Source organism: Pan troglodytes, chromosome 19 (assembly GCF_028858775.2).
Source record: "Pan troglodytes isolate AG18354 chromosome 19, NHGRI_mPanTro3-v2.0_pri, whole genome shotgun sequence".
NCBI classification, from domain to species: domain Eukaryota; kingdom Metazoa; phylum Chordata; class Mammalia; order Primates; family Hominidae; genus Pan; species Pan troglodytes.
This window is the reverse complement of record NC_072417.2, coordinates 50,814,242-50,878,991: the sequence shown is the minus strand read 5'-3', so window position 1 is coordinate 50,878,991 and position 64,750 is coordinate 50,814,242. Positions and strand designations below refer to the sequence as shown.

The 64,750-nt window shown below is 48.3% G+C and overlaps 1 protein-coding gene and 1 long non-coding RNA gene across 3 annotated transcripts; one reads left to right on the top strand and one right to left on the bottom strand.

Moving 5' to 3' along the window:
• Window positions 1–9,021: 9,021 nt before the first annotated feature.
• On the bottom strand, window positions 9,022–44,321 carry TNFRSF13B (TNF receptor superfamily member 13B). 2 transcript variants are annotated; one of them, XM_001161361.7, is made up of 5 exons: window positions 42,110–44,321; window positions 22,445–22,582; window positions 18,711–18,956; window positions 10,284–10,469; window positions 9,022–9,755 (listed from the first exon to the last, which is right to left on the bottom strand). In XM_001161361.7, the coding sequence occupies exons 1-5, from the start codon at window positions 42,168–42,170 to the stop codon at window positions 9,505–9,507; spliced, it is 882 nt and encodes a 293-aa protein (XP_001161361.3). In that variant the 5' UTR covers window positions 42,171–44,321; the 3' UTR covers window positions 9,022–9,504. The 2 variants fall into 2 exon arrangements, with proteins under 2 accessions (XP_001161361.3, XP_016787841.1); XM_016932352.4 differs by lacking the exon at window positions 22,445–22,582 and having other exon boundaries at window positions 42,110–42,945.
• Window positions 44,322–58,465: 14,144 nt separating this feature from the next.
• On the top strand, window positions 58,466–60,328 carry LOC112206022 (uncharacterized). The gene is made up of 3 exons (XR_002940144.2): window positions 58,466–58,660; window positions 59,052–59,187; window positions 60,242–60,328. It is a non-coding gene; the product is annotated as an uncharacterized LOC112206022 (long non-coding RNA).
• Window positions 60,329–64,750: the final 4,422 nt, after the last annotated feature.

Sequence of the window (64,750 nt, the reverse complement as noted above, 5' to 3'; positions counted from 1 at the left end):
GGACACACCATCCTCAGGCCACAGACACCCCGAGTTTTGGTCAGGCCCTGGCCTTTAGCTGGGGACTTGGTACAAACAGGCAGTGACCTCTGAGCCAAGACTGTGGTTCTTGATTTGGGTTTTGGTCAAATGCTCATGGGAACAGAGTCCGTCAGGAAAGGCCGCCCCTCCCAGGGACAGCCCTGGCCCACTTACCACCACCCGGGCCCGCAGGCCACCCCCTCTGTCTCACCAACCACTCCTGATTCCCTGTCCCTGGACCAGTCTCCCATGCAGCAGGCACAGGTTCTTCCCTTCACCTCCAGGGCACTGACACGGGCAGCTCTGTCTCACTGTAAGGCAACCCAGACAGAGCTGAGGACCTGCCTGGGCCAGGAGCCATCCTCATCCATGAGAGGGCCCCAGCCCTCCCCATCCACCCTAAGTCTCAGCCCAGGAGAAGGCACAGGGAAGGAGGCAAGGGCCTCCCTGTGGAGCTGATGCCCACGAGGCACCAGGACCCTGGAGAAGAGGGAGCTCGAGGCTGGCCTGGAGGGGGCCACTCGGGGCCTGTGGGGTGCCTTGGGCTGCACAATGGGGCTGCTCCTCCTGGGCTGGAGGCGACACCCTCTGTGGAGCTGAGAAAGTCCAGTCCTGAGACGAGATGGGTGCCACCCAGGGTGGGTGGCTGAGCCCTGACTGACAGCAGTGCCTCGTGAGTGACCACATCACCCACCAGAGTCCAGGGAGCCTGGCCTGAGGGCTGCCTAGTGCCCTGAGTACGCACCTGGGACCTGTCCCACCTGACACTCCCCATAGGCCTTGCAGGGTGTGACCTCCCAGCGTTCACCTGCCTCTCCCTGCATCCCGGCTGCAGACCCTGCCTATTCCTCATCTTCCCCCATCCTGCCCACCACAGAGACTGTGACCCTCTCTCCGGCCACCCTGGCCCTTCCAGGACCCTCTTCCTGTCAGAGCCTAGGTATGAGACCCCCCAGGTCTCTTACTAGGCTGCTCAGCGCTGCTGGGGAGAAGCCTGGGGTGACAAGGGTGACCAAGGGCCCTGCAGGCAGTGGGGCTGGCCCCAGCACCCTGCCTACAGCCTCAGCTGGCTCTCAGGGCAGTCAGCCTTCAACCCTCAGCCTCCTCCCAGCCACTGCAAAAACCAGGACATGGGATGCCTGGCTGTCCTGCCCCTACTCTCCTGCCTGCCCCGACTCAGCCTCCCGTCCACCTTCTGCGGTGCTGACTGAGCCAGCAGGAAGCAGAGTCTCTGGAGGGCCACGTAGAGCTTGGGGACTGAGTCACCCCCACTGAGGGGTCCCAGGTGAGCCGCTGTTCCCTGACCACCCCATCTGTTTTCCTCCCCAGACTGTCAGCTCTACCCTGGGCCAGCTTGGTTCAGGTGCGTCCCAGAAGTGGCAGGTCTCACAGGCTCACCGCCCCCCAATCCCAGGCTCCTCCCTCTCTCCATCCTGTGAGTCCTGAGGGGCCGGCTCCAGGCTGGGCTCCCCTTACCAGGCCCAGGTCCCTTCCCAGCACCACTCCTGGGGCCTTCAGCTTCAGGCTCTGTTGCCCCCCAGGCCTCACTGTGGGATGCCCAGGACAGGCCCTACACTTCTTCTCCCCCAGCCTCCCAGGGTCACAGCCCTTGCTGTCCCCATGCACCTCCCTATAGGATGCCCCAGTGGGCCCCCTGAGCCCTTGGAGACCTGCTACACAACAGCCCACAGGCCTGGCCAGGTGTCCCCTTGCCCTGTGGCCACCACCCTCAGATCTCACCAGGGCAGGCCCCAAGGGGACAGGGCCAGACCCTTAGGCTGCCCCCTCCTCTCCTGCTGATGTGGAGAGCTCAGTGCTGAAAGCCCTGGGCCTGACCCAGCCCCCTCTCTGTCCCACCCGCTCTCTCGAGCTCCCTAGATGGGCCTTGAGGCTCTGCCCTAACCCTGACCACAGGCTGGACTTGCAGGAGAGGCAGAGAGGAGTTCTGACCCTGGAGAGGAGATTGTCCTGAGCCAGGGAAGCCTGCCCTACCTCAGAGAGGCCTTTCTAAAAACAAAACCCGTCCCTGAGGTGAGACTGGTGGGTGGGGGGACAGAGGACTCACCACACAACCCAGAGACGACTGGTGAATTTCCAGATGTCAACACGCTCATGCTCTGTGTCCACTGCTGCCCCAGCTCAGCGTCCCTGTGACCCAGTGAGGGCCAGGGAGACAGGGGCAAGGTGAAGGGCTTGGGGTCCTGACGGCATGGAGAGCCTGTCTTCACCCTGTGGTCCTGGGGAGCCCAGGACCCTCTGACAAGGCTCTGACCAGTGGGGGAGGTGAGGCCCCACCTTCCTGAAGGGAGTGGCCCGACCTGTACCTGCTCATACTTAGTAATGATGATGTTGCCTTGCCCCTGGGTGGGCAGGATATCCGGGTGCTCATCCATCTCCATCCTGCAAGACAAAGTCATCCAAAGGCTCTGCAGCACCCGAGAGCTCCAGAGAACACCCGAACGGCTCCCACCAGACCCCCAAATGCTGGCCAGACATGTGAGCCCCATTCCACCATTGCTCCCCAAGACAAAGGGTTAAACCCAGTATTCCCACCCATGCCCTAGTCTCTAGAGTCCCTGCCCTGGACCAGGAGTAGGCTCCTTCCTGAGGACTTGAACACAGGGGGACCTGGACAGAGAGGCCCATTGTTCCCAAATGCCCTAAGACAGACACACACTTGCCCTGGCAGGACCAACGGTGTCCACCTGCTGAGGGTAAAGGGCCCACGATGGGCTGTTCCAGGCACCTGGAGGCAGTTGGGGTCAGGAACCAGACGTCTCTATAGGATCAGCCTCCTGGGATCCTTCTAGGACCATGAAGATGCCCAGTTTTCTGTAGGAAGCAAGACATCTGGTGACTGCTCCGTTCTGCTCCAATTCTCACTCACTCTGGCTGGTGAAGCCGCTTCAGGAACAACACCAGCTAAGCAGGAGGGCATTTGGTTTGGGGGAAAAATGACCTATTGAGTCCAAAGCAGCCTCTGTCCTCGTGGAGACCCTGTGCTCGTCTCAGGTGGAGGACGGTGGACTCCACAATTCCCAGCTGTCAATACAGGAGGGGGCTTCGTTTTCCTGGATCACCAAGGAAAAAACAAGAGAATTCTGGGGACTTGGTCCTGGAGAACACCCGGGGGACCATCTTCCTTGGGAATACTTGGGACAAAGGGAAGACAAGACCTCTAGAGGATCAGACAGAGAAGGTTCCAGTCCCCAAGCCCCTATGACCAAGAGGGACGATCATCACCCTCCAGGCAGCCCTCTAGAGCTCCTTCATTTTCCACAACTGCCCGAGGGCAGAGGCCTCCCCACCCTACTCCCAGACGAAGGACTCCATGTGTCCAGTGGGTCCCACAGCAACCATCAGTGACCGCACCTGAAGTCTGAGTTGATGAGACCTCCTCCTGTGGGGACCAAGCTTTGGGCACAGACTTGGACTGAGAATCACCCCCTCCACCCCATCAGGGTCCAGAACCCCAGGGAAATGTGGGATCTAAGGCAGGGAGGCTGCAAAGGTCAGGGCTTGAGTCTAGTACTGCACAGGGCAGGGCTGAGTGCACGGCCCAGGCCACATCTGGGTCTCTGGGCCAGTCATCACCTCTCTGACTCTAGACATCTCACCTGTGGAATGGCTACATTCGGGGACAGGATCTGCCCCATGGAGTTGCTGTGGGGATGAAGGAAAAGGCCATCTACAAGGTCAGCACAAAACCTGCACCTGGTGAGTGCTCAGGGATGCTATGACTCATCCCCACTATGAATAGAGGCAAAGAGGCTCCAAGGACAAACCCCCTGTCAGGTCATCCAGTGGCCAGCTGGCCAGGCCTCTGCTAGCCAGGCCCTACTGAGCAGGCCCCGTGACTATTTCCCCACTGATCATATTTTCACTAAGCCCCAGTGTCCAAGTCTCTGCTGACCAGGCCCCCCTGACCCAACCCATGATGACCAAATCTCTCACTGACCATGTTCTCAATGACGAGGACCCCGCTGCCCAGGTCCCCACTGCCCAGGTCCCAAAGCAGCAGTGCTCAAAGTCCCCTACCTAACTGCCCAAGGGCAGAAGGCTCTTCACCCCACTCCCAGACAAGGGACCCCCTGTGTCCAGTGGGTCCCACAATGACCCTCAGTGACCACATGTGAAGTCTGAGTTGGTGAGACCTCCCGCGGGGTCCCAGCTTAGGGCACAGACTTGGACTGAGGACCACCCCCTCCACCTCACCCATAGGAGCTCTGTCCCAGTGGCTCTTCCAGGGCCAGACTCTGCCCCATCAGGGGCTGGAACCCCGGATGGATTTGGAATCCAGGGCAGGGAGGCCACAGAGGTCAGGGCTTGAGTCCAGCATAGCACAGGGCAGGGCTAAGAGCATGGCCCAGGGTCACATCTGGGTCTCTGGACCAGTCGCTGCCTCTCTGACCCTAGACATCTCACCTGTGGAATGGGTACATTAGGGGACAGCACCCACCCCCACCAGCGTCACTGTGACGACCAACAAGACGAACATCTATACCGTCAGTGCAGAACAGGCACCTACCTGGTGAGTGCTCAGGGATGACCCTCCTCGGCACCCACCCAGAGGCCAGCACTGCCGGTAGCGACTGTCCCAGGTCAGCAGGGAGGGAACAGAGCAGGTCACACTCACCTGAGTCTGCTGATCCAACTGTGCCTCTCACTTAAGAAAGCCTCCTCTGAGCAGAACCAGACATCGCTGTTTATCTTGTCTCCAAGAGCTCCAGACACAGAGAAGGCAGCCAGGTAGGCGGGTGGGTACTCAGCACCAGTGACATTACGGGGTCACGGCACCCATCACAATGGGCCCCCGCCTGGGTCAGCAGGGCCCACAGTCACCGTCCTCCACCCCCGAAGCATCAACATGTGTGCATGCAGTGTGTTTGTAAATGTGAGCGTGCACATATATGTGGGTGAACACGTGCATATGGTGTGTTGCTTCTGTGGCTGGGCCAGGTGGCTCCATTCATGTACGCACTCAGGTCCTTGTCACTGTCACGCCCGGCCCTGGGCCTGTGGCCAGCATCAGAGTGTCCACAGGTGTTCCCCAACCTCCGCCCTCCCTAGGTGGGGCAGTCCTGTGGACGGGGAGCAGAGAATTGAGGGTGGAGGGCAGAGAGCAGGCCCCCTCTTTAGCAGGGGACTCAGCTAGGGTGTAAAGTGCTAGGTCTGTTGGGCAGGGCCGGATTCCACACACCTGCTCATCTCCTCCTCCCAGTAGCCCTCTGGGGTGACGTGACTCATCCCCACTACAGATGGCGGCAAGCAAGCTCCAAGGACAAACCCCTGCATGAGGTCACCCAGCGGCCGGCTGGCCAGGACCCCGCTAACTAGGCCCCCACTGACCAAGCCTCCCCCGACAAGGCCGCTGCTGACCAATGCCCCCCCACAAGTCCTTCACTGACCAGGTCCTGACTGACCAGGCTCTTGATGACCAAGCCCCCAGTAATCAGATCTCCACTTACCAGGTCCCCACTGACCAAGACCCATTGACCAAGCACCCAGTGACCAGGTCCTCACTGACAGTCCCTCAATGACCAGGCCGCCTGACCAACTCTCTGATGGCCATGCCCTTTCTGATCATATTTTTTGTGACCAAGTCCCAGTGTCCTAGTCTGTGCTTACCAGGCCTCTACTGCCAAGGTCCCTGAGCCATGGAGCTCAATGTCTTCTTTCAGTGACCCCCTTCAGTCCTCAGAGCCACCCCTCCCCACATTGGCACCCATAAGCCAGGCACTGGGGATCTTCTCAGGTCAGGGCCCCTCCTCTGGGACACAGGGAGGGGCACTCGGCCCCAGGCTTTGGGTGCCCAGCTTCATGCTCACCCCACAAAACCCTCTGGGCCCATCTCAAAGGGGGCAGTGAGGTGACCTGGCACCACCTGGACACACTGTCTGGGCCTATTCCTGAGCCACACAGCCAGAGGAACGGGGGGATGTTAGACAAGGCACCCCGCTCTGTTGGGCCTCCCAGGGCCCTTCCCTCAGAGCCTGGATCTGGAGACACAGCACAGAGGCTGCAGGGTGACCGGCCCAGAACCCTTGAGACTAGGCTGGGGACCACACAAGAACTGTCCACAGACAGCCAGAAGATGCTTTGCTAGTTTCTTGATACCTCATTTCTCACCAGCTACCCTTCCCCCACCAGGAATCCCCTTCATGCAGAGTCAGTGAGGAGAGGAAGATGTCACAGAATCCGTGGAAGGAAAGAAAACAAAACATGGGTGGGGAGAAGAGTTGGGAGTGTAGCATTGTAAGGGTCCTATACTATGTGTATTATTTGAGGGTTGGCTGTGATTAATTAAAGGTGTTTTTTGCAGACAACCATTACACACACTCTCTCTCTCTCTCACACACACACACATATATATATACAGATATATATATGTGTGTATGTATATATATATAATAGAGAGAGAGAGGAGGTCTCACTCTGTCGCCCAGGCTGAAGTGCAGTGGCCCAAACACAGCTCACTATACAGCCTTGACTTCCCAGGCTCAAGCAATCCTCCCACCTCAGCCTCCTGAGTAGCTGGGACTACATGTGTGGGCCCCCATGCCTGGCTGCTTTTGAAATGGTTTGTTGTAGAAATGGGATCCTGCTGTGTTACCCAGGCTGATCTGGACCTCCTGCCCCCAAGCAATCCTCCAGGCTCAGCTGGAAGTGTTGGGATTACAGGGATGAGCCACTGCACTTGGCTTAGACATATTTTTAAGAAGCATAAATACAAATTTCAGTGTTGCCATGAAGTCAGGCAGGGGTTGGCAAACTATGGCCCACAATCCAGATGCAGTCCCCTCCTGTCATGGTGAATAAAGGTTTATTGGAGCCACAGTTCCTCCCCTGTGTTCACTTCTTGTCTGTGGCTACTTAGGGCTGCAGTGGCGAAGCTGAGTAATTGTTGAGTAGGTGCAACAAAGACCACAGGGTCCACGAAGCCCAAGATGCTTACTACCAGGTCCTTTGCAGAAAAATCTTGCTGAGCCCTGGGGAGGGGCCAGGTGGCAGTGGGGAGGCCAGTGGGGAGACTGGTACAGTTATCCAGGTGAAAAATGATGGGAGCTCAGATTAAAACTATCATGACAAGTGGCTGGAATCAGGATATATTTTGGGGAAAGGACCAACAATACAGAGATAAAATGGACACTATTTAGAGTTTCAGATTTTCTTTCTACCAAAGGATCCCTTTCTAAAAAAAAAAAGAGTACAAAAGATCAATTTAAAAAACTGACCAAAGAAACACCACCACAAGATTATTTGTGTGATTGAAGCTGGGGTTGAGCCTGGGTACCTTGTGTTTTCAACACCCCTAAAACCCCGGCTGTTCCAGAGGCACCTACAGAGCCCCTTGGGTTCAGACGAGCAGAACTTGAAACCACGGATCGGAAGGAATAGAAATCTGCGTATCTTTCACACAAGCCGTAACATTCTAAGCCGCATATTTGCAGCACGCTGACGTGGGGCTACTTCACCCACAGCCAGCAAGCGTCTGCGCCAGTTCTGGGATTTGCGTCCACCTTGTTGTAAGAAGGCAGCTGCTTGCATGAGGCATGGCGGTGAGGAAACAATGCCACCCGGATCTCACCATTGGCCATGTGGACTGGCTGTACCATGGGCCAGACGCATGTCTTGGGCAGACACTTTTTAGATGCCAACTTGCCTGTAGACAAAGATGACGCAGAGGTGGCCTCGAGGACGGCCTGTGTGATGGGTTGAATTTGTCCCCCGAAATTCCTGTGTTGATGTTCTAAGCCCCAGTGCTTGAGAATGTGATCTTATTTACAGATATCATCTTATAGAAATAAGTTAAAATGAAAAATGAGGTCAGTAGGGGGGCCCCCAATCTAACTACTGGTGTCGTTATTATAAGAAAAGGAAATGTGGACAGAGACACACAGAGGGAAGACGAGGTGAAGAGACACCGGGAAGGCCACCTACCTGCCAGGAGAGAGGCCTGGAACAGAGCCTTCCCGCACCGCCCTGAAAAGGGACCTTCCCTGCCGACACCTTGATCTTGGGCCTACAGCCTCCAGGACTGTGAGACAGTGAGATTCTGTTGCTGAAGCTGCCCAGTCTGTGGTACTTTAAGGAAGCCCAAGCAAACCAATGCAGCGTGGTAGCCCACAGCTGGTGAAAAGATGGAATGAGCGACGGAGCCCCAGGCTTCCTGTCTACACCTCCCAAAGTGCGCTACGGGATCCTTTGGTGGGTGCAGGTTTGCAAGATAATTTTAGGAGGTGCAGGGTGCATAATTTCAATGTACATTATTATGGATTTATCTTACTGTGAAAATGCTTCTAAGAATAGTTTACTTAAGGTTTACATGCTACTCAAGATATAGCTTTAAATGCTAACAAAAAGTGGACTCAAATGAAAACATTCTCTTGCTGTGGTCCAGGGAATCTCGATGTTTTTTCCAGAGAGACTCGTAGCTTTCAGCTACAGCTGCCCTCCCCTTCCTGTCCACTGCACACCCCCACAACACCACACATATACATACATACATGCACAGACATACACATGCACACACATATACGTACATGCACACACATACATGCACACATATATGCATGCATACACATATACATACATGCACACACATACATGCACACACATATGCATGCACACACCTGCGCGCGCACACACACACACACACACTGTGCGTCATGCCCTTACTAAGGAGGCATGGAAGGGAATGTGTGTCTGTAAGGAAATGAAGATGGCTCAAGCCCCTGGTTCCCTGGGTGTTTGCCCAGGCACCCTCCCTGCAGACCTTTCTTTGGTCTCTTTCTCTCTCTTAGTGAAAGAGAGAAGCAGAGCCCCAGTGGGTACCCGGCTGCTTAGGGCTCAACCCAAGGTCACAAGCTTCCTCGAGAGCCTGGTGAGATGGGGGCACCACAGGGCCTCCCAAACCAAGGGGGCAGCGTTCAGTGGAGCCTGATGCCCAGGAAAGTGATAGACAAGATGTCTCAGTTCATCAAAGACCCAACCACAATGCAGTGAGGAAGGGCAGCTGCCAAAGGTTTTATTCTCCAGGAAGAGGGGCTCTCGGGGGCTGTGAGCAGCAGGCACGAGGACTTTTATTGCACGTGTGGTTAGGTGATGACGACCTACAGCTGCACTGGGAACTGGGACTCAGAGTGCCCCGACCTCCTGCTCTATCTCTCTCTGTCCCTCTCTCCCTCTCTGTCTCTCTGCCGCTCTCCCTCTCTGCCTCTCTCCCTCTCTGCCTCTCTCCTTCTCTGCCTCTCTGTCTCTTTCCTTCTCTGCCTCTTTCCCTCTCTGCCTCTCTTCCTCTCTGTCTCTCTCTCCCTCTGTCTCTCTCTCCCTCTCTGTCTCCTCTGTTTCTCTCCCTCTCTGCCTCCTCTGTCTCTCTCTCCTCATATCTCTCTCCCCATCTCTCTCCCCTCTCCCCACCTCTCTTTCTCTCTCCCCTCCTCTCCATCTCTCTCCCTCCTCCTTTCCCTCCCTGACCCCCATTTATGCACCTGGGCCCCCCTCCTGGGCAGGCACACACACAATGCCAAGGCCACTGTCTGGGATGTGTGGGCAAGGCTGCAGGACTGTGGTCCTGGTGTGGCACCCCCACCTTCCAGCACAAGTGGGGTCGGGGGTCCCAGGCGTGACTGCGCTCTCCTGCGTGGGCGCCCTGCACTCAGGGAAGCAGAAGCTGCAGGTCTCCACTGGCTCGGGGGATGTGCTCACAGGGCTGCCGGCTTCCATCGCGTGATCTGCAGAGGCGAGAGTGGAGGGCGTGGGCCAGGCCTGGCCCTGCACTAGGGTAGGGGTGACGGTGTGGGCAGCCGCACTCTCCCCCGACCCAGGAGCTAAGGGCAATCACCAGCGTAGAACGCCCCCAGACAGGTGTCAGTGTCCGCCAGTTGCTGATCAGAACCTGTGCCGGGGCAGGGGTGGGCAGGCAATTCTTGGCTCTCACTTCTGTCCAGCACCGAGCCTGCCACGCCCCCCAAGGGGACACCTCCTCCTGGGCTTAGCCCTGAAGGCTCTGCATCTGGAGAATCCTGGGCCCAGGCAAACCTGAAGACCGGCACCCCACACCCACCCTTCCCGGGTGCCACTCTCCCAGGTATCTGTCTGCCAGGATGTCTTAACCTGATTTTATCAAGGTATAGCAAGTAACAGGGATGAGCCCTGGGCCTCTCCACCTAGAAGTAGGGGCAGTGACAGGACCGAGGGATGGCCCGAGGCTTGTCACCCAAGCAGCGAGAAGGGCGAGGACCCCAGTTTCATGCACTCACCCTGGGAAGACTTGGCCGGACTTTGACGGGGCCTTGAGCGGGGCTGGCAGGAGCAGGGATCCCCCCTCTTCTTGAGGAAGCAGGCCACCGCCACCAGGAAGCAGCAGAGGACGGCACACAGGCAGAGCCCCAGCGTGCTGTAGACCAGGGCCACCTGATCTGCACTCAGCTTCAGCCCCGGGAGAGCTGCAAGACAGCGTGAGACCCCTCTCTGCAGTGCCTTCTCCTCTTCCCGTCATTAGGCTCAAGCAATCCACATCCCCCCATCCCCCTGCTGTGAGCCTGTCTGGCTCCTGGAGAGGCTGGGCTCTTTTTCTGACCCTGAGGCTGCTGGGATGCTCTCTGGATCCTGGAGGAAGTTGATCCACTCCCCCATCCTGGCAGCAACTTTCTAAGGCCTCAAAGCTGGAAACGTGAGCTAGGCCTTCTTGTTGTCTCCACTTGCTAGGGCTGTAATTGGGACAGCGCTGGAGATGGGCTGATGGGTGAATCGACAGACGAACAGACGATGCTCCAGGGAGCATGTCTCTGTGCATCCTGAACTGGGCCCTTCCTCCAAGGAGAAAGCTTCCTGAGTGAGCGTTTACAGTCGTCCCTTGGTATCCATGGGGGACTGGTTCCAGGATCCCCTACAGATACCAAAATCCGCAGATGTCCAAGTGCCTGATACAAGACGGCCTCACATTTGCATATAACCTATGCACATCCTCCTATACGATTAGAGTCATCTCTAGATTACTTATAATAACAAATACAATATAGATGCCATGTAGAAGGGTGTTATACTGTATTGTTTAGGGAATAACAATGAGAAAAAATGGCTGCAGAGGTTCAGTACAGATGCAACTATCCCCTATCTTTTCTGAGTGTTTTCCAGCTGCTGTTGGTTGAATCCACAGACATGGGTCGCACGACACAGAGGGCCCACTGTGTTTGAGAGTAGGACAGGCGACGTTACACTGAGACCAGGACAGCAGGTGCCAACCAGGAGGGCTTTGGGCATCAGGGCACCTGGCCACCCTATGACTCAGGACTTGTGCCTCCAGGTTTGGATGCCAGAGACAGACTCAGCCCAGGTGAAAGCCCTCCCCTTGGAAGTTCTCCTTATCCCAAAAGCTCTTCCTTGTCCCTGGAGCTGGGCATCCTCTAGGCGCTGGGTGGAAAGACAGATGAGCCAGATTTAAGATGACATGTCAAGAAGAGCGAGTCCCACTTTGTGCCGGGCACTTCCCCTACAGCACCCCCTTCATCTTCCCGCTCTGATGGCAGACAACTACCCCCATTAAAAATACTGAGATAGAATTTGTATACCATCAAATTGCCGTATTAAAGTGTACAACCAGTGGCTTTTAGCACATCACAAGGTTGTGCAGCAATGGCAACTGTCTAATTGGAGACAATTTTTATCACCAAACAGAAACCCTGTCTCATCAGCAGTCACTCCCCATTCCCTCTTCCCAGCCCCTGGCAACTGTTCATCTCTTTTCTGTCTCTGTGGATTTGCCTATTCCGGACATTTCATATTAATGAAATCATACAACACGTGGTCTTTTATGCCTGGCTCCTTGCACTTGGCTTTGAGTTTTCAAGGTCCACCATGTCCTGCCGTGCTGTGTATTAGACCTTCGTTTCTCTTTAGGCGGAATGGACAGACCACATCTGTTTACGCATTCAACAGGGAATGGGCATTTGGGTTGCTTCCACTTTCTGGCTATTGTGAATGACGCTGCTGTGAACATTCACATCCACATGTTTGTGTGGATGGATGTTTTCCATTTTCTTGGGTGTATACCTAGGAGAAGAATGGCTGGGTCACATAATAACTCTGTTTCGTTTTTTGAGGACCTGCTGGACTGTGTTGCATAGCATCTGCCGTTCACACTCCATTTTACAGATGACAAAACTGAGTGTCTAAGATATTGTTCTCGGTCTTAGACCTGCACCCGGGAGCCGGTCTCACCAATTCCCAGGCCGGTGCTCCAAGCCCGTGGGCCACACAGCGGCCCCAGGGCTGGCACTGCCCGTCTTCCTCACACACGCTTTTAGATTCAGGAATCTCATAAAGTGACAGAGCTGCCAGGACTCTTAGGGGTCATCAGTGTCACTCTGACATTTACAGGGGGGAGATGGGAACTTGGGGTGAGTTCGTGTCACTCCGCCAGTCAGTGGCTGTCCTTCTGTCCAGTGCCCAGAGCTCAGAGAGGCCTAACGGAGGAAAGCAAAGACCCCAGGACCTGCAAACTTGGTGCCACATATCCAAGGCTTACCTGCTCCTATTCACCTCTCAAATCAAATGCAAACACTGCCCTGGAGGCATGAGCAGGGGAGACGCTACCAGCCCTCAGAGCACAGACAGAATGCCAGGCTACAAGTTGTTACTAAGCGGAAATGAACGGCGTTGATTCAAGGAGGAAAACTAAACATTCGTGCATATTTCAAACATTTCATCATAAGATTCTGAAACCCAACTGTTCAGAGACCATGCAAGTGTTCAGAGACCACACCCAGAGCACAGTCACCCGACATCATGCCCTGTGGACCATCTGGGCTGGGCTGGGCCTCATCCTATCCAGGAGAGTGCCATGGGGGCGAGGTTGTGCCACTCCGGGCCTCTGCCTCAAGAAGGCCTGACAGCCTCGGTGTTTGCTCCCTTGGGCCTGAGCCACCACTCGAGAAGTCCAACTGGAGAGTCCCAGTGGAGAGGGGCAGGCCCTGAGATCAGCTGAAGGAGAAGCAAGGCCTGAATATCCCAGCATCAGAGTCGAGCCTCCAATGGCTCTATCCCCAGCACCATCTGCATGACAGACCCCAAGCAAGAGCAGCAGAAGACCCGCCTAGCTGAACCCCGCCTCCCCACAGAGCCACGCAAGGTCACAACATGAAGATAAGGATCTGGTGCCAAGTGTCCGGATCTGGTGCCAAGTGTCCCGATCCAGTGACAAGTGTCCTTATACAAGAAGAGAAGGGAAGAGACACAGGCACGAGAGAGAAGCCATGTGAAGACAGAGGCAGAGATGGGAGTGATGCAGCCACAAGCCCAGGAGGCCTAGTTCTGACCTTATTCCCAGAAGGGGTCACGGGCACCCCCAATGTCTGCAGGACACAGAGGCTGAGCAGTTCCATGGCTGATCACATGCCAGCACCTCTCCCTCCAGTTCTAATCTCATGCCAATGCACTGTCCCTCTGTCCCCCTCCCAGGTCTCTGGTTCCTATTATTGCCAGAAGTAGCCTCTCACAGGGCCCCTGCTGCCATCGCCACCATCCAGGGGCAACAGAGAGCTCTCCCCACAGCCCTGCTCTGACCCCTTCTCCCATGGCTGCCCCTGCCCCCAGCAGGACATCAGCCTCCCAGCCTGGCACATAGGGCCCTCTGTCATCTGGCATCTGGTCCCTCCTAGTGCCATCTCCAGCTGCCCCTGAATCCTTGCTCTTCCCAACTCAGTCCTCTGCAACCCCCATGTTGGGGGACAGGGTCCTGCCCTTGGTGCTTTTCCTCGTCTTCTGCCGGACAGATGAGCAGCCCCACCCAGTAGGGCAGGCTGCCTGGGCCACCTGTTCCCCTCAGGGAGACACAGACACTCCCTGCACCTGCCCCGGAGCCCGGGCAGGAAGCTCCTCGCGTCGGCCTGGAGTCGTCGCAGTAGAACCCCACGCCAGTCTCCTCTCCTGCTCAACATCTCAAGCCATTTTCAGTCCAGCTTGGGAGCCTGCCCTGCTCTCCCCACCAAGCCCCATGTGTGAGCAGCAGGGCTTTCTGTGCTCTCTTGGTGAGCATGTGGAGCGGTCAGTCTCTAACTTCAAAGCAGATCTGGGGTGGGGTCCCTCCTGCTTCTGTGGAGTGGCCACCACACTCCTGCAGGCTGGGAGCCCGAGAGGAAGGGATTTATCCCAGCCTCCAGCACAGAGCCCCTCACAGCCTCCCAACGGCACAGTTCTCTGCTCCTAGCAGCACCTGTACCTGCTGTTGCCTCTGTCTGGAACCCTGTCTCCACCGTGTGGCTTCAACATAGTTGCTTTTTGAATGAGCAGTTCCAGCGCACAGAGCACATGCTCCCCCAAAAACATATTCTCCCAAATCACCCTCACAGCAGCTCTATGAAGGCGAACAACTCCAGCCTCACAGAACTAAGGCTCAGAGAGGGTCGGTAGCTTGCTCCAGGTCACACAGCTTGTGAGGGACATAACTAGGGGTCTGGCTCCACACTCCACACCCGCACCCCAGCCTTCCCTAAAGACTCCTCCTCGGGGAAGCCTTCCTTGTCCCCGTGTCACCTGCAGCTGGGTTACGTGGCCCCCGTGCACTGAGAGGAATTTGTCATCTGCGTGGCTTGTCCACTGCCTGGCCTTCCACGAGACAGTGAGCTCCATGGGTCTGGGACAGGAACTGCCTCATTCTCCCCACTCCCCATGCACAGCAAGCCTGCCACAGTTCCAGGTCCCACTAAGGAGTGGCAGTTCTGAATGGGATGCAAGAGAAACCTGGAGTCAGGGTGAGGTGGGACCTGGCAGGGCTGGAGACAGGGAACGGCAGAATTCAGGGAGCCCACGGAAGGGGGCAGAGAACAGGTGAGCCCTTCCACCGTGTGCAGCTGGACAACTTGGTCACATGGTGTCCTCTGCTCTCTGCCCTTGAATAGGTCCACCTCTGGGTCCCTCCCCTGGCCATGTGGCTCTGTACTTCCTGTTTGCAATCCACAGCAAGCTCCCCTCCTGCCCCACCAGCCCATGCAGGCATCAGAAGTCAGAACAGAACAGACCTTAACCCTGGGCCCCTGGAGAAATAAAGGGCAGGGTAGGGCAGTGCACAGCGACAGTCACAGAGCCACCAAAAGCCGCGCCATGGCACAAGTGTGGCAGCTGATGTAGGGTGAGGCATGGTAATGCCGACCCCACTGGCACCAACACATCCTCACACAGCCCCCAATGCTCACAGCCTTGGGCTCCATCCCTGGAGCCAAGATGAGGCTCCGAGGTTCTGCCTAGTGCCCTCTGGCAAGGGGGCTTGGCTGATGGTCACACACATGAAGTGGCTAACCTTGTCCCAGGGGCAACAGTTCACCGCCAAGGAGCAATAGCCTGCAGACGCCACTCTGGGTCATTTTGCTATTGCAGAGGGGACAAACTTTGGAACCCCCAGACTGTGCTCAAATCCCAGCTCACCCACGCATTCCCTGTGTGACTGTCAGCAAGTCACTCCAAATTTGAGACTCACTCTCTAGATCTGTGAGATGGCTAGGAATGACCCACGGGGGAATCTGTTGCATCAGAGGTGGGCAATGTTCCAGGTTTGCAGGAAGTTTCAAATGCATCACTGGATGCAGGGAAGGTGCGCAGGTGGCCAGACACCAGGGCGGCAGGCATGGCCCCTCGCATCTGTGGCTGGGCTCTTCAGCCCCTCTGTATCCACACCCCCTCCTTGTGAATCTGCACTTCTTCCCCTCAGGAGAGGCTGTGCTAGATTAAAAATGGCCTTGAATTCACCATGGCTACAGGTTTCCCCCCTCCCCCAGCTTGCTCCTTCCACCAAGAGGTGACGTCTGTTTCCCCTCCCCTGAATCCGCTGGCACTGTGAATGGAAAGAAATGCAGCGGCGGTGATGAAGTGTAAGTTACCAGCCTAGGTGGCGAGAGGACTGCGTGCTACTGTCTGCTGCACTCCTGTATCGTCATGAGATGGACGCACCTGGCCAGCCCACTTGTCCCAGGAGGAGGATGAGAGGCACATGGAGCAGAGCCAGCCTGGCACAGCTGAGCCCAGCCAAACCCCTGACTCGGGAGAAAGCACACACCTCCGCATTTGGGGATGGCTTGTTAGGCAGCAGCAGCTAACTGACAGGAGAGCAGGAGATGCCAGGCTAAGCAGGGACAACAGGGTGCTGGGCAACCTCCATCATCAGGCACACAGGCCCTGCCCATGGGACCTTAGCCCTGGGACCTGGCCTCATGGAAATGATGTTATCACAGGAAAGTCACTGCAAAGGAAAGGAACCAATCAGCCCCAAGAAGAGCAGGACAGGCTGAAAGCAGGGCAGATGCCATCGCTAGTGTTTATGGATCCACACGGCATCCCTCTTCTGTCCTTTCTGATGCCACAGAGCAGGGCAGGTGCAAAAAGAGGTGTTTGCTGGGATAGGATTAATTAGATCATTTCTGATGCCTGGCACTTACCAGATGCCCAGCTCAACAGGACCCTTCTTCCCATGTCCAAAGTGGCCATCTCCAGCCATAAGTTTTTTCATTTTCTTTACTTATTTTTTATTCTTTTTATTTTTATTTTATTTTATTATTATTATTTTTTTTGAGACACAGTCTCACTGTGTCCCTCAGGCTGGAGTACAATGGCACGATCTTGGCTCACTGCAACCTTCACCTCTTGGGTTCAAACAATTCTCCTGCCTCAGCCTCCCAAGTAGCTGGGACTACAGGTGTGCACCACCAGATCCAGCTAATTTTTGTATTTTTGGTAGAGATGGGGTTTCCCCTTGTTGATCCGGCTGATCTTGAACTCCGAACCACAAGTGATCCGCCTGCCTCTGCCTCCCAAAGTGCTAGGATTACAGGTATGAGTCACCATGCTGAGCCTTCTCTTTTTACAATTTTTTTCCCTCTGGCAGTTGTTAATGAACTACATAAACTTTTTTAGTGATACCTTTCCCTTCTCTTTCTTAGGAAGCCTCTTTTGCCTCTAAATGGAATCTGATGGATTCACAGCCAGATTCTAGCAGATGCACAAAGAAGAGCTGGTACCAATTCTACTGCAACTATTCCAAAAAATCAAGGAGGGTCTCCTTTAACTCATTCTGGAAAGCCAGCTTCACTCTGGTACCAAAACCTGGCGAAGACACAACAACAACAAAAAGAAAACCACAGGCTGATATCCCTGAGGAACATAGATGCAAGATGGATTACAGATTTAAATGTAAGACCCTAAACTATAAGAATCCTAGAGAAATCCTGGAAAATACCATCCTGGACATTGGCCCTGGGAAAGAATTTATGACTAAGTCCTCAAAAGCAATTGCAACAAAAACAAAAATTGACAAGTGGGATCTAATTAAATGAAAGAGTTTCTGCACTACAAAATAAACTACCAGTGTAAACAGGCAACCTACAGAATGGGAGAAAATGTTTGCAAACTATGCACCCAACTAAGGTCTAATATCCATAATCTATGAGGAAGTTAAACAATTCAAAAAGCAAACAACAAATAACCCCACTAAAAAATAGGCAAAAGACATGAACAGACACTTTTCAAAAGAAGACATGCAAGCAGCCAACAAACATGACAAAATGCTCAACATCACTGATCATCAGAGAAATGCAAATCAAAACCACAATGAGGGACCATCTCACACCAGTAAGAATGGCTATTGTTAGTAAAAAAACAACAGATGCTGGTGAGGCTACAGAGAAAAGGGAACGCTTATACACTGTTGGTGGAATGTAAATTAGTTCAGCCACTGTAGAAAGCAGTTTGGAGATTCCTCAGAGGACTTAAAACAGAGTTACCGTTCAGCACAGCAATCCCATTACTGGGTATATATCCAAAGGAAAATAAACCATTCTACCAAAAAGACACATACACACGTATGTTCATCACAGCACAATTCACAATAGCAAAGACATGGAATCAATCTGGGTGCCCATCGATGGTTGGATAAAGAAAATGTGGTAAATATACACAATGAAATACTACACAGCCATAAAAAGAAAAGTATGTTTTTTGCAGCAACATGGATGCAACCGGAGGCCATTATCCTAAGTGAATTAATGCAGAAACAGAAAATACCACATGTTCTCACTTATAAGTGAAATGCTAAGTGTTTGAATACAGATGGACATAAAGACAGGAACAACAGACACTGGGGCCTACTAGAAGGGGGAGGCAGAGAGAGAGGGCAAGGGCTGAAAAACTACCTATTGGGTGCTATGCTCACCACCTGGGTGACAAGACCATTTGTACCTCAAACCTTAGCATCAAGCAACATACCCATGTAACAAACCTACACATGTACCCCCGTATCTAAAATAAAAGTTGAAATTATAAATAAAATAATAATAGAAAAAGATGGAGTCTGCAGCACTGGTGGAGGGCAGGTGGTGGCTGCTGCTCAGGTGCTCACACAGGTGGGTCTGCTGCTTACTTGTGCCTGTGCTTCAATGACTGGCACAGCCTCGGCAGCCTCTAGTGCAAGGCTCTTCCTCACATGGCAGGTCCTTTCTCCTGCTTTCTTCTTGTCCACAGACTTCTGGAAATGTTGCCTACATTGTTTTTTTTTATCCTGGGATGATCTCCCTGGCTTCTGGCCATTTGCTTGGACTCTGGGCTTCATGCATTGTGGACTCTCCTGTTCTAGGCCTGGCATCAGGCCTCCCACGCTTTCTCACCCTGCGTGACACCATGCAGGTTTGCCTTGGGTGGCTTACCTGGACTTGGTTCTGAGCCTCTGTGCTCCAATCCTTGGTACCTTCCCGAGTTGTCTGAATTGTTTTCAACTTCTCCACTCCGCTGTCTCCTGAGCTCTGGTGGAAGGTTCACTGGGCTCCTGAGCTTGTTCTCACAGAAGTATGCACATTGCTTAGGGTGCTGTCCACAGATGGAGGCACAGCTGATGCAGTCCCTCAGGAGATGGTCATAGAACTTGCCTTGCTCCTTGCGGCAGCTGAGTGACCCTGGGAGAGAGAAATTCATGATACTGCTGGGTGACACAGACTAACAGGAACTCTGGGTTTGACCACAAAGGACATCAAAGTTAAAAAAAAAAATACAGTAAAATTCCAGAAGGCAATTCCAGAGTAAGCCAAGTACTTTTACAATATACACATTGAAGACTATGCATTGTCCTCTAAGTACTATTTTAGCTGCATTGCATTTTGATGTGTAGTATTTTTCCTCTACCTAGATCAAAATGCACTTATTTTTCATTATTATTTTTTCTTTGACCTATGGGTTATTTACAAGTGCATTTCTTAGTTTCCAAACATATGAAGATTTTCAGTTATCATTTAAAATTTAGATCTGGATTACATTGTTACATAAGACTTTTACTTGCATTTTTCAAGCCTCATCAAGGAGAAATATATTTCAAATCAGCATAAGGAAAGAAGGGGAAAAGCCAGAATCCTCTTTGACAAGCTAGGGGAGGGGGCTGGAAGGAAGGTGGAAAAGTTCACATGAATAGTGTTTCTTCTGTCTTAATACTAGATGAGAATTACAGCAGCTTACACAAGTATCAGTGCCAAGGCACAGAAGCCAAGGAAACTAAAGCCAAATCACACTTGCCTTAAGAGAGCACAGTGGACCCAACTTTGAATGCATAAAGAAACCTATTTGGAACAATCAATTATCTTATCTAAAGTCTCAGAATATTTCTTTCTAATTTTTTTTTTTTTTTTTTTTGAGAAGGAGTTTCGCTCCTGTCACCCAGGCTGGAGTGCAATGGCACGATCTCGGCTCACTGCAACCTCTGCCTCCCAGGTTCAAGCAATTCTCCTGCCTCAGCCTCCCGAGTAGCTGGGATTACAGGCGACCACCACAACACCCAGCTAATTTTTGTATTTTTAGTAGAGATGGACTTTCGCCATGTTGGCCAGGCTGGTCGTGAACTCCTGACCTCAGGTGATCTGCCTGCCTCGGCCTCCCAAAGTGCTGGGATTACAGGTGGCATGAACCACCGCATCTGGTCTAGCCTCCAAATATTTCTACATGGAAGTTTTTATGTGAAAAAGGCAAGTTTCCTTTGTCTTTAGAATAAGGTATGGCTTTTGAGATGTCCTGACTTCGTAAATATGAATAAATAAATAAATATGTATAAATAAAATATATGTGGCTCACACATATATTTTAAGGACACATTTCGGAGACAGTGCAGGATAGTGGATAAGAACCCAAATTTCAGAACCAAATTTCAGTTGGGGCCATCCCTGGCTGTACCACTTGCAGGCAGTGTGGTCTTAGCCTCTCCATGCCTCAGTTTCCTCATTTCCAACATAGGGAAAATAACAGTACTGACTTCTTCGTAGGGTTGTTGGCAGAGTTGTAGGGCCCAGCACAGTGCCTGGCACATACTAAATGCTCACGTAATGGAAGGCTTAAGTAGAATATTCATTTGAGCCTCTTCACAAAGCAAACAGATCCGTTCTTGTGTCTTTGACAGAGTAAAGGAAGGAACTAAAAGATCACGGAATTGGGACCTTAGGGAAAACTCAGATGGCCCACATAGGGCCAGTGACCTCCCCTGCTCTGTCCCTGCCCTATCCCCAGGGCGCCCCTGAACCGCACAGAAAGCGACACCTCCACTCTGCATCACACAGGGTTAGCCCAGCATTGGTGTCCTTGGGGCTTTCTGTGACCTCCTTTCCTGTTGCAGGTGGTGCTGTTGCAGGTGGTGCCTGAGTGCCCCAGCCCACTGACCCTCCCTGCCTGACCTCACACCCCTCCCTGCCTGACCTCACACCCCTCCCTGCCTGACCTCACACCCCTCCCCTCCCCCGCCTGGGACTCAGTCCTCCCCACTGTGTTTCCCTCCTCTGAGCCTCTGCTCATAGTGCCCTTTCTTCCAGGTGCCCATCTGATTTCCGCATTCTGCGACCTCTTAACAATCTGCCTCTGATGGTGCTTCCTCTAGGGACACCTCCCTGCTCCCCAGACCTTTAGCTGAAGGGGGTCTCTCCCAACTGTGGCTTTCTACCTTGACACATAGTCATTTCTCCCATTAGATGACACTGTCTTTGAAGGGCCACGGCAGATTCCTATTTCCATGGGGCTGGAGCACTCCATCTATGTTTGTGGGATGAACCAATGAATGTTTTAATTCATTAATGGGTAGTGGTTCAGGTCATGATTTAGGAGTCGGAATCCTGGGTTCAAACCAGGATGTTGCTGTGACATCTCCACTTTTAAACTGGGTGATCTTGGGTGAGTCACTCAGCCTCTCTGAGTTCCCCTCAATAAGTATTCATGAAGGACTTACTATGTGTCAGGCACTGTGCTAGGCTCAAGTCAGACATGGTTCCCCTGCCAGGGAGCTCCCAGTCTAGTGGTTGAGTCAGACATAAAACACATACACACAAAAGAACAAAACAGCAAATTGTGGTAAGTTCTATCAAGGAAAAGAACAGGTTATGAAAAAGAACAGCAAGCAACGAATAATTTTCAAGACAATCAGGGAAAACTGGATATGGCCTGAGTATTAGATGATGTTAATAAATTATTGCTGGCAGTGATAGGATATTTGGATTATGTTTCACAGGTTTTCGTGGTCCAGTATCTGCAGGTAAAATTATATGAGATCTTGGCTGTGCTTTAAAATACACAAGGCAGGCTGGGCGCAGTGGCTCACGCCTGTAATCCCAGTACTTTGGGAGGCCGAGGTGGGTGGATCACCTAAGGTCAGGAGTTCAAGACCAGCCTGACCAACATGGAGAAACCCCATCTCTACTAAAAATACAAAATTAGCCGGGTGTGGTGGCACATGCCTGTAATCCCAGCTACTCGGGAGGCTGAGGAGGGAGAATCACTTGAACCCGGGCAGTGGAGGTTGCGGTGAGCCAAGATCGCACCATTGCACTCCAGCCTGAGCAACAAGAGCGAAACTTCATCTCAAAAAATAAAAATAAAAATAAAAAATAAAATAAATAAAATAAAATACACAAGTCAAAAAAATTGGTTGGGAAAGTACAAGGCAGATATTAAACAATTTGTGAAGCTGGTGATGGGTGCAGAGGGCGTCATTGTGCTGTCCTCTCTATGTACATGTGTGATAAGTTCTGTAATAAAAAGTTTCAAAAGAATGTAACAACACACAGTGACAAGGGAGGGCCTAGTTCTACTGGGTGGTCAGAGGAGACCCCTGACGTTTGGGCTGAGACCTGAAGGTTGAGTAGGAGGGAGCTGAGGGAAGATGATAGAGGGAATGCGTTCCAGGCAGCGGGAATAGCATGTGCAAAGGAACTGAGGCAGGAAAGAATGGACTGTGTTTGAGACACTGAAAGGAGGTTGTGTGACCAAAGCAGAAAGGTGGAGGGGTAAGAGGTGCCACACTGTACATCTCCTCCTGCCACCCTTTCCTCAGCCACCTGACTGTGGGGCCAGAGGGTGCTCTAGGGAGAAAGGAGGAGGGTGATCACACTGTCCCCTCGGCTCAGGCCCCAGAACTCACTGCAGAAGGCTGCACAGGTGCGCTGGCTCTGATGGTTGCAAATGGTTTTGCAGGACATGCAGGTACCCAGCAGAGGATCCCAGTACTGCTCTTCGGGGCAGGATCTCATAGCCACCCCTGTCCACAGGCCCTGTGGAACTGAGAGACCAGGAGAGTGAGGGCAGCTGGCAGGCGGCCACAGCCCGGCCTCTTGTCCCTGATGGGAACCAAGACGGCCTCTCCTGCCCACATTCGCACAGACAACCTTTCTGTCTGAGGAGCAGAGAGGGCACACAAAGTTGGCTTCTAGCCCCCACTGCACTTGCTAGGGGCCTGGGGCAGCCACCTCCCCTCTCCAGCCTCAGTTTCCCCATCTGCACATGGTTGTTTTCAGGCCCCCTGCTCTCTCACATCAGCAGTGCCCTACTGGGCCCTGTTCCCTGCCCTCCTTAACGTGCCACGCCTCTCCCTGCCACAGGGTCTTCGCACATGCTGTTCCCTCGCATGACGTGCCCTTCTCCCCAGCCCCTGCCCCTCAGCTGTTTATTCCTTCTCAGACTGAGACCTCTGTCTAAACCTGATCTCCAAGGGAAGCCTTTCTGACTCACCCCCTAGACTAGGACGTGGTCCTTCTTCTACACACTTGCGCTGCCCTTTACTTGTTGCTGTGGTCACTTTCCTTCTGTGCGTGTGGTTATTTGATGCTGGCTCCTACACTAACTGTGAGCACCATCTGGCAGGGACTGTGCCTAATTTTTCTTATTAATTGCTGAGTCCTCAGAACCTACATAGTACTTAGGACACAGTACCTGCTCATTAAGTGAATGGTTTCTTTAAGTGCAGACCAAGTCAGTGCCTAGCACACAGCAAGAACCAAGAAATGTCAATTTCCTTTCCATTTTCTTTTTTTACTGAAGTATAAAACAACCACAATGATGTGTGTAAGGTGCACAAAAAGCTGAAGAATACAGCTTGGTGAAATTTGATGTATGTATGCACCTGTGTCATTACAGCCCACATTGAGATGTAGGACATTTCCTCACCCCTGAAGCCTCCCTGGGGTCCCCCGACACCCAATGCCCATGCCTAGAGGCAGCTACTGTTCTGTTGTTACCCTCATAGGCTAATATTGCCCCTTCTGGTACTTCCGTGTCTGGTTTTGTTCCTCCACGTGGTGCCTGAGACTCATCCATGTGGGTGCTCTCTGTATGTCTGGTTTTGTGTTACTGTGAGTCTTCCACTGTGTGCATGCATCACCTTCTCCATCCTCTTCTGATTTCATGACATTTGCTTCCCCCAATAACTTCTCCTTAAAAATGCTTAAAAGCATTTTGCAAGGCATATGTTTGTTCTTTTTTTTTTTTAGATGGAGTCTTTCTCTGTTGCCCAGGCTGGAGTGCAGTGGGTGTGATCTTGGCTCACTGCAACCTCCACCTCCCGGGTTCAAGCAGTTCTCCTGCAGCCTCCCAAGTAGCTGGGATTACAAGTGCATGCTACCATGTCTGGCTAATTTTTGTATTTTTAGTAGAGAGCGGGTTTCACTACGTTGGCCAGTCTGGTCTCAAACTCCTGACCTCGTGATCCGCCCGCGTCGGCCTCCCAAAGTGCTCGGATTATAGGCATGAGCCACCACGCCCAGTGGCATACGTTTGTTCTTTAACGAAAGCAAGCTGAGGGAAGACCAGAGGTGGCTGGGCACCATGGCTCATGCCTGTAATCCGAGCATTTTGGGAGGTAGAGGTGGGAGGATTTCTTGAGGCCAGGAGTTCAAGATCAGCCTGAGAAACATAGTGAGATCCTGTCTCTACAAAAGGATTTTAAAAATTAGCCACGTGCTGTAGTCCCAGCTATTCAGGAGGCGGCTGAGACAGGAGGATCGCTTGAGCCTGAGAGTTCAAGGCTGAGGTAAGCTATGACCACATCACTGCACTCCAGCCTGGATAACAGAGTGAGACCCAGTCTCTAAAAAAGGAAAAGAAAAAAGACCAGGGGCCTCTCATTTAACACGGCAGCTTAAACACAGGGGTTTATCTTCCTTCCCTCCTGAAACCATGCTAAGCTGACAGTCAAGTCCATCTGTCTTCAGAGATCAAGGGAATGGCAGAGGTTTCTACAGCAAAGAACACATGTCTCTAACATTCTGGGAGATGGAGGAACCAGAGTGCCTGACTGCCTTTGAGAATCTCTCATCATTGATGCCTACATGGGAAGGAAGTTGTTCTGAGTCACAGAACTCAAGGAAGTCTCCAGATTTGGAGGCACCACGTATCTCTGACAGCAGGGCTGGGCAGAAGGCGTGAAGCTCTGTAAGAGGATTGGTTGGAAACTTACATAAAGAGGGTGTGACCCCAGCACATCCCCATTCCAAGGCAGGTGCCAGTCCCTCACCCACACAGGCATAAGAGTGGGGTCTCCTTGGACACAGCTGAGGGTAGAAACGTGGTCCTTCCTGGCAACAGGGGAATTGTAATAATCTTCCTCCTGGACAGTCAGTCTCCCCTCTCTTTACCCACCCCAGTTTCTATCTAAGGAGGGTGGCAACCAGGTTTTTAAAGATGCCTCCCTCCCTACCCTGCAATTGGCAGGAAATCAGAAGTCTCTGCTCTGGGAAAACAGACCCAAAGGAAAAGACCCAGAGGCACTGACAGCGGGAGATTCTCTCCAGAAAATGTCCAAGTCCCTGCCTGATCCCACTGGGGCAAAGCTTCTACATCAGTGAGCCCATCTGCTTACCCAGAACTTCCAGGCAGCTGTCAGTGCCTCAGTCTGACTTGTGAACCAATGGCCGAGGGTCACCTGATATGGGAGCACTGCCTCTAGCAGGAAAGCAAACTCAAACCAAACAGAAGGCAGACACCTGGTGCCAACGAAGACACGCGGGAAACAGAAGAGCATTTTAAAACAAGAGCAGCAACAGTTGAGATCCCCAGAAATATAAGAGAGGATTGTGTATCTAAGAAACAAAACAGCAGACTATTGTAAAAGACGTTCGTAGAACAAATGAGAATTGTTAGAATTATAATTTATAGCCAGAATAAAAACATCAGTAGAAGGGCTGGAAGATGTAATCGAATAAATTGTCTAGAAAATAAGAGACAAAAGATATGAGATTATGGAATCATTTCAGGAGCTCCGAAGTTTGACTAATGATTGGAAGGACATTGGCTCCAGACTGAAGGAGTCAATCAAGTATCAGTGCAATACAGTCTCACAAACTAGGGTACATCATCATATTTACGAAGTCAAGACATCTCAAAAGCAATCCTGGGATGTGAGGAGTGACATGGAGGAAAGCAGTAAAGTGGCAAGCTCTGGGAATCTGTGCCTCCTGCTAAATGACTACGGAGCTGCCAGCCACTGTCTGAAGTCACTATTTGGGAACTCTGGAGTTGTCCAGGGGAGAGCTTGATGGTAAATTTTAGGAATTTCAGCCTATCACATGGTAGTGGCTACTACTCCATGGCAGTGCCACTTGCTAGAGCCAGGATAAGCAAGAAGGACCCTTGTCCTCCAAATATTGAGGTTGTGGGTTCTGATTGCTGATGGCTACCGTGACCACTGAGGGGCCAGCACAAAGGACATTGTTTCAACCCTCAAGGGCTGAAGTGGCTTCCACGGGATTTAAAGAGACAGTATCCTTCTCTGGTCTGGGAGCCAAGCACTTAAGGAAATCTTTGTTGGGTCACTGGTTGACTGCAGAGATAAAAGAACAGAAACTTCAGTGACTACACACAACAAGGAATACATACTGTGCAAAAATACAAATTAAAGTTGGAAAAATACATAGCTTAAAACTAAAAGTTTGGAAAAGTCACAAACAAATGGCTTCAGCCCTTAACAGGCAAGTTTCAGCAATCCTTGAGGAGTGGTAAGGTTAGATTTCCAGTCACCACAACATAACACTCAAAATGTCCAGGTCTCAAAAAAATATTACAAAGCATACAAAGCAGCAGTTTTGCCACATTTACAGGAAATACAGACTATGACAGAAACCATTTCCAGGGACGTCTATATATTGGGATTACTAGTCAAAGGTGTGAAATCAAGATTTGTGTTAAGCATGTTCAATGAGCTTAAGGAAACCAACAGAGAACTAAAGGAAGTCAGGAAAATGTTGTGTGAACACAATGAGCACATGGTAAAGAGAAAGAAGTGGTAAAAAAAGGAACCAAAACTTGGAAGCAACCAAAATGTCCTTCAGTAGGTAAATGTATAAATAAAGTGTGGTATATTCAAACAATGGACTGTTATTCAATACTGAAAAATGAGCTATCAAGGCATTAACAGACATGCAGTAACCTCAAATGCATATTACTAAGTGAGAGAAACAAAGCTAAAAAGTCTGCTGTATGATTTCAACTCCATGACATTCTGGAAAAGTCAAAAACTATGGAGACAATAAAAAAAACAGTGATTCCCAGGGGTTGGAGGATGGGAGGGATGAGTAGGTGGAGCACAGAGGATTTTTAGGGCAGTGAAGCTACTCTGCAAGATACTCCAATGGTGGACACATGTCCGCGTACATTTGTTCAAAGCCATGTACAACACTGAGAGTGAACCCTAATGTAAACGTCAGACTTTAAATGATAATGACGTGTCAGTGTAGGTTCACTGATTGTAACAAATGCACCATCTGGTTTAGGATGTTGCTAGTTGAGGATGCTGTGTGGGGGGATGTGGACAGGGATGTGGGAACTCTCTGTACTTTTGCTAAATTTTTCTGTGAGCCTAAAAATGCTCTAAAAGTAGTCTTTTTTTTTTTTTTTTAAAGAACCATACAGAAGTTCTGGAATGAAAAAGTTCAAAAAGTGAAATACGAACCTTAATGGAAGGGAACTATCGCAAATTTAAGCAAGCAGAAGAGGCAATTGGCAAACTTAAAACAATTGAAATAATAGTCTGTGTAGCAAAAATGAAAAAAGATTGAGGAAAATTGAACAGAGCCAAATGTACTAACGTATGCTCATAGAAGTTACAGAAGGAGAAGGGACAAAATGGCAGAAAAAGTATTTGAAGGAATAATGGCCCCAAATTTCCCAAATCTGAGAAGACGTGAATATACTCATTCAGGAGTCTCAATAAATTTGATGCAGGAAAACCTCAAAGAAGCCCACACCAAGACATATTACAATAAAATCAAGGAAACCCAAGGCCAGAGAGAATTGTGAAAGCAGCAAGAGAGAAGCAACTTCTTGTGTACAAAGGATCGTCAATACGGTAACAGCTGATTTCTCCTAAGAAACCATGGCAGCCAGAAGGTAGTGGAATGATATATTTAAAGTCCTAAAAGAAAACAGTAAGCTGTCAACCAGGAATTGTATATAATTTTAAATCACCTTTCAATAATGAAGGAGAAATTATGACTTTTCCAGATAAACAAAATCTGAGCAGTGCATTATCAGTAAACTTGCCCTACAAGAAATCCTAAAGTGAGTCTTTCATGCTGAAATAAAAGTACTCTAGATGGTACCTTGAAGACATAAGAAAAAGTGAAGTAAATATAAAGGTAACTAAATAAGTAACTATAAAAGCCAGAATTATTTTACATTTTGCATGGTTTGTAACTCCTATTTTTTTTCTATATGATTTAATAGGCAATGAGTTAAACAGTGATTGCAAACCTATGTTAGTGGTCATAGAGTGTACAAAGATGCAGTATGTGATAATCACAATATAAAGGGAAAGGCAGGGACATACAGGAGCAAAGCTCTTATGACCTACCGAAACTAAGTTGATATTATTCAAACTAGGACGTCATAAGTTTAAGATATTAATTGTAATCCCCAGGAAAATAACTAAAATATGTATAGAAAAAGAAAGAAAAGGGGACTCAAAGTGGCCCACTACAAAAAAAATGAACAAAATACAAAAATGAAGTAATTGAAGAAACAAAAACATGTAAGACATACATAAAACAAATATATAAATGGCTGAAGTAAATCTTTATCAGTGATCATATTAAATGTAAATGAACTAAACTCTGCTAGTAAAAAAAAAATTGGCAGATTGGATTTAAAAACCCACAGGCTTCATGTATATTCAGTGTATAAGAGACTTACTTTAGATTTAAAAAAATACAAAGCCAGAATTATTTTACTTTTTGCGTGGTTTGTAACTCCAATTTTTTCCTATATGATTTAATAGGCAATGAGTAAAATAGTGGTAAAATAGAAGTTGAAAGTAAAAGAATGGAAAAGGTATTTTATGCAAATAGAAAGCAAAAGAGAGCTGGGGCAGCTATACTGTTGTCAGACAAAGCAGACTTTAAATCACAAAAAGATTACAAAAGACAAAGAAGGACAATATTTATTAATAAAGGGGATACAGCATAAAGATGTAACAATTATAAATGTATACACACCTAATGACAGGGTTCCAAAATATATGAAACAAAAATTGACAGAGTTGAAGGGAGTAATAGATAGTCCTACACTAATATTGGGATATTTCAGTACCTCACTTTCAATAATAAGACAGAACTACCAGACAGATAAATAAGAAAATAGAGGACATCAAGAACACTATAAACCAATTAGACATCACAGACATATAGACAACGCTCAATGCAGCAACAGCAGAATACACATTCTTTTCAAGTGCACATGGAACATTCTCCAGGATAGACCTTATGTTCAGCCACAAAACAAGGCTAAACTTTAAAATTTTTTAATTTTTTAAAATTAAAATTATTCAAAGTTTCTTTTCTGATCATAATGGTATAAAACTACAGATCAATAACAGAAGGAAAATTGGAAAATTCACAAATATGTGTAAATTAAACAACACGCTCTTCAACAACAAATTGGTCGAAGAAGAAATGACAGGGGAAATTATAAAATATCTTGAGACAAATGAAAATGAAAATACAACATACCAAAAGTTATGAAATACAACAAAAGCAATGCAAAGAGGGAAATTCATGTAAATACATACACTGAAAAAGAAGAATCATAACCTGATCATAACTAAATCATAACCTAATTATATACCTTGAGGAAATAAAAATAGAAGAACAAACCAAATCCAAAAATAGCAGAAGGAAAGAAATAATGAAGACTAGAGCAGAGATCAATAACACAGAGAATGAAAAAACAATAGAGAAAATCAACAAAACCAAAAGCTCCTCTTTGAAAAGATCAACAAAATTGACAAACCTTTAGGTAGACTGACTATGAAAAAGACAGATGACTCATATTATTAAAATCAGAAATGACATTAAGAACTTTATTACTTATTTTACAGAAATAAAAAGGATTATAAAAGAATACTATAAACAATGGTACACCAACAAATTGGATAACCTAGATAAAAATGGACATATTCTTAGAAATACACAGTCTACCAAAACTGATGAATGAATAGAAAATTTGAATACTCCTATAACGAGATTGAATCAGTAATCAGAAACCTACCAGTGACAAGCTCAGGACAAGATTGCTTTACTAGTGAATTCTACCAAAACATTTAAAAAAGAATGAACACCAATTCTTCTGAAACTCTTCCCAAAAATCAAAGAGGAAAGAACACTTCCTAACTCATTCATGAAGTCAGCATTACACTAATACAAAATCACAATAAAGATGTCACAAGGAGAGAAAATTACACACCAATATGTCTTATGTATGCAAATTGAACCCAATGGCACATGAAAAGTTTATTCACCATAACCAAGTGGGATTTATTTTTGGAGTGCAATGGTAGTTCCACACTAAAGGAATTAATAATAAAACTTAATGGTCATCTCAATTGATGCAGAAAAAGCACTTGACTAAATCCAACTTTTTTTAATGATAAAAACACTCGAGAAGCTAGGAATAGAAAGTAACTTTCCTATCATGATAAAGGCCATATTTGAGAATCCCACATTCTCAATGGTGAAAGTGAAAGCTTTCCCCTAAGATCAGAACAAGGCCAGGATACACACATTTGCCACTTCTCTTCAACATAGCACCAGGAGAACTAGCCAGAGCACTTAGACAAGAAAAAGAAATAGAAGTATCCACAGTGGGAAGGAGAGCATAAGATTGTCTCTGTTCACAGATAACCCGATTTTATATGTAGAAAACCCTAACAATTCCATTCAATGGGGAAAAGGACAGTCTCTTCCACAAATGATGCTGGAAAAATTGGATATTCACATGCAAGAGAATGAAATTGAATGCTTACCTAATGCCACATACAAAAATTAACTCAAAATGGACTAAGGGCTAAAACTATAAAACTTTTGGAAGAAAACATAGGGGAAAATCTCCATGCACTAAATTTGACAATGATATCTTGGATACAGCACCAAAGGCATAGGCAATGAAAGGAAAAAATTAGATAAATTGGACTTCGTCAAAATTTAAAACTTTTGTGCACCAAAGGACACTATTGAGAGAGTGAAAAGACAACTCACAGAATGGGAGAAAATATCTTCAAATCATATACCTAATAGGGGATTAATATCCAGAATATATAAAGAACTCCTAAAACTCAACAACAAAAAACCAAACAACTCAAGTCAAAACTGAGCAAAAGGCTTGAATCAGCATTTCTCCAAATAAAACATTCAAGTGGTCAACAAGCACAAGAAAAGATGCTCAACGTCATTAGTCATTAGGGAAATGCAAATTAAAACCACAATGAGATATCATTTCACACCCATTAGGATGGCTATTATTAAAAATGGAAAATAAGCAGCGTTAGAGATCTGAAGCAAGTGGATGTGAAGGCACTGCTCATGGGAATGTATAACAGAGCAACAGCTGTGGAAAAGTCTGGCAGATCCTCAAAAAGACAAACATAAAACTACCACAAAACCCAGTAATTCCACTCCTAAGTAAACATCCAAAAGAACTGAAACAGGGATGTGAACAGATACTTGTGCCCCAACATTCAGAACAGCATATTCACAATAGCCAAAGGTGGAAACAGCCCAATCGTTTATCAGCACATGAATGGACAAAGAAAATATGTTACAGGTACGCAGGATACTATGATGTTATTAAAATGAATGGAATACTTATACATGCTACAATGTGGATAAACTTTGAAGATATTATGCTAAGTGAAATAAGACAGTCATATAGAGACAAATATTGTACAATTTCCCTTACCTGAGGGAAGTAGAAGAGGCAAATTCACAGAGTTAGAGAGTAAAATAGAGGTTAGCACAGGCAGCCGTTATTGATTAATGGGGTACAGAATTTCTTTCTGGGGCCATAAAAAAGTTTTGGATATAGATAGTGGTGCTTGTGCATGTACGTAATGCCACTTAATTGAATATGTCATAATGATTAAAATGATAAAAGTTTCATTATATATATTTTACCAGCAAAAAGTGGAAGTAGAAAGCAGAAAGTAAGCAGAAAATGGAGCAATGCCTTAAAGTTTAGGATAGAAAGTTATTTTCAGTCTAGAACAGTGTTATCTATCAAGTGCGAGGTAGAATAAAGACGTTCTCAGACATGCAAGATCTTGGAAGCTACCGGAGGGCTTGCTCCACTGAATCTGGGGAGTGGCCAAAAAAACCACGGGTAGAACAGGACCCCTCTCAGCAGAGGGGAAGGTGGACATTCTCAGCATGATGGTGAAGGACTTCCCCAGTGACAGCTGCTTGGAGGTCTAGAGGGTACTCTATCCCAGCTAAAATGGAAGAAGGGTAAATGTCACCAGTGAAAATACAGAAGTGATAAGTGAGGATGTCTGACCAACTGACAGGGTGGATTTGTCCCAGAGCTGGAGATGAATTACCTGCATGGAAAACAGAGGAGTTACCAACTCCAGGGAAACAAAAGACATTACTGAGAAAAGAAAGGTAGGCCAGGTGTGGTGGCTCATGCCTGTTATCCAATCACTTTGGGAGACCAAGGCAGGTGGATCGTTTGAGGTCAGGAGTTTGAGACCAGCCTGGCCAATATGGTGAAACCCTGTCTTCACTGAAAATACAAAAATTAGCTGGGTGTGGTGGTGCCTGCCTGTAATCTCAGCTACTTGAGAAGCTGAGGCAGGAGAATCACTTGAAACCAGGAGACAGAGGTTGCAGCGAGCTAAGATTGTGCCACTGCACTCCAGCCTGGGCCACAGAGTGAGACTCGGTCTCCCAAAAAAAAAAAAAAAAAAAAAAAAGAAAGAAAGAAAAAAAAGAAAGGAAAAGAAAGGTAATCATAGGACATGTACAGCAGCTCAGCTGTGGGCAATATTTATATTGTCATAAATAAATGAGCCATCTGAGTCAACGAATAAGGTGGAGATGTGGAATTATTCCTTCTGTAAAAGAATTTACTCACTGTGAGAGCCATTAGACCATTGTCAGTGAGCAAAGGCAAAAACAGGCTTTCTAGGAGAGAGGAAGGAGAGGGAAGAGAACAGAACTGCAGAGGAGTTGACATTCTGGAGCAGAGCCGGCAGCCAGCAGGTCTATCTTGACTCCAGCTGAACACGCACCCCTCCTTCACTGGGGGCCTGGGGAGGGGAAGCTGCATGCATGCACATAGTGACGTCCAAGTTCTCACCTTAGAAAGTGGGGAATCAATCCAGAGCGTCTAAAATGGACAAGTCAAGGACCAGCAGGGGGAGTGGACCAGATTCTGAGCCACTCTGGGGATGAGCCTGGGGAAAGCCACAGGGCAGCCCTGCTTGGAACCCTGGGCTGTGAGTCATGGGGCTGGTACTCCTTGCTGTGTGACCTTGGGCACGACTTCTGCTCTTGGACACCCAGCGTCCTCCCCTGTAAGATGAGGATGCTGTTGCTTACTCACAGAATCACTGTGAGCAGCATATGCATGGCAGGTGCCTAGTATGGTATTGAGCACGTTAGTAAAGACAACCCCCTGAGCTGCTGCCCTTATTAATATTGCCATTTCTTATGATAAGGAGTGCTGTGCTGGACAAGGCCTACACCTGGATCGAGACAACAAAAATTTTAGGGGCCAATTCCTGTTGGCGTGAGCCAACTCCCTCTTTTCCTCCTTGGTGGGGAGGGGTCTGTGCAGGAGTGAAGGAGCAGGGTTGGGGTGATGGGTGGGCTCCTCATTCTTGCCCTTTACAGTTTCACCAAGAAAACCTGTAGATGTGACTGAAAGAGAAGGAACAGTAAAAGCTTGGCAGATAGGAGGAATTTCTTATCAAGTTTTGTTTTTGTTTTTGTTTTTTTGGTTTTTTCGAGACAGAGTCTGGCACTGCCACCCAGGCTGGAGTGCAGTGGCACCATCTCGGCTCACTGCAAGCTCCACCTCCTGGGTTCACGTCATTCTCCTGCCTCAGCCTCCAGAGTAGCTGGCACTACAGGTGCCCACCACCACGCCTGGCTAATTTTTTTGTATTTTTAGTAGAGACAGGGTTTCACCGTGTTAGCCAGGATGGTCTCGGTCTCCTGACCTCCTGATCCACCCGCCTCGGCCTCCCAAAGTGCTGGGATTACAGGCGTGAGCCACAGATCCCGGCCTTTCTCATCCAGTCTTTCAAGCAAACACTGACTGCAAACTTGGGCTGGGGGCTATGAGTTGAGCTCACCAGTGGGGTAGGGGCAGGAGAGGATTCCAGCGTGCAGAGATAGGGTGTGTGCCCCGATAAGGCTGCAGCCTGAGACCTGAGGGATGTGCATGGGAATGGATGGTGACCTTACAACCTGGCTTCTGCTAACTGGGAAGGAGAGGGAGGAAGAAATGGAGGAGGGAAAGAAGGATGAGGAAGAGGAGGCAGAAGAGGAGAAGAAGGGAAAAAGAAGAGAGATGAAGACAAGGAAGAGAAGGGGAGGAGAAGGAAGGAGGAGGAGGAAAAGATGGCTTTTGGTTTCTGTGAGCTGTATATGCTTTTTCCCTGGGCTATTTTGAAATACTGAAAATGGCTCTAAGATCCCCCTGCCTGCTCCCACCTCCACTCAGAATGAACCTTCAGAGATGTTCAAGGTTGAGAGTCCACCATCTCCATGTTTTTTTTTTTTTTTTTTTTTTTTTTGAGATGGAGTTTCGCTCTTGTTCCCCAGGCTGGAGTGCAGTGGTGAGATCTCGGCTCACTGCAACCTCTGCCTTCCGAGTTCAAGCAATTCTTCTGCCTCAGCCTCCCGAGTAGCTGGGATTACAGGTGTGTGCCCCTACACCCGGCTAATTTTTGTATTTTTAGTAGATGAGGTTTCTCCATGTTGGTCAGGCTGATCTCGAACCCCTGACCTCAGGTGATCTGCCTGCCTCAGCCTCCCAAAGTGCTGGGATTACAGGCGTGAGCCACCACGCCCAGCCTCCCATGCTGGTTCTAAAGGAAGAAGAACTTAGTTAGGTCCTGGGAGAACTGGTCAAGTCACCTTCTCAGTTTTCTGTTTGTGAAATGGGGACAGCCACTTCTACCCATCATAATTTTCACCTCCTGCCAGCTCATGTTGAAAACGGATTCACCATGGTTCAGTGACCCAGAGTGTGCCGGAGTGAAGTGCCCGTGGTGGGGAAAGCACGGCTGAGTCATCTTGGGAAGGACTCTGGCTGTGCACAACCTCAGTTTTCCTGACCTGTAAAATGGACACTCTAGGCTTTCTTTTGTAGATCTTCTCAAGGGTGTGTACATGACAAGCATGTAACTGGCCCAAGACATGGCTGCTGCTACTGGTATAATATCTACCAGTAGTGATATAAATAGTATGAAATATAATGGGTTAATAGTTATCATTTTATAATAATTTATAATAATGTAAAATAATTTTAATATTAGTGATAATTACATTTTCTTTTGTAGAGACAGGGTCTTGCTCTGTCTCTACAAAATTACAGTGGTGCAATCATAGCTCACTGCAGCCTTGAACTCCTGGGTTCAAGTGATTCTCTCCCCTCAGCTTCCCAATTAGCTAAGACAACAGGTGTGAGCCCCTGTGCCCAGCCAGTGATAATCATTAATAATGATAGTAGCATCAAATTAGTGCTCTGGGCTGGGGGAACTACCCCCAGAACCTGAACTCCCAGAACCCACTGCTGGGTGACATTTCTTGTTGGTAATGTGACATTTCAGGGTATAGCCATTCTGCCTCCCCATACTGTCGCATTCGTCTCTGAATCCAGTGCCTTCCAAGATAGCAGGCACACAGCAGGAGCTGGATAAATGCTAATCAGTAGCTGGATATAGTTGTACTCAGTAAAGACTTGCGGAAGGAAAAGCAAGCTGCATTCTTGCCCTGTGCTGATAGACAGCTGGGCAGGGATCATACTGAGTTTCAGCAACAGCTCTCTCCCTGCCTGCATCTCCTCCATCCAGGGAGGACGCAGGGAGAGGTGGCCTGGTGGGGAAAGGCGAAAGTCCTGGGTGTTGCTTTCAACACTTGGGAGAGAGGATTCTTGGCACAAAGTGACTGGGCCAGAAATGAGCACAGGAAATAATTTCCCTCAGATCAAAAAGCAACCCGCTAAAATATTTAAATGTGAAAAGAATAAAAACATGTAAATTTAATAGAGAAGAAACCATTTCATAATTTTTTTACATCATCAAAGTGTGAAAGGCCTTTCTAACTATGACCCAAAATCTCTAAAAGAAAAGACACATAACATAGAATCCACAAAACAACAGGCAAACAAAAAAACTTTTTTATAGCTGGACGCGGCGGCTCATGCTTGTAATCCCAGCACTTTGGAGCCCGAGGTGGGTGGATCACCTGAGGTCAGGAGTTCGAGATCATTTTGACCAATATGAGGAAACCTTGTCTTTACTAGAAATACAAAAATTAGCTGGGCATGGTGGTGTGCGCCTGTAATCCCAGCTACTCAGGAGGCTGAGGCAGGAGAATCTCTCGAACCCAGTTGGGAGAAGTTGCAGTGAGCCGAGATTGCACCACTGCACTCCAGCCTACGCAACAGAGTGAGACTCCATCTCAAAAAAACAAAAAAACAAAAAAACAAAAACAAAAAACAACAACAAAAACCCCAAAACTTCTCTATGACAACAAACACCCAATTCCAAAGACATATGAAAAACAGGCACAAAACCTTTGCAACTCAGATCTAAAGAATAAGTGAAAAATAAAGAGCTACCCATGAGAAAAATGGGCAAAGGTCATGAATAGACAGTTCACAGTCAGGGAAATACAACATAAGGATGCTTGGTCTCATTCAAAAGAGACAGGCAAATTCAAACTACACTGATACCATATTCACGCTGAGATTGTTAAAACTCCAAAAGTTTAGTAAAACCTTCTGTTGGCAGAGCCTGTGGGGAGAGTGGCATTCTTATTCATTGTGGAAGGAGACTAAATAGAAATAACCCCCATGGAGGGTAATTTGGCAACATTTGTCAAAATTGCTAATGGATTTACCCACTGACCCAGTGATTAAACTTTGAAATTTATCCCGAAGTGTGAAATGATAAATTTATTACAGCAACATTTTTTTTTTTTAGTATATGTGCTGCCGAAGTGAGCACAACATTTGGGGTTTTTTTGTTTGTTTTTTCTTTTTCTTTTCTTTCTTTTTTTTTTTTTTGAGATGGAGTCTCACTCTGTCTCCCAGGCTGGAGTGCAGTGGTGCGATCTCGGCTCACTGAAACTTCTGCCTCCTGGGTTCAAGCGATTCTCCTGCCTCAGCCTTCCGAGTAGCTGGGATTACAGGCACTCGCCAGCATGCCTGGCTAATTTTTGTATTTTTAGTAGAGATGGGGTTTCACCATGTTGGCCAGGCTGATCTGGAACTCCTGACTTCAGGTTATCTGCCCACCTCAGACTTTCAAAGTGCTGGGATTACAGGTGTGAGCCATCACGCCTGGCCAATTGCAGCAACATTTGTAATAGCAGAAGATTAAAAGTAACCCAACATCCATCAGCAGGGAATTGACTGAGTAAATTACAGTACATTTATACACTAGATTGTTCTGTAGCTATCAACAAAAGTAATGAGGAAGCTCTCTGTATGTTGCTGTGGAAAGAACAGCAAGACATATTAACTAAAAAAACAAAAATAAAAACAAAACAAGGTATATAACGGCATGGCTCATAGGCCCTGTTTTTGTTTTGGAGGTTATTTTTGAAAAAAGGGGGAAATTCTAATCATATTTGTAAATGGTCATGTATGCATAAAAAAATTGTGTTAAAAATAAGAAACCAGGCCGGGCGCAGTGGCTCACACCTGTAATCCCAGCACTTTGGGAGGCCGAGGCTGGCGGATCACGAGGTCAGGCTAACCTGACCTAACATAGTGAAACCCCGTCTCTACTAAAAATATATAAAAAAAAATTAGCCGGGCGTGGTGGCGGGTGCCTGTAGTCCCAGCTATTCAGGAGGCTGAGGCAGGAGAATGGCGTGAACCCAGGAGGCGGGGCCTGCAGTGAGTGGGGATCGCGCCACTGCACTCCAGCCTGGGCGACAGAGTGAGACTCCGTCTCAAAAAAAAAAAAAAAAAACAAAAAACCAAACACACTATTTTAAGGAAAATATTTAAGAAAAAATTTAATAAAAGAAATGCAAGAAGGCCAGGCATGGTGGCTCACGCCTGTAATCCCAGCACTTTGCGATGCAGAGGTGGGTGGATCACGAGATCAGGAGATTGAGACCATCCTGGCTAACACGGTGAAACCGCATCTCTACTAAAAAAAAATACAAAGAATTAGCCGGGTGTGGTGGCGGTTGCCTGTAGTCCCAGCTACTCGGGATGCTGAGGCAGGAAAATGGCATGAACCCGGGAGGCGGAGCTCGCAGTGAGCCGAGATCGCACCACTGCACTCCAGCCTGGGCGACAAGAGCGAAACCCTGTCTCAAAAAAAAAAAAAAACAAAAAAAGAAAGGAAAAGAAATGCAAGACATACATGAAAACTAAAAAACATTGCTGAAGGAAATTAAGGATTTAAATAAATGGAAAGCCATCCCATGCTCATGGATTGAAAGAAAACAAAGCATAGTTGGAAGACTCATGTTTCCCTACTTCAAAACTTATTGCAAGGCAATGCTAATTAAGATAGGGTTATACTGGCATCAGACAGGCATAAATCAACAGAATATAATTGAGAGTCCAAAAATAAAACCTAACAGTTATGATCAATGGATTTTCAACAAGGATACCCAGACTATTCAATGGGAGAAAGAATAGTGTTTTCAAAAATGATGCTGGGTCAACTGGGTATTCACATACAAAAGAATGAATTTGGACCATTATCTCACACCACACACAAACATTAACTCAAAGTAGATCATAGACTTACATGTAAGAGCTAAAACCACAGAACTCATAGAAGAAAACATAGAAGTAAATCTTCATGATTTGAGGCTAGGCAGTGACACCAAATGTGCATGTGATAGAAGAGAAGATTGATCAAAATTGGACTTAATCAAATGAAAAACTTTTGTGTTCCAAAGCAAATCATGAAGAAAGTAAAAAGACAATTCACTAACTTGGAGAAAATAGGTTCAAATATTATACCTGAAAAGGAGCTTGTATCCAAAATATATAAAGAATGCTTATAACAGAATAATGAAAAGGCAACCCAATTTTTATATGGGCTAAATATTTCAATAGGCATTTTCCCCAAAAAACCATATAAATGGCTAAAGAAGCACATGAAAAGATGCTTAACATCATTTGTCACTAGGGAAATGCAAGTCCAAACCACAGTGAGATACCACCTCACACCCCTTGGGATGGCTACAATGAGAAAGACAGTCAATGACAAATGTCGGTGAAGATGTGGAGAAATTGGAACCCTCATGCATGAAGTGAATTATAAAATAGTGCAGCTGCTTTGGAAAGCATTTGGCAGTTCCTTAAAATGTTAAACATAGAATTTATCATATGACCCAGCAATTCCACTTGTAGGTATCTATCTACTTAAGAGAAATGAAGACATGTTCACCCAAAACTTGAATCCAAAAGTTCATAGAAGCTTTGTTAATAATCACAGTGACAAAAAAAGTAGAAACAACCCAAATGTCCATCCACCGACGACTGGATAAGCCACATGACATATCCATAAAATGGAATGTTATTTAGCCACAAAACTGAAGGAAGTACTGACGCCTGCTACAACATGGACAGCCCTTGAAAACATTATGCCAAGTGGAAGTGGCTAGTCACAATACGCCACATATGATTTCATTTATGGAAAATGTCCAAAATAGGCAAATCTATAGAGACAGAGAGTAGATTAGCCTGGGGCTAGGGAGGAATGAAGACTGACAAAGTTTCTTTTTGGGGTCATCAAAATCTTCCAAAATTAGCTTATGGTGATGGTTGCACAACTCTGTAAATATACTAAAAACACAGACTTGTATACTTTACACAGGTGAATTTCACGGCATGTAAGTTATATGTAAATAAAGCTGCTTATTCTAGGGGAGGTGGGAACTGGGCAGATGGAGGACAAGGAGGAAGAAAAGACTTTCTATTATATATCTTTCAATACTTTCTGGGTTTCAAACCATCTGACTATACTATCTATTCAAAGGCAAATCTAAAATCAAAGGATCAAACAAAATTAAAGACAGACCCCTGATTCTCCCCACTTTTGGGTTGGGGAGCAAAGAGGGAGAAAGCCACCACCCGCCGCATATCACCGTGAAGGGTTGGTTGAGTGGAAGGTGGGCAGGAGGTTCTATGTGACAAGGGCAGCCTTGGAGAGGTTCCAAGACACATTCATTGCCTGGACCAAAGCCACCAAAAGCCACTGGACCTGACAGAGAGACAGTGCCTGACTGACCAGACAGCAGATGCCAAGCTGACCAGAGGGCCTGTCCCCGCCCCCTCCTCTACCACCATGTGGACCTACATAAAATCCCAGAACCATCATCAAGTGCCAAAGGAGGGCAGGAAAACCCCATGACTGACACCAGCCAGGCAGAATAGAAGCTTGAGAGAGAAGCTTCGTTGATGGAAAGGGAAGAAAGGGAACTCCTCTCTGACACTAGTTGTGTGGGCTGGGCTCAGACTCTGGGCCGCCACAAATTTGGATGCAGGATACCACAAATTTGGATGCAGGATGGAGACTCTCTCCTGTACCCCGAGACCAGACAGCAGCCAAGGAGGGTGATTCTCAGAGCCCTCTGCTTGTGCCTCCTCACGTGCTTGGCCGGTTAACAGGTGCTGCACCAAGAAAGATCTCTGTGGTCGAATTAGTTTGAAAAACACTGGGTTAAAGAAAGTCAAGGCAGTTTTTTAACTGCAGGGCTTCTCAGAGCCTTTCCTCATGACTCCCCAAGAGGGGGTCTGGTAGTTTCATCAAAGCACTTTTGTATGTTTGAGGGATGTCTGGTAGGAAAGACAGTCTTCTTCATTTTACACTGAGGGGAAGCGGCTCAGCCAAGGTCCCAGAGTGGGCCAGTGGACAACCGGCCAGGGTTGATTCAGCAGCACCAGACAGCTTCTGCCACTGCCAGGTCACAGTTCTAGCTGGGTCCTGACTCATGGTCCCAGAGCACTGGGCAATTTCATCCTGTGTTAAGGCAGCCTCTGGTCACTGCCTTGTCCAAGTCTCTCAGAAACTTTACATATTTGAGCCCCTGGCTGTGTAGATTCTGGGGACGTGGTGGCTGGACACAAAAACGGACTGAAGAACAGATTTGCTCCCTGCCTGAGGTGTGGGACAGAGCAGCAGGCAGAGGCTGTGAATCTAGGCTGTGTCCCGGGTCCATCTGGCCATGGGTTCTGTCTGCACTAAAGGACCTGGGGCCCTTTCATAAAACTTTAGAAACCCACCCTGATAAAAATGCTATACGGGCCGGGTGCCGTGGCTCATGCCTGTAATCCCAATACTTTGGGAGGCTGAGGCAGGTGGATCACCTGAGGTCAGGAGTTTGAGATCAGCCTGGCCAACGTGGCGAAAGCCTATCTCTACTAAAAATACAAAAAATTAGCCGGGCGTGGTGGTAGGCACCTATAATCTCAGCCACTCAGGAGGCTGAGGCAGGAGAATGGCTTGAACCCGGGAGGCGGAGGTTGCAGAAAGCCGAGATCATGCCATTGCACTCCAACCCGGGTGACAGAGCAAGACTCTGTCTCAAAAAACAAAAACAAAAGCAAAAACAAAACAACAAAACAAAAAAACAAAAAAAAAAAAACAAAAAAAGAGAAAGCTATAGGGTAAATAGTCCAGTTTCGTCAACTGGACTATTTATATATAAATATAAATATAAATATATATATATAAATGTAAATAAATAACAGAAAAAATGGGTGGAAACTGTTATAGATTAAAACATAGCCAAAAGTCTAATGTGGGACAGGCTGATTTGAACAAGTCAACTGAGAAAGACATTGGTGAGACAGTTGGTACAGTTTGAACCCTGGCGGGCTATGTGATGATGTTCAGGAATTGTTGTTTCAGCAGGGGTGAAGGTATGATGCTTAGTTTTTTGTTTTGTTTTTAGGGTTTGTGTTCTTAAGGAATAAATCCTGTGGTCTCTACAACTCAAACAATCTGGTATTTGAGATTAGCATTAAAATGGTCCAGCGGGCATGTAAGGGGGAAAATGGGGGCTGTGTGGGGGCCATGGTGACAAAGGGAGTTCCTGCTGGTGTGGCCAACCCTGCAACCTCAGTGGCTTCTGTCACGGAAGGCAAGCCCCACATCCCAGAGGCATCCAGACTCGGGGCTCTCCATGTGCAGGAGCTTGGGGAGGCTGGGACTGCCCCAGTGTGTGGATCTGCTGTGGGCTTTGCACCTGCTGGACCTTGCAACCCCCACGGCACTCAGGCCCAACCCTTCTCACACCTCCCACCTGCCCTCCTGCCCTCCTGCCCGGCTACTCACACCGCTCCTCCTGGTCCACACGGCTCCGGCCACCTCGCCTGCTCCGGCCCAGGCCACTCATTACTCAGGATGCTTATTACTAGTCTTAGATTTGATTAGTGCTTGGGCTGCACTTCCTGGGTTTTCCCCTCAACCTGTTGGATGTAAATCAGCCACACCCACTCCCGCCCCCATGCCTGTGCATTGGGTCTCAGGAGCCCAGGTGGGTGGCTGCGGCCCAGGCTCCTGGCGTCCCATGGGGTACACACAGAGCAGTTGAAGGCCTGCCGGGCCTTGCGATGAGGTATTGACTATGGGATGGCCCAGGCTCTTCTAGATCTGGCCTTGGCCATCCCTTGGTCCTCATCTCCTGCCCCCCGGCACACACCCCAAGCCAGGCCAGCTCTCCAGCCTCCCAGCATCACTCAGGCCTTTCCCTCTTCCTGGGTATACTTATTCTATTCATTGCCTGGTTGGCTCCTCCTGCTCTTCCTTCAAGGCTCCATTGAGGTGTCACCTCCTCCAGGAAGCCATCCCTGACTGTCCCAGCCTGTCAGGTGGTGCTCATTCTCTGTATCTCCTTGACCCTCTCCAACACCTAGCAGAGCACTGGAGAGGCTGAACCCCAGGGCCGGACAGCCTGCGTTTGAATCTTGACTCTGCTGCATACTAGCAGAAGGCCTTGGTGGCAATTTATGGAACTCTTCTGTGCCTCCATGTTCTCTGTGTAAAACAAGGATGAGGTCGGGCATGGTGGCTCACGCCTGTAATCCTAGCACTTTGGGAGGCCGAGGCAAGTGGATTGTCTGAGCTCAGGAGTTCGAGACCATCCTGGGCAACACGGTGAAATCCCATCTCTACTAAAAAAAAATACAAAAAATTAGCCGGGCGTGGTGGCGCGTGCCTGTAGTCCCATCTATTTGGGAGGCTGTGGCAGGAGAATGAACCTGGGAGTCAGAGGTTGTAGTGAGCCGAGATCGTGCCATTGCACTCCAGCCTGGGCAACAGAGATGCCATCTCAAAAAAAAAAAAAAAAAAAAGATGAGAACATTGCCCGTCTCACAGGCGGTTATGAGCATGAAATGAGGGAGGGAGCACAGTTACATTCTTAGAGCAGGTTCTTGGCACACAGTAAGTCCTCAATAAAGGCCGTGGAGGAGGAACATTACAGCCCGTATTGCACTGCATGGCGACTGCCCTCCTGTGTCTTCCCCATCCTCTGAAACCTCCCAGGGGATGGGAGGCCCAGCAACAGCCAAAGGCGGAGTGAGAGGAACGTAAAAGCCAAAGAAAGCCCATGGGCCCTTAGGAAGAAACTGAAGGACGAGGAGGACATGGAGAGGTGGAGAGGAAGGAGGGAGGCTGCAGGAAGCAGCTGGAGCAGGGTGATGGTGCACAGAGCAGGAGAGGAGATGCAGACGGTCAGCAAACACAGGAAAATGTCCAGTCTCCCAAAAATCAGAAAAACAACTGAACAATGAAAAACTAACTTTCAGCCCTCAGGTTGCAAAGTTTTAAAGTTGGTAACATCAAGGGCAGGGGGGTGATCTACAGAAACATGAACTCAGGGCCCACTGGAGGGAGGGAGCTGGCATCAGCATTCTGGAGAGTAACCAGCCAGGGTCAGTTAAATGCACAACACAGACCTAACCCACCCCCCAGAAATTCTCCTCCTTCGTGAGCCTCCTCATGACAGCGAGAAACGGGAAACAATGTAAATGTCCATGCAGCAGAGGATGCCTGAATAAGCAGGGTGCACAGGCCAGAGCCAGGAGTCTATTGCACAGTTAAAAGAATGAGAAATCTCGAAGCTTTCAGGACAGACGCTGAGTAAATAAAAGTAGCTTATAGCATGAGCCTTACAGCATGATGCCTTTTAGTAAAACAAAACCAAAAGCAAACAACACGCACACACACACACGCAGTACAGTACTGTGTTGTCCGTGATCACGCACACATGACTGTGAAGCATAAGAAGTCTGCAAAGACATGCATGACGAAACTGGCTCTCGCCGGGTGGGGCAAGAGGGAACCAGGACTGGGGGTGACCGTCAAAGGGGACTTTAGCCCTATTTGTAGGGCTAAACATTTTACATTTAGGGCTTTTACATTTGTAGGGGTTTTACATTTAATTACTTGTTTACATTTAATTACTTGTGTCAATGAACAGTGACAAAACCATAGCTGGGCTCTGGCAGTGGATTTCTAAGAGAGAGGTAAGAAAGAGATCCCATTGCCAGGAACTTTCTGCCTGTTGAAATGGGCAAGCCCAAAGTCACTACAGGATGCCCTCATTGAGTCCCCCCTCACCTCCTGTTTGCATACCCCCAGGGTCAGGGCTCTCACCACCTCACGGAGCAGCTGGCTCCCTGGCAGGTAGCTCTGATGGTTAGAAAGCTCAGCTCTAGCCTGGGCAACATAGCGACCCTGTCTCTATAATTTTTTTTTTTTTTTGAGACCGAGTCTCACTCTGTTGCCCAGGCTGGAGTGTGGTGGCGTGATCTCAGCTCACTACAACCCCCACCTCCTGGGTTCAAGCGATTCTCGTGCCTCAGCCTCCTGAGTAGCTGGGACCAGAGGAGTGAGCCACCACTCCCGGCTAATTTTTGTATTTTTATTGGAGACAGGGTTTCACCATGTTGTCCAGGCTGGTCTCGAACTCCTGACCTCAGGTGATCTACCCGTCTTGGCCTCCCAAAGTGTTGGGATTACAGGCGTTAGCCACTGCACCCAGCCTAATTTTTTTTTAATTAGCTGGGTGTGGTGGTGTGCACCCGTAGTCCTAGCAACTTGGGAGGCTGGAGGATTGCAACACTGGGCTGGAGCTCAGGAGTTCAAGGCTACAGTGAGCTATGATCACACCACTGCACTCCAGCCTGGGCTACAGAATGAGAACCTGTTGCAAAAAAGGAGGAGGAGGAAGAAGAAGGAGAAGGAGAAAGAGGAGAAGGAAGGAGAAGAAGGAAAGACAGCAAGTTCAGCTTTGTCCCGTGAGCAGACCGTGCTTCCAGACTGTGCTTCCATGGGACTGAATGCTGCTCTCTGCAGCCACACACATTGTCCTGGAGTTTTAAAGCCAATACCTGTTATGCCTGAAATGAAAAACAAACAAAATCCAGCCTGATTTGGGGAGTGGCTGAGAATTGAATGGCAGGGTTCCCTAATGTCTTACTGCCAATCACTGCTTGTTAATGCTTTTGCTCAAATGCAGTTTACAGAGAATGGATTTAATTTGCTTTCTATTTTCTTTAATTAGATGGTGTAATTTACAGACAGTGAAATGCACCCTTTTAAAATGGGAAGTTCAGTAAGTGTTCTCATACATGCACACCCAGGCAACCACAACCCAGATCACAACTCAGAGCATGCACAGCCCCCAGAAGGTCCCTCACTGCCCCTTCCAGCCAGCACATCCCACTCCATCCCCAAGAGAGTCACAATTCTGACTCCTGCCACCACAGATTCATTTTGCTTGTTCCCCAAACTTTGTATAAATGGAAACATACAAATGGGATCGTTTCATGAAACACAAAAATAGATTCCCCCTCTGCACTGGCTCCCCCAGAAGATTGAACAGGTGCTGGAGGTTTCTAAAGCTCATTCTGAGACCAGCCTTTTTTTGAGCTGTCTCCCAAGAGGATGCGGGATTCTAATTTTAAGTTCCACAGCCAAGGTGACAGAAGAGATTTAGAACCCAGAGTAGAGATAACTCATATACCTTAAGGTTTTGGACCTGGTTCATTTATATATGTATAATTAACGAGTTAAAATGCACACATAGTAAAGAAAAAAATTCAAGCAGTAAAAGAATATGGCGGAAGTAAATTTCTCTCCTATCTAGTTATCCTAGGCCCATGATGTCCCTACTCAAAGGTGGCAACCCTTAGTGGACCTTGTTCATACAACAAGGTCTCCCAGCAAATGCCTCCCAGCAAAGCCTAGGCATTTCTGAGCATGTGCGTGTCGCTAGAGGATATATTTCACCTCTCCCTCCCCCTCCATACCTTTTTTTTTTTTTTTTTAACACAACTGCTGGCTTATACAGATCAAGGTTGCTGTTTAGCATGCTACCTTTTCCATTTAGTATAGCCTGCCGGACAGTTCTTAGCTTTTTAAATGAACTCGTACAGTGCTCATTGGGAGTAACAACAGGGAAAACTTAGGGCACTGTTCTAAACACGTAACATCTGCTCATTTAATTCACATTTTACCATCTTTGTCACCTTGAAGGGCATGAGCTCCTTAAGTTAAATTGTTTGAAGAAAGGGAACACTGGCCTGTTGATCAATATTTCCCAGGGAGATGGTTCCACTCTGCACTAGCGTGTCCGTGGTATTTTGGCCCTAAAGACCCACATCCCTGCAGGTGCTGTGGTCTCTTTGAGCTCCCTCATGTCTGCCACCTACTCCTGGTCCCTTGAGGCCCTGCTGTTGAACCTCCTCTGAGACAGTTCTGGGTGTAAAACAAAAGGAAGAGTCTCCAAAAGAGGACATTTCTTAGACATGCAGCGAAAGCCCTCATTTTCATTATTGCCATTTACATAGATGACTCAGATGTGCTGAATTTCCTGTTGCTAATGTAGCTGTACATTTGTGCTAATTTCTCAGAAATGCTAGATACCATTATTTTAGCAAAACTCACTTTGAAAAAGCAAAGAGCAGGGTTTAAAAAAATAATAATAAGGGTCCCCAGTGTTCTGTGGGAAGATCTAGTTTCTCTACTTTAAAATGTTTCCCTCCTAACTTTTTATTATGAAAACTTCAAAACTTCAAGAAAGTTAAAATTATAATGAAGACTCAGGGACCCTCCACCAAGATTCAGTAGCTCTTCACCTTGGTGTCTGCATGGCTCCATCCATCTCTGTCTCTTCCTGCCTGCCTTCTGGCTGAGACCCTGAAGGCAATTTGCAGACATCCCGACACTGCAGTCCTAAGTGTGTCCACAGGCACCTCCTAAGAAAATGGACATTCTCTCACATAGACTGTCATGATCACATCTAAGAAAGTCAATCATAGTTCAATAAGACCATCTGACATCTAGTCCACATTTAAATGGCCCCGGTGCTTATAAGACATTTTCCATGGCTGCATCTTTTGAATCGGAATCCCTCTGGGGGTCACATATTACATCCGGTCATTGTATCTGTGTAGTCCTTTTTTGGCTAGAGCAGTCCCTTCCCTTTTGCTCTTTTTCTTCTCTTTTATCTTTTTTTCCTTTGTTTGGTGTGTTTGACGTTGACTTTGTGAAGAGACTTGGCCGTGGTCTTGTGAAATGTCCCACGGCTGATCTCTCGGGCTGCGTCCTCCTGGTGTTGGTTCACGTGTTCCTCCATCCTCTGAGAGCTCCTGGAGGTGCACGATGTTGGCTTTCTCCCCCCACAGTGATGCTGTCAGATCCCTTGTTAAGATGGTGACACCAGCTGTCCCCCTGTGGAGGCACACTGTCCCTTTTGCAATTAGTGTCCCTTGTGGGCAGTGCCTTGTGAGCATCCTGGTTCCCAACAGAAAGGACGACCCTTCTGTTGATCATTTTAGCATCTTTGGCCAAAACCAATATTCCACTTGCAAGATGGTCACTTTCGATACCTTTTAGATTCCTTCTACATTTTTTAGCTGGTGTTTTTCTGTAAATAGAGCTTTCTTGTTATTTTCCCCTTTGAAAAAAAATATACAGAAAATAACCATGAAAAATATAACCAACATCCATATTTTCACCACTGAGAATTTGTGTTAAAATTTTGGCATATTCACCTTCAAGTTTTTCTTATAAGAAGGAAAACATGACAGTGAAATCTCCGAAATCCCCCAACTCCCTATTCTACTTCCTACCCTACACTCACCATCATAAATGTGGCTCTATCTTCCAGGCCCCTTTTTATACTTTTATGAGTACAGTACAGAATGTTTTTGCTATGAAAAATACAGTATATAGCATTATTTTGCGTGTTATTTTTAAACATTTTATATAAATAGCATTCTAAATCTATCATTATGCCCCTTTCTTTTCTCACCCAACACCTTTGAGATCAGCTCATATGGATGCTCATATAATGAGCTCATTCCCGTTTAGCTGCTCTATGGGATTCCACACATTCTTTTCCGTTCCTCCTCTACTGAAGAACACGTGGACTGTTTTTGATTCCTCGCTGTTAGGAGCCACGCTACAGTGGGCAGACCTGTGCGTGCCTTTGTGCAGATGTATGAGCATCTCTCTGAGTTGTGGCCAGCTTTACTAGATATTGCCCAAATGACCACACTAATTAATATTCTCTCCCACCAGCAGCCACACATGGCTGGCTCCTCCCTCATATCTTCATCCACATGGGATAGTATCAGACTATTACATTTTTGCCAAACTAATAGGTGAGAAATGGTATTTGTTGCTTTAATTTGTATTTCCCGATTTCTAGCAAGGCAGTGCACAGATGTTTCTCAGCCACTGTGAAGGGGTGTTTCCATGAGACACATGGGGTGTGCTCTGCTCTGTGGATCTGAGCTGCTAGTGAATGCTCGGTCTCTCCTCTAGAGAGCCCACCCTCAGCCAGCCGAGGCACTAACAATCAGGTGGCTATCACAAAGGGAATTAAATTATTCTCAATTGTCATTGTCCTTATATTTGTATGAATAATATTGCTTGTCGCCTAGTACTTATCACCCGGCTTTCTATGTGCCAGGCTTTATTACTTTAACCACTTTACTTGATCCTCTCAGAAATTTATTTATATTTACTTATGTGTTTATTTTGAGATAGGGTCTCACTCTGCCACCCAGGCTGGAGAGCACTGGCACAATCACAGCTCACTGCAGCCTCAACCTCCTGGGCTCAAACAATCCTCCCACCTCAGCCTTCTGAGTAGCTGGGATGACAGGTGCGAACCACCATGCCTGCCTAACTTTTAAATTATTTTTTAGTAAAGACACAGTCTCAATTGTTGCTGAGGCTAATTTCGAACTCCTGTGCTCAAGTGATCCTCCCAGCTCGGCCTCCCAAAGTGCTGGGATTACATTCGTGAGCCACCATGCCAGGCCTAGGAATTGATTTATTATTTCCATTTTGCTGAAAAGGAGACAGAGGGTCAGAGTGGAACAGTGACTTGCCTAAGGTCATAGAGCTGGTAAGCGATCTGCTTCCAGAGCCCAAACCCTTCCCTCTGTACAGTATTGCTCCTTCACACTCCTCCCAGAGGCCCAGATAGTTCCCAGGAAGAATAAAAGATGGTTTCACACTGAAAGAAGAAGATTGGTTCTGGTTTTCTTGTCTCCTTCCCTGGTTCCCATGGCTATGAGCAGAGAAGTTGTTCGTTAACCAAAAATTACAGCCTTGCAAATAGCTCCTAGTCCATTTGCCCAGGTTTCTGGGTAGAAGACAAGCAGAGCAGGCAGTTATAGTACAGCCGGCCCTTCATAGCTGCAGTTTCTGCCTCCACAGATTCAACTAACCACTAACCACAAGTAGAAAATAGAAATAATGGCCAGGCACAGTGGCTCATGCCTGTAAACTCAGCACTTTGGGAGGCTGAGGCGGGTGGACTGCTTGAGGTCAGGAGTTCAAGACCAGCCTGGTCAACATGGTGAAACCCTTTCTCTACTAAAAATACAAAAATTAGCCAGATGTGGTGGCAGACGCCTATAATCTCAGCTACCTGGGAGGCTGAGTCACGAGAACTGCTTGAACCCAGGAGGCAGAGGTTGCAGTGAGCAGAGATTACGTCATTGCACCCCAGCCTGGGTGACAGAGCAAGACTCCATCTCAAAAAAAAAAAAAAAAAGAAAAAAATAGAAAATAATGCAAATGAAAACAATATAGTATAACCATTTATATAGCATTTACATTGTATTAGGTGTTATAAGTAATCTAGAGATTATTTAAACTCTATGGGAGGATGTGCATAGCTTATATGCAAATACTACACATTTTATATCAGAGACTTGAGCATCTGCATATTTTGGTATTCTTAAGGACCTGGACCAGATCCCCTGTGGATACTGAGGGACAACTGTGCTTCTTTCTCACTCCAGGTCAGAAAGGAAGGGTGGGTTGGTAAACTCTTAATCTGTCCAAGTTTTTGGATTGGTTGTAGCCAGGGTGGGTGATCTGGGTGAGCAATGGAGCCACAGAACTGAACGTTCAAGAAACTTTTAGATCCTAAGTTGGGAAAAAGGAATCTCTCTCTCTCACTCGTTTTAGTTAAAGTCCTCTGTTGTACATGTGGTATTGGGCAGAGATACGTACAGGCTTCTGCAGCGTCATCAGAACTCCAGAGGAGAGGTGGCTTCCAGGCGGGTGAGCCTTCAGGACTTCAGGTCCAGTCTGCCCATTTATAAATAGGAAAGCAGAGGCATTGAAACCTCTAGGTCCTGGGCTGCTTGAGGGCATCAAAGTGCCTGACTGGTCCTCAGAGCCTGGCAAAGTATTCAGCTTACAACATACATTTCATGAATATTTGTTGAATGAATAAATAAACGGACAAGAAGGCCAGACGTGGTGGCTCACGCCTGTAATCCCAGCACTTTGGGAGGCCGAGGCGCGCGGATCACTTGAGGTCAGGAGTTCGAGACGAGCCTGGCCAGCATAGTGAAACCCCGTCTCTACTAAAGATACAAAAATTAGCTGAGCTTGGTGGCAGGCACCTGTAGTCCCAGCTACTCGGGAGGCTGAGGCGGGAGAATTGCTTGAACCTGGGAGGCGGAGGTTGCCGTGACATGAGATCGTACCGTTGCACTCCAGCCTGGGCGACAAGAGCGAAATCTGTCTCAAAAAAATAAAAAATAAAAAGGTAAATGGACAAGAAAGTTGGAATCTTAAAACAAATGCACAAAACCCCCAAGTTTTTGATTCCTTTGGGTTCTGCTGGGTGGAGGGGACCTATTTGAGGAAGGAGAATCAATGAACCGGGTCCTTCGTGAGAAGATGTGGCCAGGTCCTGCCGTGAGGCCCTGGGTGACTCAGTGAGCACTCCCTGTCCACAGCTCAGCGACTTGCAGATGTCCCCAGGGAGAAGTACAGAAGCTGAGAGTCTGGACGAGGCCCCAGGCTGCCTGGCCTCTGCCTTCCTGCTCTCCTCTCCCACCTCTCCCGCTTAACTCCGCTGCAGCCGCAGCCGTCTTGGTCTTGAGACAAGCCAGGCCCATTCTCCGCTCGGCCGCCTTGCCCCTGCTGCTGCCCTGCCAGGAGTGCTCAGCCTGTGGCTCTCTGAAGGACTGAGTCCTGGTTCCAACAGCACCTCCTCAAAGAGGACTTCCTGGATACCCTGGCCAGAGTCCCCACCCTGGCCACTCCCTACCACTCCCATCTGGTTTATTTCCTGAGCACTTGCTCCTGCTTGGACTGACCTGGCATGTCCCTGTGCTCGCTGGTGGGCTATCTGCTTCCCTCATCCGAATGTGACTATGCCTCCGGCATCTGAGGCTGCACCTGGCATGTGGCAGGCACTCAACAGACAGATGGTGCAAGAATGAGAGAAAAAGAGGCCGGGGCTGAGCGTCATGCTGACGCCTCTGGAAACCTTTATCTCTGAGCAGTGGGGAGCCCCAGCTGGAAAAGGCCGCACGGCTCATGGTGAAGGTGATGACGATGATGCATGTGTGTGCACGGCAGGTGTTAGGCTGACAATAAGTGGCCACAGTTAGCTGAACATCTACTATGTGCCAGATATGAACTTGATTTTTAAATCACTCTATCCTCAGAATAAGGCAAATGCTGCCACGACCCCCTTCTCACAGACAAGAGAGTCAAAGCCCAGAGAGGCTGAGCTTTTTGCATCCAGTCTGGGATGTGGGGAGCTGAGACGTGCTCCCACAGATACCTGACCCCAAAGCCCAGGCTCTTTCTAGTGGGCAATGAACAGCTGAGGCTGTTACCAATTTTCATCAGGCCCTGAATGGCAGCCCAACTTCCCGCTGACCCTGTTGTTCTTCTTTCTGCCCAGGGACTCCCTACCCTCTCAGAGCAGAAGACAGGCCCAGAAACAGAATGTCCACTCACTCAGTCCATAAACATTTATTAAGCACCTACAACGTGCAGGGGTGCGGGGATGCAGCAGGGCTTAAGTCAAAGCTCAAGCACTGGTGGAGCTCACAGGTGGAGCTGCTGAGGGCATAACAAAGAAGTAGGCAAAGGAGTGGGCAGTAGATACTGGTCTGAACTGGGACAGTCAGGGCACAGGACCAGGAGAGCTGGGGCTGGGGACCTGGGTGGGGGGAGTCAGGTAGCCTCTCTGCGGAGGAGAAGCCAGCTTGCAGCAACCCGGGTGAGGGGCTGCCCAGCAGTCGGTGCACTTAGGAGAGAGTGGACTTAGTACACTAGTGGAGAAGAAATGAAGGCCAGTGTGGTGGGGGTGGGGAACAAGGTGGAAACAGTTACTGAGCTAATGAAATATCATCTCGGGCTCCCCCACACGTAATCACAGCTATTTCAAAGTCTGGCACAGCGAAGCCCCTCCAGAAATGTCTGCAATGAATGGAATTGGATCAGGTCAGTGTCCCGCTTGACAAAAACAAAAAGCAATGTCTGGTGCAGCCTGTCTCACAGAAAAATTTCCTTCAGGGAGGAGGATGAAGGTGAACTTCCTGGTTTTAGCAAACCAAAACAATATATTCAGATGGAATAAGGCAGATTAGCAATTCTCAGGTTGCAGGTTGCAGAGGCAGAATTTAAACGTTTTGGGTAAAAAACAAAAACCCACTTAAGATCGTATTTTTTTTCCTTTTTTTTTTCTTTTTGAGATGGAGTCTCCTTCTGTCACCCGTTCTGGAGTGCAGTGGCGTGAACTGCAACCTCTGCTCCTGGGTTCCAGCGATTCTCCTGCCTCAGCCTCCTGAGTAGCTGGGATTATAGGTACCTGACATAATGTCCAACCAATTTTTTTTTTTTGTATTTTTAGTAGAGATGGGGTTTCACCCTGTTGGCCAGGCTGGTCTCAAACTCTTGACCTCAAGTGATCTACGGCCTTGGCATCCCAAAGTGCTGGGATTACTGAGCCCCTGCACCTGGCCCCACTTAAGACCTTCTATGTTGCAGGATTTGAGCTTAATCTCCCATTACTATTGAAGGCTTATCTATTTTTCCCTTTTTGCAGATAAATGAGGAGTTGTCTCTGGTACAGGAACTAAACCAGCTCTGGGATCCCTAATGGCTGGGCTGGCCTGGTTGCTTCAGCTCTGGATTCAAACTGGCCAAGGATACAGGAGCCCAGGGGTGGGAATGGTAAGATCCTGCTTCCAGCTGCCTGCCAGAACCATTGACTTAAATGTGTATAATAACAGGAGCTAACATTTAATCATCCTAATAAAGCTATGAGGTGAGTACAAGTATGGCCCCACCCAGAGATGAGGAAAATGTAGCTCAGAGAGAATAAATTACCTACTAAATGTAAGACTTCCCAAACCGCTTCCTTCCCCAGTCTTTCCCATTTCACTAAATGACACCACCCCCTACTGTACTAAATTGCTCAAACAGAAATCTGGGGGTGACCCTTGATTCTTTCCTTGCCTCACCCCCACATCTTACCCATCACCAATTTATCTGTTCTATCTTCCAAAACACAGGACATCCTCAATGTGGCTATTTCTCTTCCATTCCCCCTGCTATCACCATCACTGTACCCACCATCAGCTCTCTGCTGAGCCACTAACTGGCCTACTACTACCACCCATTCTCCTCCAGCAGTGGCGGGTGATCTTTTTAAAACATAAGTCAGATGCCATGTCAGCCCTCACTGAAAACTCTCTAATGCCTTCTCATTGCCTTTATTTTTTTCTCCGTCTAGTTGTAAGATTTTCCCTTTGTCTTTCATTTCCTGTAATGTTATATTGTACCTAGGGGTGATTTTCTTTCTATGTATGCTGCTAAGTGTTCACAGTCCTTCTCAAACCCATGGCTCGATGTCTTTCGTTTACTTGCAAATATTCCACACATAATCACAGCTATTTCAAAGTCTGTGTCTAGTAACCCCGCTATCTGGATCCCCTTGGACCTGTTTTGGTTGTTTGTTTGTGTTTTTCCCCCTGAATTGTGGTCAGGTCTTGTATTCTTGTAAGGATAGACATTAAATAGGAAAAATGGTAGAGATAATTTATGTCATCTTCCTGTTTACTTTTGCTTCTTCTCAGGGATTATACCTGGATCTCTGACCTTCGGGCTCCCTACTTCCCTGGTGCCATGTTTCTGCCCTCTGCCTCTCCTGATATGATTATTAATTTTATATGTCAACTCAGCTAGGCCACAGTACTGGTATTTGGTTAAATACCAGTTTAGATATCCCAGTGAAGGTATTTTTTAGACGAGTTTAACATTTAAATCAGTCAACTTTAAGAAGAGCAGATTGGGGTGGGTGCGGTGGCTCGTGCCTGTAATCCCAGCAATTTGGGAGGCCTAGATGGGTGAATCACCTGAGGTCGGGAGTTCGAGACCAGCCTGACCAACATGGAGAAACCCATCTCTACTAAAATCACAAAATAAGCCAGGTGTGGTGGCACATGCCTGTAATCCCAGCTACTCAGGAGGCTGAGGCAGGAGAATTGCTTGAACCTGGGAGGCGGAGGTTGTGGTGAGCCGAGATCACACCATTGCACTCCAGCCTGGGCAACAGGAGCGAAACTCCATCTCAAAAAAAAAAAAAAAAAGAAAGAAAAGAAAAGCAGATTGCCCCGAAATGTGGGTGGATCTCATCCAGCCATTAAAAGGTTTTACAAGAAAAGGCCTATGGTTCCCTCGGGGAAGAGGGAATTTTGTCTCCAGAACACTTTCAGGCTTGAGCTGCGATATCAGCTCTTTCCTGGGTGGCCAGCCTGATGGTCTGTCCTGCAGATTTCAGATCCACAAGCCCCACAGTCACCTGAGCCAATTCCTCTCTCTCTCTCTCTCTATCACACACACATGCACACACACACACACACAACTGGTTCTGTTTCTCAGGAGAACCCTAATATACTTGGCCTGTGTTCAGTGACAGCACCCAAATCCCTATCTGCAGTCTGGGCCTCCTTCTGGGCTTCAGAACTGAGGATCCATTGGCCTCCTCTGTGTCTCCTCTAGGATTCCTAGCGGGCATCTCAGTCTTAGCACAGCTTCACCAAAGTAAGCGTCTACTTCAGCTCCACGACCTGCTGTGTCTCAGCCATCCTGGTCTCAGAGGCTGGCATCCATTCTTCTGGTGGCCCAGGCCCTGCTGTGGTCTGAATGTGTCCCCCAAAATTCATGTGTTGGAAACCTAATCCCCAATGAAACAGTGTTAGGAGGTGTGGTCTTTGGGGAGGTGTCAGGTCACGAGGGCTCCACCCTCAGGAATGGATTAATGCTGCTATAAAGAGGCTTATGAGAATGGGCTCTCCATTCTCCTGCTCTTCCACCATGTGAGGGCTCAGTTCATCCCTTTTTGTCTTTCCACCTTCTGTCATGTGAGGATCCAGCAAGACGGTCCACACCAAATGTTGGCACCTTGATCTTGGACTTCCAGCCTTTAGAACAGTAAGAAATAGATTCCTATTCTATGTAAATTACCCAATCTCGGGAATTCTGTTACAGCAGCACAAAATGGACCAAGGCAAATATTGGTACCCAGAATGTGGCTGCTGTAACAAATGCCTAAAAATGTGAAAGCAGCTTTGGAACTGAGTAATGGGCAGAGGCTGGGACAGGATGGAAGTGCACGCCAGGAAAAGCCTGTGTTGCCATGAACAGCCCATTGAGGGTGATCCTAGTGAGGGCTCAGAAGAGGACAGCTGTAGGGAAAGCTGGAATCTCCTTAGAGGTTACTTGAGTATTCATGAAGAGAATGCTGGTAGAAATATGGACAGTACAGGCCATTCTGATGAGGTCTCAGATGGAAATGAGGAACAGCGTATTAAAAACAGGAGGGAAAGTGATACTTGTTCCAGAGTGGAAAAGAACTGGGCTGAATTATGTCCATGTGCTAGGACTTCATGGAAGGCAGAACTTAAGAGTGATGAACTATGACTAGGCACAGTGGCTCATGCCTGTAATCCTAGCACTTCGGGAGGCCATGACAGGAGGATCATTTGAAGCTAGGAGTTCAAGGCCAACCTGGGCAACATAAGAAGACCCTGTCTCTACAAAATTTTTAAAAAATTAGCAGGCATGGTGGCATATGTCTGTAGACCCAGCTACTCAGGAGGCTGAGGCAGGAGGATCACTTGAACACAAGGGTTCAAGGCTATAGTGAGCTATGATCATGCCACTGCACTCCAGCCTGGGTGACAGAGTGAGACCCTGTCTCAAAAAAACAAAAAAAAATTGAAAAAGTAATGAACTGGATATGTGGCAGAAAAAACCTCTAAGCAGCAAAGTGTGCAGGATGCTATACATCCTCTCTTAGCTGCTCATAGTAAAATGCGAGAGGACAAATGATTTAAAGACGGAATGTATAACCACAAGCGAAGCAGAACACAAAGATTTGGAAAATTCTCAGCCTGGCCGCATAAAGAATAAAAAGGTGTGTTAAGGAGAAAATACCAAGGGTATGGCCAAGAGCCCATGTGATAAGGAGATGAGTATGGCTAGAAAGAAGCCAGGTGCTGTTCATCAAGACAGTGGGAGAAAGACTCTGAAGGGATTTGAGAGATCTGGATGACTCATCTCATCGTAAGCCCAGGGCCCTTGGAGCTTGAGGGCAGAATGATTTGGGGGGATGGGCCAGGGGCTGGCTGCCTTGGGTCTCTACTCCTTGTGTTTTGGCACGATACTCCTTGGCCACCCCAGCTGTGGCTCAAATGGGCACAGGTGTGGCTTGGGCTGCTGCTCCAAAGGGTGCAAGCTGTGAGCCTTGGCAGCATGCATGTGTTGCTAATTCTGCAGGCACACAGAGTGCAAGAGCTTTGGGGGTATGGCTGCCTCCCCTTGAATTCAAAGAATGCCACAGAGGGATAGCCCCCATTAGGGCAATGCCCACCAGAATTGTGGGGTTGGGTCTAAAACTAAGACAGGCCCTAAGTCCCCGGAGTCATCCTTGACTTCTCTTTCTCTCCCTGTCTCCTTCCCTTCCACCAATCCATTAGCAAACACTGTTGGCTTTACGTTCAAAATATGACCAAAATCATCTGAGAACTTCTCACCACCTTCAGGCCTGCTTCAAGCCACCCCCTACCGGCCCCTTCTCAGAGGCCCCCCCCACCCCCAGGTGCCATGTACTCTGTTAGCACCTGAGCCACAGCTGAGCCCTCCACTGCCCAGGAACCTCTGCCACTCCCCAGCTGCTCTGACTAAACACTGGATCTTTATAATGGCCCTGGGCCTTGAACCTGGGCCTTCTCTCCCTGAGCCCTCTGCCACTCTCCCCTGCTCACACCAGGCCAATGCTGACAACTTCCCCTCTGTGCTGTTCCGCTGCCTGGAATGCTCTCTGCCCAGATGTGTGCTTGGGTGACTGCTTGCCTCCCAGGAAGCTTGCTCAAATCTTGCCTCCTCAGTTAGGACAGCCCCGGCCATTCATCTCAAAGGCAAGGGGCACAGAGTATGGGCTCAGTACACGTATGGGGGAGGAGGGAGGGAGGGAGGTGGAGAGGGAGGAGGAGGAAAGGAGGAATGCACAGGCCATTTCATTCCAGCGAGAACAGGTCACAAGGCACACCCAAAAGCAACCCGGGTGGTACAAAACTAAAGATGACCGAAGGCCACCATGAACAGGCGGGAGAGGGCAGCTCTGTTCATCACCCCTGGGGCAGATGTGGAGACTCCAGATGTGTCACATCTGGTCAGCCCCTTCTCTGCCCCTTCCTACCCCCTGCCCCGCCCATCCACCAGGGCTTCAAGACAATACAGGAGACAGTTGTCCTCCTCCCAGGACCCTGAGAATGGCTGGGGCTGGGGAAGATGCTCAGTGGCCTTTGAAACTCAGCTTATTTTTGCGCCAAACGGGTGACCCTGCCACCCCCATGAAAAGGCAGAGCACTAGAATGAGAGTCCAGACTATGGACTCTAGTCCTCTTGATGTCCCAAGCTCAGCATGTGACCTCAGACTAGGCACTTAGCCTCTGTGGGCCTCAGTTTCCCCTTCTGTCCAAATCAGGGGGGTTGGAATGTGGTCACCCAACTAAAAGCCCACTCTATACACTGAGCGTCTACAAATACAAGGAACACAGAGTTGATTTGTTAGGAAACCTATCACGCCCATCCTGACCTAGATGGGTTTCACTCTGACGTTGTGCAGTCAAATGCTCTACCCCTGAGCTACACCCCCTACTCTGACGTTGTGACCGCTGCACCTGGGCTGATTGTACCCCAGACCAGGGGCAATGTCACCTGGCACCACCCTTTCCCACTACTCTTCCCTCTCGAGAGAGACTGGGGTTTCACACAGAGCAGTCGAGCCCCATAAATAGCAGCTGGCCACTCACAGGCCAACCCTCCCAGGCCCCAAAAAGGAAGTGAGAGACAGGCAGACACTTCTGTTCTTCCTGCAGAAAGTGCTGCTTCTGCAGTGACTCGTCAGATGCTCCCCAGAGCCCAGCACAGACCCGGCTCCACCCACTTCTGTGGGTTGGCCAGATGAGTGAGAAACACAGGCACAGCCAACGAGAGGGAGCTGAGGCCGGACCCAGGAGTCTTTTTCCTATGGTAGGGGATATCTCTGTGTGAGGAAGCCCCATGGGGAGTCCTTGGGTGAGTTGCCAGGAGGAGGTGACTCAGGATAAATTCCCTTAGGAGGTGCATTCACTTCTAGATCCAAAGAGTCATCCCCTACCTCCTTAGGGTAAAACTAGATTTTGAGTATCACAGTGTTTGTGGATAACCTGGCCCCAGTGAGTCCCCTTGCAAAGGCCTTTGGAGATGCTTCTGCACATGGACACTAGGAGCCATGAGCAGAGACAGTCCCTGCAGCAGCATCTGAAACCATGAACCCCGGGAAGACAACGTGGCACTGTTTTTGTCAGCCCTGCCTACGCTTTGCTAAAGTCTGTCCTTTCAGCTCTTTTTCATGTTGACCGCACCACTGTTTCCTGCCCAGGTCCTGCCTGATATAGTAACAGGGAAAGGGACGAATATGATGCAATGTGCTCTTGTAATGGAGCATCACAGAGCAGGTCAAAGACACAAGCCACACAGCAACGAGTGCAGACAGGCAGGGCAGAGCACAGCTGCACGTAAGTACATTTTAAACACGGACCCCAACATAGCACTAGACATTGTTCATAATGCCTCCCTACATATGTAAAACACAAAAGTGGATTGGAGACACACAGAGGGGAGACTGCAGGCGCCTCAGCCTCTCATCCCTCTTCTCATCAGGCCATTTCTGCTCTGCACCAGCGGTTCTCAACCAAAGTGCTTCTGCCTTCACTGTCAGGAGACATGTGGCCATGCTGTGGACATCTGGGGTGTCTCAATGATGGGGGTGGGAGGGATTGCTACTGGCATCTGGGGGTAGAGGCCAGGGATGTTCCCAACCATCCTAGGATGCATGGGACAGCCCCACCACAAAGCAGGTGTGGCCCCAGCTCGTTCACAGCTGTCTACTTCCTCCTGGCGTAGCTGCGCAACTTGTACAACCACAAGCAACACGTATTTGTTTTACAAGGAACTCACTGGAGACAGCACCCAGTCTGAGAACTTTGTACTACGGAAGGGTTTTGTTTTTGAAAACCGAAATTACAGAATAAATTACAGAGAGAGAGCAAGAGCGAGAGCGAGAGAGAAAGAGAGAGAGGGAAACTTCACCATATGGGTTCAAATGAGCAACCTGGGTATTCTCGGCTCCTGGTGGAAAGGGAGGTGCTAATCTCAGGTGGGCCCATCTGCTGTGGCATGAGGCTTGGTTTTGAGCTGCTCCTTCCACTCCTGGCACAGGAGGAGCAGATGTTTAGGGCAGCCACGTGACTAACTGGGCAGCCAAGACCAAGACTCCTGTGCACGCTGAAACTCATGTTCTCAGTGGAAAGGAAAGATCTGCCGACCACTCACTCAGGATGAGGGGTGTGGTGAGTCAGCCGTGGGGCCTCTGTGTGGCCCAGACCAAACAGCTGGTTTTGGGCATGGCAGAAGTCAGTGAGGCAAGGCCCTGATGGGTAGCGCTGACCTGAGTGCTACCTGGCTAAAGCCAAGGAGGAGCCATGCGGCAGAATCCGTTCATGCAGCTCGCATGCTACAAGTGGCTGCTAGTGTCTTGTGGAGATTTAAACTTAAAATCTTGCTTCTCAGCCCCACCAGGTACATTTCAGGTGCTCAGCAGTGCACTTGTGCTTTGTGGCTGCCTTCTGGACAGCATGGATGCAGACCGTCTCCAACCATCCCAGAAAGTTCCATCACAGGCACTGAGCCAAAACTGGCCATGGTGATGGAGCTGCCAGGAGGGCGAAGCCCAATCTCACTTTGGTCAACATGGTCAACATGTCAGGGAAGGGTATCCAGGGACAGGTGCCCAGGGGCGGGTGCCCAGCTGCAGAAAGGTCTTCAGGGAACCTCCCTGCTCACAGGCACTCTCTCAATGTCATCTCCTGCCTCCCAGCCCAATCACACTACATCCTGTCTTGGCTGCTCTCCTCCACTCTGCCCCAAGCCTGAAGCCATCTGTCCTTCCTCTAAGCTCCAGGAGTCTCTGGGAAGTGTTTATGGGTTAACTCTGTTGGAATGCACAGGGATTGCTCAGAATAAAGCTCACCAGCCTTTGTTGGCCTGGAGGCCCTGCCTGCCCTGCCTCTACTGCCTCTCTGTCCTCCCCCCTGGCTCTCTCCACCCCAGCCTAGGTTCCCCAAACACATCAGGCAGGGCCTGCTTGCGGCCTTTGCAGCTGCTGTTCCCTCTGCTCAGAATGCTCTTCCCCAACGCCCCCGGTCATCCCCCTGCCCCCCACTGCTTCAGTCAGATATCTCAAATATCACCTCATCAGAAAGCCTCCCATTCTAGCCGAAAGAGCTCAGGTATATGCACACTCACACACACACACACACACACACACACATTCACACATGCACCACACTCTCACACACTCTGATTCTCACACACTCACACACACACACCCTACATGCACACCCCACACGCCCCACAGGCACACTCTCCACACACTCACACACCCCACAGGCACCCCCCCCAAACACTCACACACCCCACACACCCCACAGGCACCCCCCACACACACACCCCACAGGCACACCCCACACATACACACCCCACAGGCACACCCCCCAAACACACACTCCACACACCCCACAGGCACCCCCCACACACTCACACACCCTACAGGCAAACCCCACACATACTCACACACCCCACAGGCACCCCACACACAGACACCCCACAGGCACCCCACACACACTCACATACTCCACAGGCACACCCCCCAAACACACACCCCACACACCCCACAGGCAGCCTCCCACACAAACACACCCCATAGGCACAGCCCCCAAACACTCACACACCCCACACACCCCACAGGCACCACACACACACTCACACCCCCCACAGGCACACCCCACACATACTCATACACCCCACAGGCACACCCCCCAAACACACACTCCACACACCCCATAGGCACCCCCCACACACTCACATACTCCACAGGCACACTCCCCCCCACACACACACACACCCCCCACAGGCACCCCACACAGACATTCACACACCCCACAGGCACACCCCATACACACACACACCCTGCGCACATGCCCACACCCGGACACAGCCCACAGGCTCCATGCGCCCCGCATGCCCATGCTGCCGGCAACCCGCTGTGATTTTCCTCAGCAGACGCCCCCTGGCGGCTGTCCCTCCACCGATGCTGGAGAAAGCTGGCACCCAGCAGCCGCTCCCAGGCTCAGGGGCCTGAACACCTCCTCTTCTCTTACCTGGCTGGGATTCATGCCAGCCAAGGGCCTCAGAGGGGATATGATGGGTTTCTGAGAGTCAGAGCCCTCGAATGGGGCTCCCAGCCCTATGCTTTGGTTTCCCCGGCTGTAGGAAACCCGTGTGGCAGGAGGACAGGTCACTGGACTCAGGATCAGACGAGCTGGGCTCCAGTCCCAACACTGTCCTGACTGGCTGTGTGACCTGGAGCAAGTCACTTAACATCTCTGAACCTCACTCTCCTCCTCACTGAAATGAGGGAGTCAGTGTGTTGAGCAGGGTTTGGTGAAAATGTTTCTCTCCTGGATCCTGAGTGGTGGTGTAACTGACTACACACTCTCTGGAAGGGGATTTGGTAACATGAATCTAGAGCAGGGGTCTCAAACTCAGGTGGCCCTGGGAGCCAGGTAGGTGATGTAATAGAGAGAGAGCCCATTAGCACAAGGGCAAGGGCAGCTCTGATTTTTTTTTTTTTATAGGGTCCTGCTCTGTTGCCCAGACTGGATTGCAGTAGTGCAATCTCAGCTCACTGCGGCCTTGATGTCCTGGGCACAAGTGATCTTCCAGCCTCAGCCTCTTGAGTAGCGACAGATGTGCACCTCAATACCCGGCTACATTTTTAACTTTTGTAGAGATAAAGTCTTGCTTGTTGCACAGGCTGGCCTCAAACCCCTGGCCTCAAGCAGTCCTCCTACCTCAGCCTCCCACAGTGCTGAGATTACAGGCCTGAGCCACTGCACCTGGCCCGATTTTAAAGAAAAAAATTGGTCAGGTGCAGTGTCTCATGCTTGTAATCCCTACACTTTGGGAGGCCGAGCTGGGTGGATCACCTGAGATCAGCAGTTCGAGACCAGCCTGACTAATATGGTGAAACCCTATTTACTAAAAATACAAAAATTAGCTGGGCATGGTGGTGTGGGCCTGTAGTCCCAGCCACTTGGGAGGCTGAGACAGGAGAATTGCTTGAACCTGGGAGGCAGAGGTTGCAATGAGCCGAGATCTCACCACTGCACTCCAGCCTGGGCAAGAGAGAGCAAGACTCCATCTAAAAAAAAAAAGAAAGAAAGAAAAAAAATTTTGAGGTAAAACTTACATAACGTAAAATTCATCATTTTAACTATTTTAAAGTGTACACTTCAGTGGTGCTTAATACACTCACAATGTTGTGCTACCATCAGCAGTATCCCATTCTAGAACATGTTCATCACATATAAAGGACACCCGTACACATTAAGCTCATCCCCCATTTCCTCCTCCCCTCGTTCCCTGAAAGCCATTCATCTCCTTTCTGTCTTTCTGCATTTACCTATTCTGGCCATTCCATATAAATGGAATCATACCATATGGAATCTTTTATGTCTAGCTTCTTTCACTTAGCATAATATTTTTATAGATTTATCCACATCATAGCACGTATCAGTATTTCCTCACTTTTTATGTCTGAATAATATTCCATTATGGATAGAACACATTTTGTGTATCCATTCATCAGCTGTGCACATTTAGGGTGTTTCCACCTTTTGGCCATTACAGCAATTACAATGTAGTGCTAAGAACATTTGTGTACAAGTGTTTGTTACCAATTCCTTTGGGATACACAGCTAGGAGTGGAAATGCAGGGTAATTCTATGTTAAACTATTTGGGGAACCACCACATTGTTTTCCACAGCAACTGCACCATCTTACATACCCACCAGGAGTGTACAAAGCTTCCAATTTTTCCACATTTTCACCAATACCTGTTATTCCCCCGGCCCCAAAATTATAGCCATCCTGATGGGTGTGAAAAGGTACCTCATTGTGGTTTTGATTTTATGTCCCTAATAATTAATGATGTTGTACAACTTTTCCTTTGCTTATTGGCCACTTGAATATTTTCTTTGGAGAAATGTCTATTTAAGTCCTTTGCCAATTTTTAAGTTGGATTATTTGGGTATTTTGTTGTTGAGTGGTGAGAGTTCTTCCTCTATCCTGGATACTAGATGTTTATCAGCTATATGCTTTGCAAATATTTTCTCCTGTTCTGTGGGTTGCCTTTTCACTCTCTTGATAGTGTTCTTTGCTGTATATACGTTTTTAATTTTAGTGAAGTCCATGTTATTTTTTCTTTTGTTGCCTGCACTTTTGTTGTCATAGCTAGAAAACCACTGCCAAATTCAAGGTCATGAAGATTTACCATTATGTTTCCTTCTAAGAGTTTTATAGTTTCAGCTTTTATATTTACAATTTTAATCAATCTTAAGTTAATTTTTGTATATGGTGTGAGGTAAGGATCCAACTTCACTCTTTTTTATGGATATCCAATAGTTCCAGCACCATCTTTGAAGAGATTGGCCTTTCCCCACTGAGCAATCTTGGCATTCTTGTCCAAAATCAACAGACCATATATCTGAGGGCTTAATTCTGGACTCTTAATCTATTTCATTTTCTATATGTCTGCTTTGTCTCAATCCATTCCATTGTCTATATGTCTATATTCCATTCTATAAGTCTGTTCTTATGCCAGTATCACAACCTTTTGATTGCTGTAGCTTTGTAGTAAGTTTTGGAAATCAGGAAGTGTGAGTCCGTCAATTTATCCTTTTTTTCTTTTCAAGATTGTCTTGGCTGTTTGCGGTCCCTTGCAATTCCATAGCAATTTGGGAATCAACTTTTCCATTTCTACAGTAAAGCCCATTGGAATTTTGATAGAGATCGCATCAAGACTGTATTTTGCTTTGGGTGGTATTGCACCTTAACAATATTAAGTCTTCCAGTCCATAAACATGAGCTGAGTTTCCATGTATTTAGGTCTTCTTTAATTTCTTTCAGCAATGCATTATAAGTTTCAGTGTACAAGTCTTTCATCTCCTTAAATTTATT

Coding starts and splice junctions, on each gene's coding strand:
- TNFRSF13B (XM_001161361.7), bottom strand. CDS start 42,170: ATGAGTGGCCTGGGCCGGAGCAGGCGAGGTGGCCGGAGCCGTGTGGAC. Junction 18,957..22,444: donor CACCTGTGCAGCCTTCTGCA/GTGAGTTCTGGG, acceptor TCTCTCTCCCAG/GGTCACTCAGCTGCCGCAAG. Junction 9,756..10,283: donor TCCGGCCAAGTCTTCCCAGG/GTGAGTGCATGA, acceptor TCGCCTCTGCAG/ATCACGCGATGGAAGCCGGC.